The sequence below is a fragment of the Bidens hawaiensis genome, unplaced genomic scaffold (assembly GCF_021521415.1).
Source record: "Bidens hawaiensis isolate Kalapana, Puna unplaced genomic scaffold, B.hawaiensis_p1.1 tig00001179_1, whole genome shotgun sequence".
NCBI classification, from domain to species: Eukaryota; Viridiplantae; Streptophyta; class Magnoliopsida; order Asterales; family Asteraceae; genus Bidens; species Bidens hawaiensis.
In genome coordinates this window covers 3,186,595-3,244,188 of record NW_027491068.1, presented here as the reverse complement: position 1 = coordinate 3,244,188, position 57,594 = coordinate 3,186,595, and the positions used below count along the sequence as shown (strand labels likewise).

The 57,594-nt window shown below is 35.0% G+C and overlaps 2 protein-coding genes and 1 pseudogene across 3 annotated transcripts; 1 reads left to right on the top strand and 2 right to left on the bottom strand.

Annotated features, from left to right (window-relative positions):
• Window positions 1–11,857: 11,857 nt before the first annotated feature.
• LOC143562161 (putative F-box protein At3g16210) lies at window positions 11,858–12,493 on the bottom strand. Its single transcript, XM_077050052.1, has one exon. The coding sequence runs from the start codon at window positions 12,491–12,493 to the stop codon at window positions 11,858–11,860; it is 636 nt and encodes a 211-aa protein (XP_076906167.1).
• Window positions 12,494–25,512: 13,019 nt separating this feature from the next.
• LOC143562151 (uncharacterized) lies at window positions 25,513–27,325 on the top strand. Its single transcript, XM_077050046.1, has one exon. It carries the CDS (start codon window positions 25,682–25,684, stop codon window positions 27,323–27,325), a length of 1,644 nt encoding a protein of 547 aa, XP_076906161.1. The 5' UTR covers window positions 25,513–25,681.
• A 5,589-nt stretch (window positions 27,326–32,914) lies between these two features.
• LOC143562141 (uncharacterized) lies at window positions 32,915–35,144 on the bottom strand (annotated as a pseudogene). The gene is made up of 4 exons (XR_013140434.1): window positions 33,701–35,144; window positions 33,415–33,599; window positions 33,160–33,330; window positions 32,915–33,064 (listed from the first exon to the last, which is right to left on the bottom strand). The product of XR_013140434.1 is annotated as an uncharacterized LOC143562141 (transcript).
• Window positions 35,145–57,594: the final 22,450 nt, after the last annotated feature.

Here is a 57,594-nt window from a genome sequence, read left to right as displayed (position 1 = left end):
AACGAAAGAAACCGGATCTTAAATTTCTTAGAGTTTTTGGATGTGTTGCGCATTCAAAAATAGTTGCGGGAAAATTTAAGAAGTTAGACGATCTTTCGACTCGTTTAGTTTATCTCGGAAGCGAGAAAGGTTCGGCGGCGTATCGTTTATACAATCCATCGACTAAGAAAATTATTGTGAGTCGAGCGGGTGACAAAATGTTTGATGAAAAGCAAATTTGGAATTGGGGTAAAAGTACTGAAACAATCGACGAGCAAGATCGAGCACCTGGCATGTTTTATGTTAACTTTGGTGATGAAATTGACACCGGAGAAGGAACCGTTAATACCGAAAACATCAGGTCGAGCCCTGAGTCAAACTCTACGAGTTCAAGTGGTGACGGGGGTGAAGAAGATGACGAAGAACAGATAGTCAGAAATGCTCCAACAAGCCCGGCTAGTACAAGCAACACGGTTACACCTGAGCCGGCTGTTCGGAGATCTTCTCGAGCCACGGTTACCCCGGTACATTTTAATGATTATGTCTTGAATTCAAGTATGATTAATGAAGATATTTTATTGCTTGCTGATGATGAACCGGATTGTTTTGATGATGCAAAATCAAAACCAGAGTGGGTGAAAGCAATGGGCGCCGAAATTGAGTCGATTAATAAAAAAAATACGTGGACGTTGACCGAGTTACCACGTGGTGCAAAGGCGATTGGTTTAAAGTGGGTTTTCAAGGTTAAAAGAAACGCGGTTGGCTCGCTTAATAAACACAAGGCGAGACTCGTGGCAAAGGGTTATGTTCAGCAACCTGGAGTCGATTTTGACGAGGTTTTCGCACCAGTGGCCAGACTCGAAACGGTTCATTTATTATTATCTCTCGCAGGGAATGGAGGTTGGGAATTTCATCACCTTGATGTCAAATCCGTGTTCCTACATGGCGAGTTAAAAGAACAAGTTTTTGTTTCTCAACCGCTTGGTTTTGTTAAAAAGGGTGGAGAACACAAAGTATACAAATTATCCAAAGCATTGTACGGCTTAAGGCAAGCTCCGAGGGCATGGAATACAAAGTTGAACGGTATTTTGTTAAATTTGAAGTTTCACCGGTGCATAGAAAAACAAGCGATATACCGAAAGAAAATTGGAACTGATCTTTTAATAGTCGGTGTGTACGTTGACGACTTAATCGTGACAGGCTCCAGTTTAAACTTAATAATGGAGTTTAAGCGCGAGATGGCTTTAAACTTTGAGATGTCGGATTTGGGAAAGCTAACTTATTATCTCGGAATTGAAGTTTCACAAAGAAATGATGGGATAAAAATTAAGCAAGAAGCGTATGCGAAGAAAATTCTAGCTGAAGCGGGAATGGAGGTTTGCAATCCTGCTCAAATTCCATTGCATCCGAGTATAAAAGTTTCTAAATTTGAAGACGAAGAAGATTTTGATGCTACGAGATATCGAAAGATTGTCGGGTGTCTCCGGTACCTTTTACAAACTCGTCCCGACTTGGCGTATTCGGTCGGAGTTGTAAGCCGGTACATGCAAAGCCCGAAGCAATCTCATGCAACTCTTATAAAGCAAATTCTTCGTTATTTCAAGGTACTCTCAGTTTTGGTAATTCTTACACTCGTGGGAAAAACGTGTTAGTTGGTTATAGTGATAGTAGCCATAACATTGACCAAGACGAGGACAGAAGCACTACGGGGCACGTATTTTTCTTGGGTCTTCACCAATTACTTGGTGTTCTCAGAAACAATGTGCAGTTGCACTCTCATTGTGTGAAGCAGAGTACATGGCGGCAAGCGCAGCCGCGTGTCAGGCGGTTTGGCTAAGAGACTTGATAAATGAGTTATTCGGCAAGGAAATTCAGGCAGTGGTGTTACGTATCGATAATACATCAGCGATAGCTCTCGTGAAGAATCCGGTTTTCCATGGAATGACCAAACACATTAAATCTCGGTTTCACTACATTCGAGAATGTGTTGATCGTGAAGAAGTAAACGTCGAGCATGTTAGTGGTGTTATGCAATGTGCCGATATCTTGACGAAGGCTCTTGGGAGAATCAAATTCAAGGAGATGCGAGAATTACTTGGAGTTGAAGACTTGTCGGTTTCGAGTTCGAAATTCCGGGGGTGATTGTTGGGAATTTCGTTAAGGGCGTTACTTGGCGTGCAAGGTTAAAGTAACGAAATTTAAGGAGTGGATAATTATAAATAATTAAATGTGCTTAGATTTAATTGTTAGTATGATTATTATGTCCTATTATTTAGCAATCCTAATTGTAGTCTAAACGTGATAGGTTAGATGATAAATACCCGTGCTTTGGGGTTTAGAGATTGTAATTGGGTAATTGAGTTTTGTGAAGTTTCTCAATAATAATATTCGTGTTTGGGTGTTAGCCAAATTAACGAGTTCGTGTTCAATGTCTGGTATCAATTCCATTAAAACATTGTTTTCATGACCCTTCCATACATTGACTTTGACCCGAATAAAGTCAAAATCCTATGTAAATTTACTTTCAAAAAAATTCCCATAATACCCTTATAGACAGGTGAATAAGTTTGTTGCTTTCCATTATTTTGATTTCGAATATCTTGCTTGATGATCAATTTCCTTAAAACAAATTTTGAAAAAAATCCCCAAAATACCCATGGATGCAAAATTGTTAAATGCTGCTGCTTGACCAACTTTTGATGAAAAAAAATAAATTATCTTTGATGTATTGAATTCATTTTATATCCCTATTTACACAATTACACATTACCTTTAAGAAATCTGAGAATATGTTTAAACAGTCCTTGATACTTTTATCATGTTTGACTATCAAAAGTCAAACTTGATGCTTTTACTTTATAACTAGTCAAAACTGAGCTATCTGCCGATATGACTTTCAAAACAAAGAAAAAAAAAACTTTTGTGATGAAAACTTGCATTGAGAACACTAATGTTTAGAATTCCATGTCATTAAACATATAACTGACTAAACTAGAGAATGATAACAGATCAAAGAATGAACTTTTATTATTTGGACCTAAAAGTGAGTTAATGGACATGAGTGTATACAAGTGATACCACTAAACTTGATTGTAGTAACAACTAATCAGCTGAAAACTACATGGACAAAACATTGACCAAAAACATTCATAAATAATGTTAACTGCAGGTTGGTTAAAGCCGGTACTACCGCTCTAGATGTCGTCGTTGACCAAAAGAAGGTCAAAAAGTCAGCACTGACCAGAACGGTTGAAGTTACCCAATTTTCATTATTTTCTCTTAGTAACACATAGGAAAAATTCATAATTTTCTCTTAGTAAAATTATAAGTGATGAATAACACCCCAAAACCGGAAATGACTTTTGCATTTAAGAATCAACACGAATTTTTTACCATCACTAACTCCTGGTGAATACGATAAAATTATATTTTCTCTCTATTCATTTTATTATTGGGACTTCGACACTGATCAACCATCTCTACAAAATGAGTATTGCTAAGCTCATGACCACTTACTTTTTTAAAACCTCTGACTTTATTATTATTTGAAAGTGATATTACGACATAATAATAAGTTCTCATGCAAGTGATATGTTGACATAGTTTCGATGTAATTATTGTAAAAACCCGACTAAAATGTTGATAAATCGCCTTATAGCAAAACTGGAATCGTGGATGTTACCATTCACGTTGAAGTCCGTTTGCAAACAAGTGAAATCAAATTATCAGAACTTATGCGGTGGGTTTGATTTTGACCTTTAAGGCATGTATCATTTTAATAAAATAATAAATATATAAATAAATCTCAATGGTTTTTGACCACATTAACTTGAGATGTAATACTGGGGAGGGGGGGGGGGGGTCGATTAGGAGTAATCGGGTAAATTACCGGTAGCAAGTGCACAAGCACCGGTTTTTCGGGTATCAAAGTTTAGGTTATACCATCCGCTTGATTTAGGCGTTGGTTTTAGTCAACAACACCGTGGGGGTGAGGCCAATGGTTTATATGATGAAGAAGGCTTGTAAATTATTAACACACTCACACCAACAAATAGCATGTGGATTTAAGAGCTCGGGTGAAGACGAAAAAGAAAGTGAACAAACAGTATTATAGTTAAATCAAAAGACCTCAATGTATACTTTATTGGATTGACTCTTTTTAATATAAGCTCATGTAACTTTCGACATAAGACCAAATTCCTTGTATTAATTCATAGTTTTCTTTAGCCCGATAAAATAAATTTTGTGTTTATTATTTATTTTTGGTTTTTATTGTTTATTTTTGTATATCTAAAAACAACATAAAAAATGATTTAGGGTAAAAATGTTTCATGTTAATAAAGGGTTTGCTAGTTAAGAATGTAAATGACATGACAATATCTATCTATTATTACTTCATAATAAAATACTACTTATTTTTTCCATTTGCCAATCTCCTAGTACTCCTCACTTTTTGTTTACTTATTTTATTATATTGTTCTTATTTTTAAGTCATTTTAATATATGAATTTAAATTTGTTTTTATTATATGTAAATCATAATTAATTCATTCATTAACATTAATGGTGAAATAAGAAAATAAAGAAATATTAAAATTGACGTTGCAGGTTTGTTAGAATAAAATATTAAAGTCACATGTAATTGCAAATTAAAGCAAATAAAATGTGCATCATTGTCGATGAATTTGGATTTGTATGGCAAACTATAAATTGTTTTTTAAACTGACATCGAGCAACATTGCCTAATTATTTTTTTATATAACATTGGACTCAAACTTGGATTTAAAAATTTTCTCGCATGCATTTGAACTCAAGAAAATGTGTATTTTCTTAATTTTCTCCAAACGTTTTGTATAAAATATTGGAAACATGAAGAATACATAGTATAGATATCTTGGTGTCATGTACATATACATAGAAGTATCCCAAATTGCTCCAAAACAAAATCAACTTCACTATACCACTTCACCAACCGTAACGGTCTCTTATTGACTTTATGGGAGTCATATGATAGTGGTTTTTAATGCTCATAACTTTCACCCGTTGGATGATAACACTCCCAACTTTCGATTTTCTACCCACCACTCCCAACTTTCACCATATTTTCTTGTACCACTCCCCGTCTAACGAAACACTAACCTCGTTAGTGTTTTGGACGAAAAATGTCATTAAAACTAGTTGAAGGGGTGAAATGAAATATATTTTGTTTAACATCAAAATTTGCCTCCACTCCACACTAATCAAATCAAGCACCACCACTCCGCCACCGGCTTCAAGTATACTAGCTCAGCCGCTCCTCCAGCAACTCCGACACTGTCTTCCTCATCAGAATCAATGTCTCATTCATCACCCTCCAACTACTGAACACGAAACCAAAGAGTCACCACTAGAAGAAACCAAACCAGATCTGGGAACAGAAAAAACTCACCGGCGACGTGGCCGGATCCGGCAACGGAATCCCTATAGGATCTGAATCAAAACCCGAAAACCCATATGTAGAATTTGAGCCTCCGACCGACGGCGTAAAAGCTCTTGTTCTGCCTTTTATCATTTTTGTTACTGATAATCGAAGTGTCTTTTAAACCCTTGTCTTGATTTCGGTGGTGATCTTTGTTGTTGGTCGATGAGTTCTTTCCCCACCAAACAACCATGTTTAACAACAGTTGAAAAATAATGAAAATTGGGATTATCATGACCTGAATTAAAAGAGTAACGGAGGATGAGGAGGAAGCTGTCGATTCTGGTGTGGGAGACATCGGAGGAGGAGCAGCTGTTATAGACGTATTTGAAGCAGGTGGTGGAGTGTCGGTGCTGGATCTAGTGTGTGGTGGAGGCAAACTTGGTTATATGTTAAAAAAAGTAAATTTTTTTTACCCCCTAAACTAATTTGAATGACATTTGTTGTCCAAAACACTAACGAGGTTAGTGTTTCATTAGACGGGGAGTGGTACAAGAAAATATGATGAAAGTTGTGAGTGGTGGGTAACAAATCGAAAGTTGAGAGTGTTATCATCCAACAGGTGAAAGTTGGGAGTATTAAAATCCAATATCCCTAATTTTAATTACCTATGTCTCCTTTTTTTATGGACAAATTTATCATGAATCATATTTTTTTTTCTTTATGAGAATAAGCAACTACTTCCTTGAAGTCCTTTTGACAGGCGATTTTTGTAACATCCCGAATTTCCTATGAACAATATATAAATATTAATTGCCCCGAAATAATTAATTTGAGTCAGTATAATAATAATAATAATAATAATAATAATAATAATAATAATAATAATAATAATAATAATAATAATAGAGATAAAAGGATGGTGGGCTAAAATAGATGGAATCAATTATGGACTAAAGATAAAGATGAGACTAAGGTCCAAGGGCTTAAGGAGTATAAATACCCATTAAACCCTAAATCCTTTACATCTCCATCATTCTACACCTTAGCCTACACCATCAAAAATACACACTTAAGCCAAACACTCTCTACATTATTTCATTCAACGATCCAAGACCAACCAAAGGTAAGAAATCATTTATCTCAGCTGACCTAACAATTTAGAACCCGACATCGCGGCCTCAGGATGCCGAATGAGCCGTTTGAATATAGATCTAGCTTATTTCGGGTGTTTAATCAACCAAAAATGAGCTTAAGGGATACCTTAGCTCAGATCTGGGCACCCCGAAGCTACCTGAGTGATTAGTTAATACACTTACTTAAGTGGTAAGTGTATGCTATGTGAATGTTTTATGAATAATGTTTGAATTCTTATAGACTAATTTAAAAGAACGCATGTAATTATATAAAAGACAACATGAAGAAAGGTATGTACGAATGTATGGTTGTATGGTAGTATGTAATGAATGGACCATACCCTCATAATATATGTGATGTTAGGGACCAGACCCTTACAATATCTATGAGATTATATGGCGGAATGCTCTTTAAAACGTAACGATAGTTTCGCATGTATCATGTAAGTTAAAGGAAGTATGAAAGAATGAATGTATGAATGTATGCATGAAAGTAAGATGAACATGTTAAATATGCAAGATATACATATCTTCGGGTATGTATATAAGTATGTTAGGACGCCTTGTATGTTGCCTAATTAACTAGAACTCGCTCAGCGTAGCTGACTTTTAGTATGTATATAAGGCAATGAGATGAGATGATTTGAAGGAGCTGGTTATGAAGCGGTTTTGTGCTAATGTTGAGGTTGAGAGGGCTGAGATAAAGTAACTGAATCTAAGGTCAGGTAAAATGACACACCGCGAGTACACTACTGAATTAAACCGTATGTTTAGCGACTTCACTATGCATTCTAACAAACACCTAGTTCGCATCAATCTTTAGCCATAGTCAATCTACCATATATGCTCATGAAGCGTGATCCGAGTGCCTCACAATCACGAGAGACAAATGAAGAACATCATTAATTTCTATAGATTTTGACCTAATTAATTATAAAACTAAGTCAACTTACATCTAGAGAGACAAATGAAGAACATCATTAATTTCATCTGATTTTGACCTAATTGCACTACTTACGCATAAAAAAATCACAACAAAATCAATACAAATACTAACACAATCAAGAGAGAGAGAGAGTAAATAATAAGTGCGTAATAATATTCAGTTGATTTTGACCTAATTACTCAACTGGATTGATTTAACGGTGGTTCGGTGAGGTGAAGATCCAACAGAAGGATGTGGTGGCCGAGTGCTTCTTGGCTCTGAAGAAGAATGAACAACGATTGAGATGATGAAAGAAGCGCCAAGATATATTATTAATTTGCTCTTTTTTTAAGAATTACATGTTGGCCCTCTGACTTTTGGAAATTACATGCTGGTCCTCTGACCTTTTAACTTTTCACAATTGAATCAATTTAAAAAGACCTAAAGTTAGGGATTTATCAATCGGTAATGTTGCACCAATACCCAACCAAAGGGCTTTCTCTCTTAAATCATTTATGTGTTTATCGCCGTTGCAATGTGACAAGAAGAGAAAAGACGGTCTACCTTCTCCTCTGCTTCACCACATAAGACACATAAATGATAATTAACCTGAATAGACCGCTTAGCCAAAAGCCATTAAAGTTGGCAAACAATCCATCTCTCCGCCCCCATCCGTTGCAATGTTACGAGGGTCTATTTAAGTTTTTGTTTCAATCGTTTTACTATTTTATAATGATTTATTTTATTTATTAACGTAGTTTAGTTTTAATTTAATACATATATATTAGTTTGTTATTATATTTTTTAGTGTTTGAGTTTTTTCAATTGAGATGTGTATGTTTTTTAGATTTTTAACGAACAAACATAAACGCACACGAACATGTTGATTTTTTTAAATTAACAAACATGAACACAAATATTTGTCTAATGAAAAATGGGATGTTAATGTAGTTGACAATGGTGATTAGTATCGGAAGTTAGCCGACGATGAAGATGATAGACCAGCAACAGAGAACATGCAAAGGAGATAAATTAAATTAGAGTTTAATGATAGTGTTTACCAATAAATGAGATCTATAACCCATTTGAGAGCTATTAAGAACCATAACCCGTGTAAATTATTCTTTAATGATTAATGAGTTATATCACAAATAAATGAGATGTTATAACCCGTTTAGAAGTTATCCGGGTTTGGTGAGACCCATGACCCACAAAAATTATTGTTTGATTATGAAATAATTTCATAAATATATGAGATGTTATAACCCATTTAAAGACTATCCGGGTTTGGTAAGACCCATCGGGTCAAATGCATGAGAAGCCTCCATTTAGAAATCAAGTAATCTGGAGGCTCTAGAGAATGGGGGAAACAACCTGAGAGCGACACATAGGATTTTATGGTAGACAATTATATAGATAGTTATATATATATATATATATATATATATATATATATATATATACTAGCAAAAGTGCCAGCGCGTTGCTGCGGGTTCGCGCAAATTATCCCCTCGTACTGGTTTGCAGTGTCTGGTATATTGCGTAAAAGGTTATCAATAAGAACGTGCTGCCGCATGTGCATATGGTTTGTTGGATTTTTTTCATGTGGGGGTGCGCACTAAAATAGTGGCCTATGCATATATATTGGATGTATCGTGTTTTGTGAAATATTTGTTAAGGAAGTAGGTTTATGGGTTTAGTGATTGTTAAGCAACATACAGGATTGAATGCGTCCTAACGGGTTGGTGATGGCCGCAATCTCATATAGTGTTGGTGTGCCATTAATCAAATCATGTTTAACAATGTTAGAACTAATATGAGGTTAAAAAGCCGTCCAAAGCAATATACATGATGTGAGAAGTCCAATGATAGAAAAATAATATATAACGTGCAAATAATGCAACATAACTAACCTCACAATTCATGCATGTTTTATTTTCAATCTTAACATAAACCACACGGCGTACATTAAAAATGGGAAGAAAGTGACATCATATAAACGGTGCAACAACACTTTCCAAGTACATGGCACCTACACCACCATCAAGTGAGCTGACGATGTGGAAATAACGAAGAGGTCTCATATCAGTATCGATTTCATAAAGTGTCCGTGAGTTACTCATGACAAACCACTTCCCATTTGTCATGTTGTGTGTGATTGAGCACCATAAACGCTCTGAAATAGGAGGGATGAGAGGAGGGGTGAAGAGATTGATCCAATGGTCTTGTCTTAGGATCCATAGCTGGAGCGTCCGATTCCGTAGGCCATTTGTAACAATCATGTAAAGATCATCTTAAATAGTAAGCATGTTAGTTTTGTAACAATGTGAAAATTTCGAGTTCAAAATATCAACTTTCCAAAGTCTAGGGACTAAAATTGCCAAATTCCAAAGTTGAGGGTCTAAAACAAAAATTCTGATTTTCCTGACCCATCGCGCTACGCGATGAGTCAGAAGAGACTCCCATCGCGTATCGCAATGGGGAGTCTGACACAATGTGACACGTGTGCCACGTGGCACACGGTGGCACCATGTACTGCCACGTGTCATCACATGGCAACACTGCTGCCACGTGTAGCGGTGCCTGCCACATGTCGACACGTGGCAGGCATATACCTCTGCGTCATCAGGTCTATATCGCGGTACGCGATAAGCCTGTCCAAGGACCTATCGCGTAGCGCGAAGGGGTTCCAAAAATCGCCTATAAATATCAGCCATGGGGTGTTCATATTTCATCATCCAAACTCAGCTCTCACCTCTCTCTACTCTCTCTCTAGCTTTACCTCGATAAGCGTGCCATAATATCTCATAAAGCGTGTCCCGAACCTTCATTTGTGTACCGGCGTTTCCTCGAAGTACGTGCCGATCTCCACCCACATACCAAGAAGGTGTTTGTCGTTATGGCGATGAGTTTCGATAAGCGTGCCATCGTGTGTTGAAGATTTGACGTTCCTCGATTTGCGTGTCGAGAAGATTAAAGTGGCGTTGGAGAGCTGCTCGAGTCCCTAGAGTTTCTATACGCCACTAAGGTTAGGCGTAATGATGAATTCAATATAATTCAATATTATATTAAAGTCTTAAGCCTTAAGTCGAGGATATACTCGATACCTGGATAAAAGAAAAGAAAAGAAAACATAACAAAGAAATGAATAAAAGATTATTGAATATTGAGATAACATATATATGTGTGTAAGTATATATGTATATATTCTTTGTTATGAAATTATTATTTAATGAATAAGAGTATTCTTAAATAATAAAAGAAAAAGAATACGTTTCTTGGAGAAGAAGAAACGTCGGGTTTTCAATATAAACTAAAGGTTTATAATTTACTTTTAAACTAAAGGTTTTCAAGTAAATAAGAATTGAACTAAAGGTTCAATCGAGGATTGAGATATAAGACTAAAGGTCTTAAGCCGGATCGTGTATCCGACTAACAAATATTTATACTCGTACTATAGGTGCGAGATAAAGAAAGGGAAAGACCCTTGGACGGTGAGTGAAGCCGATCCTAAAGAGACAAGGTGAATACGTCCCCAAACTTTTACTTATTTTAAAATGAGTCAAACATGTTATTTGAAATTGTTTACAAGGAACTATGTGTTCCTAAAACCGTTATAAATAAAGGGTATAAACCTAGCCCTCAGGCTGTGGTATACGTATGTCTGGATCCTTACATAGGTGGTACTATGTGATGTATGGGCATGATCGCACCACCCTTGGTCGTAGGATGCTCTCCTGCAGGGAGTACGACCTTATGTGTATATTTACGGGTACTTAACTAAGTCGAACGCTGCGGTGTTTGCTGAGGTGACCTAGCATAGAGGCTCATATTTATAATGTGTTATCTGACTTTGTTATTCCTAAGCCATGTTGGGCCGAGGCAGGCGTAGTCTCGAGGGGTAATAAAGTAAAAGAAATATTTTTGCGTCAGCGTGTTCATCAGCATTCGTTGCTGACGTATTTTATTACATTTTGCAGGTGAACAAAGCTAGAGCTTGGAAATGGCGAAGTACTAATATCCGATGGCTCGGATTCTTTTTGTATAAATTAAATATGGTGGTTTTGTAAAATATAAAACAAGTAATCTTTTAATAGCAACTTAAACGGATGTCTTATGATTCCGTCTTTTGAATATATATATATATATATAAATGTTACACTTTTGATCCTTAAAGTTTTATAAGTCTTCCGCAAATTAACGCAACTCTGATTTATTTACAAATACGATACCAACATATGGGTCGCACTCCTAGGCCCTAGAAGGGGGTGTGACAGGTTTCGAGAACACCAGATGTTTGGACTGGTGGAAACAGTAGCTCTGTCACATGCCCAGAGAAGACAAAGACATCAAATGCAATGACGACATTTTTACCTTGTATCATGGGTTGGGTAATTATGTAGTACATGGTCGTACCACACTAAGTCCCGATGGACCAACAGAATTTGCGGTCTAGGTACTCTACTTTTGCTGGGAATGGTATTTCCGTCCAAGATGCTAGTAAATGGGAGTATACATGGGCTTCGAAGGCATTTGATTTTCGGATCACGTGCATGACTTTGTAGTCGTTCAAATGGTCCTTGAACAAAGCAACTGTATCTATGGAGTCTACAAATATGCCTTGGCCAGTAGAATTTGATAATGTCTTGTAAGCAGTAGTGGTTGGATTCCACAAGAACAATTCATGTGTATCATGTACCCAAGCACATAAGAGGCCATCCATGTGTGAGAGGATGGAGATGCATGTAATATCCGAGTAGAATGGGCATGTAATGGGTTTACCTGGGCCGTATTCACCGGTTGTGAAGTCAATTGGATGAACAGTTCCAATGAGGCGATGGACCACAAGTGTTTTTTGGTTACTCGGAAGAAGTGATCGATACGAATGGAGCTTTTCAAAATTTCGGGTTGATAGTAGGTCGTGCCATTCCTTGCATGCAACCTTAAACCAGCCAACAGCTTTTGCCGGTAGTCTTGTGAGTATCTCAAGAACAACTGTGTCTAGAGACATCGTAAACACGAGGTGGGAGGCTTTCATGGAGCCTTGAACCAGCATATCTAAGTAGGATAAGAAACCAATTTATCATTTTTGGAGTGGTCTGCTACAAGTTATATGAATGAAATTAGGTAAAGAAAGGTCATACAATAAAGAAATACTAAATAAAAAGAGGTTGGATGATCAAACGTGCAGTATTCACACCAAAAAATTAATATCGATAAAACCAAATAAATTGCAAACAAGAAATGAATCTTGACTTTCGCTTCGATGTCTAAAAAGGATTTCAACAAACTAAATTTAGCTATGTTATAAAATGAAGCTTAGTCGGGCATCTTTTTCTCGGCAATTTCATGTTGGATTGCCCATGTGGATTTCATAACAAAGTACATAACTCCGTTATTGAAAATTTCACTTTTACATTGATGGTCCTTTGTTCCCGGTTAATATTCGTTTCCGGTTCCAACTATTTTCCAGACCCATGGTTTTGATAAGTACTTGTATAATTTTATTTTCTCATGGTCGCGCTTCACATGTAAAGGGTATATTCATTTAAATATTGTAAGTACAATCAAATAGCGTTAGATCGTGTTCATCATGGCAATTAATAAGTTTTAATGGGTTTTTAATAACATTCGATTAATAGTAGGCTTTTATGATAATAAATGGATAGTGGAGTATGATATCCAATAATAAACTTATAAACATACATATTTTTAATATTATAATAAATTTGTCAGGTTGGTTTTTTGTTGATTACCTTCCAACTAAGGCACATGCATATTTATAATTATCTAAAGTAGTTTTAGTTTTTAAATCGAAGAGTCAACGAATATTTTGTACCCCTATGAGGTAGTTATTGCGGGTTCATGCAAATTCTTTAAAGTTAACTCCTTTATCATTCATATGTTGCTCAACATATTTTCCATCAAAATCATAATAATCAGTGACTTTAACGCCATCTTTAACATACCCAACAAAAGCCAAAGTCAACGACCATGGGTTATCCAAATACTTAGTTTGATCAAAAGGGTCAACAATAGGATCAAGAAATGTCAATCCAATTGCATGCTTCATTAAACCAAGTAAAACATATAAAACCAAAAAGAACTAAAAACAAATAAGGAGAATTATGGAGTTATTAGAGTCTCTCGTCGTCGTTTTGAATAGTGTATAGAGAGCATAATAAGTAGAGAAAAGGGAGGTTGTTATTCATTGTATGTATGCATGTATATCTAATACAAGCACAAGAAGCCACTATATATAGGCTAACAAATTTAATAGAAAATTAATGACACATGAGAGTTAAGAATGTTGATAGTCACCATAATAATAATAACATATTTAAGCCATAGCCTTTTGTTTTCTAAAGGTTTCAAGAGTAATCTCACAAAAAGTGAAGCTTCATGATGTTGTACCAAAAGCTTTAAGAATTGATGGATACTTTTCACGTAGCTTCATTCTAAACTCACATCTAAATGTTGTCCTAGTTATTTACACTTTTGTCACAGGTCATGCGTGGATATCTGACTATGGCTGTTCAAATATAGAAGAAGAGTTTCAGTGGTTAATAAAGTGAGCAATATAAACCATTAATCCTCATGCAACTTATGATTAATATATATTTAATACAACTTAAAATTTTGGAACTTTTTAATTGTTATTGTGTAATCAGGTACTCACCACCGCATAATGTTTGGAGACAATGGGAGCAATCTAATGATCGCTCTCGTCAATATCCTCCCACCTTATTGTTGACAGCCAATCACGATGACAGGGTTGTGCCCTTGCACACCTTGGGATTATTGGCGGTACGCATTTCATTTTCGTGTATATATGGTTGTTGGGATAATATATAGGTAAACCAACTTTGGTAAAAAAAATATATATATAAGAACAAGAAGCCACTATAAATAGGCTCACAAAGTTAATAGAAACATAACGAAACATGAGAGTTAAGAATGTGGATAGTCACTATAATAATAATAATAATAATAATAACAACAACAACAACATATTTAAACAATATCCTTTTGTTCCCCAAGATAATAACAAGCTCGGGAATTAATTCGTGAAAGGTCTTTTCATTTTCAAAATAGGTACGAATTTCGTCACTGTTTTTATTTTCTTAAATTCAACTTACACTATTCACCTTATGAACCAATACCTTACTCTCAATGTTGCTTTCATTTAACCTCATTCTTAAAGTTGATTAAAATATACCATGTGTAAATGATAAATTTAATAACCTTACAGTAAAAACCTTTTTTTCCTTCTCTTTCTAACTACCAAATTATTAGCTTATAATAATGTACTAATTTATACCCTTTAATCTTAATCATCTAACCTTAATGTTCTTCACAGGTTTTTACGGTGCAAATCGTATACACCACATTGTAAACCGTAGGAGAACCAACCAAAAATTTATTGATTATATTTTTTATTTTATTTTTTAGTTGTTGACGCCCAATATCAATATGCTTTTCACAAACACACCTTTTTAAATTTAACAACATAAACAAAAACATTATTTTTTCGTACAAAAACATCAAAACATTCTAATTTCTACACAACTTTTGCTCCCCCAAATGAGAACCAACAATAACCAGTCCACCCTTCTGAATCCAAAGTCGAACCTTGCTTTACGTTAGTTGTCGTTGTCGTTGTCGTTTTGAATAGTGTGTAGAGAGCATAATAAGTAGAGAAAAGGGAGTTTGTTATTCATTGGTATGTATTCATGTATACACAAGAAGCCACAATATATAGGCTAACAAAGTTAATAGAAACATAATGACATATGAGAGTTAAGAATGTGAATAATAATAATAATAATAATAATAATAATAACATATTTAAACCATAGTCTTTTTGTTTTCTAAAGGATTGAAGAGTAATCTCATAAAAAGTGAAGATTTATGATGTTGTACCAAAAGCTTTAAGAATTGACGGATACATTGACAAATTACTTTTCTTGCCCTATTATGAAATGCCGGTTTTACCCTTGCCATGCAATTATGAAATTACTTTTGTGCTCATCACTCCTCCTATATAAAATATTTATATATATATAGTACATGAATCTGCGTCTTTACCAAATCACATCTTTACCGACTTCACTATGAATATATTTGTACTGTCACGTAGCCATACCCAACTGTCATTAGCATATGAAATTAATGCTTGTTCAAGGAGGCTAGAGCATCAACTCCACTTAGAAAGCAAAAAACCTGAATGTTAAAAACAATCTTCCGATTTCAACTAATAAACATGCTAACACACCTAATAATAACAACCTAGAAAATCTAAAGCATGCCACTAAAAATTGGCAAATGTACTGTTGATTGTAGGAAGTCCGGGATATCGAACCCAAGAGACACGATTGAATGATGTAACTAGACCTAAAAGCTTATTAATTAATAGCTGCAAAGATTTGTATTTGAAATTCTTTTTATTTTAAAAACTAAAATTAATTAAACTAAGATACTTTAAATAGAAAATTGGACTATGGAAAACAACTAACTCAAGACCTTACAAACCACAATTCGGTTACCCTGTCGTTGATTGTGAGCCATGCTTCCATCTCCAATTACAAACAGTCATGCGATTTTGCTAAGTATAAGAATCACTTATTTTACATCTAGACATTAGCTTTCCAGGCGGGTTAATGATTCTTTTAGTGGGTCGTTTGTTAGCCAAGGGTCAAACCAAAATTAAATTTTGGACTTTGGAAATGGAAGAGGGTTTATTTTAGGGGTAGCACGTGGGTTTCGGGTCAGAACGGGTTAGGACCGGAATTGGTCAATTAAAAAAAGGATTGTTTTGATTCGGGTTAGAATGGGCCAGGGTTGATTTTTTTTAAACGAGGACAACGTAGAAAACATTATATATATATATCACATTTTTGTTATTTTTAATATATCTTAATATATGATTTATGTAATATTTTTTTGAGGGGTTTCCCATTCCCATTGTTCTCTAACCCATTTGAACCCGTTCCAACTTTTTCTTTCTTCTAGTGTGACCTATTATAACATATTAGGCATTTTCTTAAACTCAAATCAATCCAAAAAGGTTATTTTTATGACCCATTACGACCCAAAATAAGTTGTACGGGTCACAGTTGTGAGGCCTAGTTTATTTAACTAGCTAGTCCTTTTAATTTTATAAAAAATTGTATTTAAATCCACCGTAACGGGGCGGGTGGGTGTAACGCTCTGTTTTAATAGGTAATGCTAAAGAAAGATATCATCTTTGATTAACCTATAAAAGTGAAATAGATGGTACATGCTTTAAAGTTAAAAGATCCAACTTCAACAAACTGTGAGTATATTAGCATATTTAACATGCTTAAAAGTTAAAAAATGCAATTGTTAAGACAACAATTGAAGTCAATTGCAAAGAGTACCCATACAATAGGACTATTCTTGCCTTCATCATATGCATATGCATATGCTGATCAGGTGTTTGGTCCACACATGATCTCATTAAAGTTTTGATCCCTGTTAATTCTTTGTTACCAGAAGCCGCAATAACAAATACCACAACATTAATAAAGCATAAGGTCTCATGTTAGGTTCTAGACAAATCAAGTAAATGTATCAACATTAATAAAGCAAAAAATCTTATGATAGGTAGTAAAACAACGCTGATTTAGTAACATACAACGTAAACTGAAAGAAAAAAACCCAGTCTAAATTGCCTAAAAACCACAAACACAAAGACCTGGAATGCAAAATCTTTTCGATTGTCTATGTTGTTCTTAGAGGTACAGTTAACTTTTCAACTACACGCTTTCTGATATATGTCAAATGACTCAAATTGGCTGCTGCTATTCGATACAACAAAGCCAAGCACCAAATAAAAGGAGTTGTACATATGTGAGTCAAACAGGGCTGCAACAAAAGTTGGCACGCCAATAACCGAATCATCACTACAGCGTATCTGTGCAAGAAATAGGTAGCTCAGAAAGTATCATCATAGCCATAAAAAATGTCAAAAGGTGTAATCAAAGTAGGCTCAGAATCGTATCATGTTGGCAACATATGACAACGGACTAATGGAAGCCATATAGATGAAGTCTGAGCTTTCGCCACCGAGGCTGGAGATCTCTCAAACAACAAAAAGAGAATTGAAAAGGATAAAGTGAAGAGGTGTGAAAGTGAAGACTGACACAATAGAGAGAGAATCAAAATAGATAACATAATGTGAAACAAGAGTATAACATGTGTGGTGTTAGCATATGCATAGAATGAAAAGGAACCACAAATGATGAAGAAGGCGTAAAATTAAATGAATAGTGATCTTGGGCTCAGCTCGGTTTTTAAAAGGATATAAACAGTTTTGAAGTTTAATAATTTAAGTTACCGTTCAATAGTTCAAACAACATATGCAAAATAAGTTCAATGTAATGCATAAACAAGTCCAAGGTAAGTTCAACCGAGCCAGCTAACGAGCTCGCCACCCTTGGCTGAGACTCGGCTTGGTTTCAATTCAAACCGAGCCATTTCAAGTGAGCTTTTTCCGAGCAAGAAAAAGTTAAAAACTAATATACTTAAATGTGTACGTTTGATTGGAGAACACGTATGAATTCTTTATTGTTGTAGCTTATTAGTTTAATCAGCTTATGATGTCAGGTAAACATGGGAACAAAGACACGAAGGTTTTCTTTTATCAGCTGGTTGGTACCTGGGGTCAGCTTCTGTTCCCAAAACCGTGGAAGGAGTTTCGTTTATGGTACGACACACATAAAACAAAGGGCATGAAACCGATGTAGGAAAAGTGGTTCACTTTTAGTTAAAATAATAATAAAAATATAATAGCGATACTCTCGTTAATCCTGAAAAATTCACTTAGTACAATACCATTTACAAAAGTACATAAAAAGAATATAAAATGCAATTTTATATACCGAAATGATTCAATCATAAGAGAGCTTACATAAGCTTTCTTCTAGCATCCATGTCACAAGTCTTCATCACTTGAGTCTCTAACAAATGTTTCTTCAAAACAACAATTCGTTTATTGAAATTGGGTAACGGTTTTGGTTGAGGATCGTGTTAGACACGGGGCCCTTAAAACAGATTTCGTGCCTACTCTCAAGCGCGTCTGTTTCCCAGGGTACAACAACCGGAACAATATGTGTACTGCCGGAGATGGCCACGAACCCGATGAAGTCACCGGCTATATTAGTGTTTATCAAGATGTAGGAAAATTTGTTGAAGTTGTTTGACATAATATAGAGAGTGCTCCTCTCTAAATTTTGTCATTAGTGTGTGTAAGTGACTCCAAAACTTTTTTAAGTCTCTCTACAACATGAACCAACAAGTTCATTATATACTTACACAAAATGAGAAGTACTTTAACCAAATTAATATGTCATAAACAATAAAATTAATTTAGTCATAAACAAGATAATTAATCTTGTAATACACTTGAAATTAATTATTGTAATTAACATGGTTAAATACTTTTAATTAGATTTAAGTGGTGAATCAAAACCATCATATTTATTCATGACATGAGTTGAAGCAAATTATTTGACCAGGTCCAAACAACTGTTCGCAACAGTCCGTTATGCAGGCGCGACACTCATGCGCTCCTACGTGAGACACGATGTCAAAGATAAATCCAATTTTCTCTTCTTTGGTTATTCCAACCATACAACTTCGAGCATTAATATTCATTCATCTAAGCTCCGTTTTGGACACTCAAATCAATATTTATACAACACATATATAAATATATTATTTATGTCCAAAGTTATTGAAAAACCCATTTTCACTAATAAATTTTCCAACAATCCCCCACATGAATGGAGATAAATCAAAACACATAAAATTTCCAATGAAAACCTCGACAGTTGAGTATTGCAAGATAGGTAGGTGTTACCCTTTGAACCTTCCTTTGTGAAGCATACTTAGCCTCCTAGCGGTTTGTAGACGCGATGTCTTTGAACAAACCCCCATTTGTGGAAACGACAATACGCCTTCACACAATACTCTCCTTAGCTGGGCACATCCCCTCACTGTCGTGTCCGTTATGGTCATAGAACACTAGCCTGGTTAACGTGAAAGCTCTAGGAACTGCTCACCCCACAGTTTCATTCGAAGCGACCCCACTTCTCTTTCACATAGGTGATTTTATCTCAAATCATTAAAAACATTAAGGTTAACACGATTTACACAAAATCGTCAACCATACATTATGCTTTACCTAACAACATGTCACCGTTGTTAATAGGAATGGACTAGGAAGTAATTAAACTCCCTTTATTATTTTTTAGAGGATATTTATATATATATATAAAAACATATATATTAGCTTGTATGTAAACATATACATTAGCGATGCCCCCACAGTGACTACCCTTCGGTTATGTTAAAGTTGTCCTATTGAACTTAGCTCTTGGGATCTCCAGTCTGCTAAGTTAGGTTTCCCTCATACTTCCTTTTCCAACGGGCTTTAGTCCCATTCCACAACTTCATCTCTCGTCAACACTCGGGTTGTTGGATCCAAAATATTATCTATGACTTTGTCAAGCCATTTGTAGATAATTTCAGTTTGAGATGAGTTGTTATGATGTGTTCTTAACTTGTAAGTTAATTTGCCTATATTCAAGCTTCTATGACTATAACAACAGGTATCACCTTGAACCTTGTTATAATAAATGTCTTAGAAGAACATAAATATTATGTTTTAGGCGAACACGTGTTTGCAATATCTATTTGGATCACCAAATTCTTATTGCCAAACATTAGCAACCAAATATATGCTCAATATTCAAATGCAAGTTACTCCCACATTTAAGTGTTATTGGATAGCATCCAAATGGGGTAATGAAAGGTTCTCCCTTTCTACGTGTTTGAGAATCTTCTCATACAACCAATTTTACATACCCAAAGGGTCGGTTCTTAAATGTCTCATCCCCACACATTTCTTGCCATTAGAACTACTATTTGTAACCTTACTTATGACAGCATATGTTTATAACGACATTTAGATACCCGTGACTTGAACAAGAGTTGCCTCATTGTATCAGTGAGTTCATCAATGTTTATTTTGGTACTCAATAGCTTTTGAGTTGACCAACCAACATATGTCATTGTCATAAGTTTGTCATCAAACCAATAAGTTTAATGCCCTTCCTTATAATGAATGAAAGTATCTTTCAACTTTCTCTACACGCTATCTCGTTGTGTGTCCATATATACATTTTGAATATATAAAGTTAATTAGTCTCCGGGGAGTACCATAATTAACTAAGTACTAGTCTAGCATGCTTTAGACTACAATACTTTAGCATGTGAACAGAAGATGCATCATTCTGATCCTTCACAGCCTCAAGGTATAACACCATATACCTTGTTCACATTCACTTAGACACACCACAAACGTCAATGTTTAGAAAAAATATCTAGATTATTTCATGTTACAAAACATGACTTTATCATTCAGTTCAAGAACACAACTCTTTTCCCTTGATCTTCAAGGCTTCAACATTTGACTTATGTGGACTTACACATAAGTCTTAATCCAAGTCAATTTTGGTGAAGACCTTGTTTTCTTGAAACCATGTATTAGGATACTCTCCTAAAATGAAGGACACGTCCTCCACATAGTTCAAACAAAATTGATGGTGGTAGAAGCATCTACGAGTCCATCATTAGTAAAACTCTTATAACAAATCTCGAACGATTTATTATAAATGTTAATAATAATAACAACATATATTTCTTTCATATGTTGTAATCAAATTAGAATTCACACTTTGTGAAATTCTCATGTTGATACTCTCAACATTTAATGATATATTTCATTCTTGTGTATATCCTTTCAAGATACTCTCTCAATAAATTGTCAAGTATTCATAAAGACAAGTAGTTGTTTCATCTTGAAACTCCAAACTTGAATAATGACAAATCTAGTCCAAAACAATAAAGTTGTTTACATGACAAACTACTCACAAGTAGTTGAACAATTAATTATGTTCACAACAATAACAAATTGTTTTAACAAAATAATTTACTCGAGACTAGCTAATATATGGTTCAAGATGTGCTAATTATCTTTCTAGCAACGAACCAATATTAATTGCAAAAGACGAGTTTTATTCGTTCAAGTCATATCTTAAGTTTGCAATTGTTTTAATAATAAACTTTGTGTTTTATGTTTTGATAACCAATCAAGACCATAAACTCCAAAATATGTTTATTAAATAAAACGTTATCTAACCCGCTCGTTAGAAAATTAAAACGATTACAAATCGTTTGTTCACCAAAATATAGTTTTATCACACTAAACCGATTCTAACACGCTCGTTAGAAAATAAACGATTGCACATCGTTGAAGTAAATGGTTTATAAGATAAAACGATTCTAATACGCTCATTAGAAACAAATGTTTACTAAACGATAAAATGTTGGTTCTTATTAACATAAGCCATTCCTAACTTCTTGTTAGAAATAACCAATTTTACATCGTTTTTAATACTTGCGATTTAAATCGGTTCTAAGACGCTCCTTAGAAATAAACAATTATAAAAAACCGTTTTAGAGGTTATGGTTTTATAAATACAAAATCGGTTCTAAGACGCTCTTTAGAAATAAACGGTAAAAACCGTTATAAAGCTTAGTAGTTTATACGAATAACACCATTTTTAACACGCTCATTAGAAGGTATAAACCATCAATTCGCCAAATAATCTTTTTTTTTAACTTGTTCGCACACTGCGAAATACCTACTTCGCGAACAACAAAACCGCACCTTGCATCCCACCTTGTATGTTTATAAATACATATGGTTTTACTAAACCAATCTTTTCTAATACGCTCATTAGAAAATATAAAAATTTCAAACCCAATAAGACCAATATTATTACGCTAAATAATATATATTCTAACGCTCTCGTTAGATGAAGAATGATTATAAAAGTCATTTTAAATTAAAAACCCAACGGTTTTTCAAGTCGTTTCAATATATTGTGATTCTCTTCACACAAATATATATGCAACAAAATGAGCACTTTTGTTCATCTCATCTATCACCCACTTGAAACTTATTTTCCATATTAAATTTTGTACTAAACAAAATCAACATGGATTTTATGAGTCAAAATAAAACCGTCATTATATTAGTAACATGTTTAGTGTCAAGTTTAATAGCAAACTCCCATATTAATTCATGAGAAGAAATTGTCCAAAACTCTTATTTTATGACATATGTTTGTTAGCATATAATAAAAAAAATGCAACAAATTCATACTAGGTTCACTTGACTCATAAAACATTTTAAGTCAAACGGATTGCTAGAAGTCTTTTCTAACACAATTGTTAGATATAAAATGATAACAAATCATTTTAAGGACTCTAAAGGTTGAATCGAACCATACGATTTGTAACGGTATTCGGATTTAATATTGTACTCCAATATAAATAAATCCGATATCTTTTGTACTAATCACATTATTTTCCCAAATATTTATAAGATTTTATAGAAAAAATCCAATTAACAATTTAAACTTTTGTGAACCAAAAATCCTTATCAAAAGGTTTTAAGATTGAACCGTCAATCTTCACGAAAGTCTGTTTTAAGATTGTAGGAAAAGTGGTTCACTTTTAGTTAAAATAATAATAAAAATATAATAGCGATACTCTCGTTAATCCTGAAAAATTCACTTAGTACAATACCATTTAAAAAAGTACATAAAAAGAATATAAAATGCAATTTTATATACCGAAATGATTCAATCCATATCTTACTAAGAGAACTTCCATAAGCTTTCTTCTAGCATCCATGTCACAAGTCTTCATCACTTGAGTCTCTAACAAATGTTTCTTCAAAACAACAATTCGTTTATTGAAATTGGGTAACGGTTTTGGTTGAGGATCGTGTTAGAGACGGGGCCCTTAAAACAGATTTCGTACCTACTCTCAAGCGCGTCTGTTTCCCAGGGTACAACAACCGGAACAGTATGTGTACTGCCGGAGATGGCCACGAACCCGATGAAGTCACCGGCTATATTAGTGTTTATCAAGATGTAGGAAAATTTGTTGAAGTTGTATAATATAAAGAGTGTTCCTCTCTAAATTTTATCATTAGTGTGTGTAAGTGACTCCAAAATTTTTTTAAGTCTCTCTACAACATGAACCAACAAGTTCATTATATACTTACACAAAATGAGAAATACTTATTAACCAAATTAATATGTCATAAACAATAAAATTAATTTAGTCATAAACAAGATAATTAATCTTGTAATAAACTTGAAATTAATTATTGTAATTAACATGGTTAAATACTTTTAATTAGATTTAAGTGGTGAATCAAAACCTTCATATTTATTCATGACATGAGTTGAAACAAATTATTTGACCAGGTCCAAACAACTGTTCGCAACAGTCCGTTATGTAGGCGCGACACTCATGCGCTCCTACGTGGGACACGATGTCAAAGATAAATCCAATTTTCTCTTCTTTGGTTATTCCAACCATACAACTTCGAGCATTGATATTCATTCATCTAAGTTCCGTTTTGAACACTCAAATCAATATTTATACAAACATATATAAATATATTATTTATGTCCAAAGTTAGTGAAAACCCCATTTTCACTAATAAATTTTCCAACAACCGATTCTTGATGGCATGGTAATTTGTAACCTAGTTTGCATACACACTCGTTTATTTAAAGTTTGTCACTTTGTTTAAAATAAATTGATGCATAGGTGACAACAGGTTGGTATAAAAAGATGGGAGATAGGATATGGACGCCTTGGTTTATAAAGTTTATTCACGAGCGTGGCTATTTTAACATTTACACGAATTTCTTAAATGAGGCAGCACTCAGCGTGTCGCATAGAGACACGGGTGTAAACTATGAGAAAACTGCGGGGGCCGATTCAAATCTGATTCAGGAGAGTTCTTGTGAGAACGACCTTTTCAAATTAGAGCCGTTGACGAATCTTAAATGGTATGATTTCTGTTTTAGAGAAGTTGAACCTGATAGGATTGTGACAGGTATCGATGAATCGGGGCCGTTTTGAAATCGGTCCATAAAAGGAACGGGTTAGTGGGTGTGAGTGTAGATCAAAAGTCAAAGGTGTTGACCCGAAACTTATTGTGTCATTTTGAGAGGCTTGATGTTTGGAACTACATTTTTGTGGGTCCGGGTTCTGATTTCTTGCTTGATCTCGCGAGACGTGGGCATGCGGTAGTTAATGTGGATGCATTTTTTGACACGTTAAAGGAATACAAGTCAAGTAAGTTAAGGAAGGAGGTTATCGTGAAGGCGTTGGTGGTTAAAAAAGCTTTGGAAATGAATACATGGGTGTTGGATCACAACATGGTTCCGGTCAAAGCTTTGGAAATGAATACATGAGTTTTTTATGTCGGGAAGAGGCTTGGACTCTTGTCTGGAACGATCGATTTGTGAACGAGATTGCACAGAGTGCAGACGGGGGCGGTTTTGGGTTTATGGCGGGAAAGTTGTTGGAGAGGAAAGGTGTTAAGTTACAAAGATTTGACGAGAGTTTAGGGTTTAGTGTTAAAATTGATGCGGGTAATGATAATGGGGTCTTGTTAAAGAATGACACACAGGTTGTGTTTTGGTCTTCTGATACGTGTTCGGGTCTAGTACAAAATAAGCTTGAAAGTTTAGGCTTGTGGATCATTGATGGTGAATCCAACTGTAAGGCTGTTATTTGTCACACATCTTAGTATTTGGTCTCCAAAGATGTTCTTTTTTGAGTTGTCATTTGTAAAATGTGAAATTGATACTAATTTAAGTAATTTTGTTGGGATTTATTGGATACTGAATTAGCTACAAATATATCAGATTCCATACCCCTTCGAATACTAAACCCGTGAAGTTCGATTCCCCATCGAAACGTATTCAAGTTCAACCAAAACCAGAAGAATACTAGAAACCGCAACAGGGTTTGGTACAACACCTTCTTTAATCATCGATTTAAATACACAGTTGGTATTTGGTTGGTTGAAGCAGCATTCATTACACATACAACATTCATTAGCTCTGTTTCTCTTTCTCTTCTCTGCTGGATGATGATGAATCGTTCAAAATCTGCTGTTGTTGATGCTTTCAGAGGTACCCATTTCTCATCTTTCAAGTTAGGGTTTGAATTAGGGCCTCACATTATTAAAGCAGCTTCCTTTCACTCGGATATTGACCGACATCGGTCTGAGCTCGATAAAGTTAGGAACTTGAATGATGCCCTGAACCTGTTCGACGAAATGTCACACACACGCCCTCTGCCGTCTGTTATTATGTTTAATCAACTGTTAACTGCTCTTACTAAAATCAAACATTACACTTGTTCTCTTCATCTTTTCAACCAAATGTGTGCAATTGGTGTTCCTGTTAGTGAAGTTACCATTAGCATTGCAATCAAGTGTTGTTGTCAGTTGCATCGCACCAAAGACGGTTTTGCACTACTAGGGTGTTGCTTTAGGCGAGCTATTGCTCCGGATGTCTTCATGTTCAGTATACTCTTAGACGGACTCGTCATTGAAGACAAGATACTTGAAGCAGAAATGTTTTTCAAGAAGCTCATTAAACAAAAGCTTTGTGAACCTGACGCCGTTATGTTTAGTACAATGATTAAAGGCCTTTGCAAGTTCAGTAATAACGTTACAGCTGTTGCTTTGCTCAGGCTAATGGAACAGGAAAACTGCAAGCCTAGTATTGTTACGTATAGCACCATCATTGATAGTCTTTGCAAGGATCAAATAATAGATGATGCTTTCAACCTCTTTGAAGAAATGGTATTTGAAAAAAGAATTATGCCAAATGTCATCACCTACACCTCTTTAATATGTGGTCTTTGTAAGTTAGGTCGTTGGGATGAGGTCTTAAAGTTGCTAAAAGAAATGGAGGCTGAAAAGATTACTCCAGATGTGCAAACCTATACTGCATTAGTTGATGCGTTTTGCAAGGAAGGTAAAGTAGAGGAAGCTGAGGCTGTTGTCAACATCATAGTCGAGAAGGGTAAGCTACCAAACATAGTGACATACAGTTCACTTATTGATGGTTACTGTCTGCGAGGTGAAATGATCAAAGCAAGGCAAATATTTGATTCAATGGCACTTAAAGGTCTCTCCCCTGATGTTGTCACATACAGTAGCTTATTGAATGGGTATTGCAAGAATCTGAATATAGAAAAAGCCATGCAAATGTTTCGTGAGATGACTGGAGAAGGTTTAAAACCCGATGTGGTCACTTACAACACCATGTTACATGGGTTGTTTCAGGTTGGCCGTTGTGTAGCTGCACGCAAACTCTTTGATGAGATGTACGCACAAGGCCAAATTCCAAATGAGTGCACTTATGGAATAATTTTAGAGGGTCTTTGCAAAAACAATAAAGTAGAAGACGCTCTTTCGTTGTTTCATTTGATGGGTGATAGCAAGCTTAATTATGATATTGTTGCCTACAATATCCTCATTGATGGGGCGGGAAAAGGTGGGAAATTTCAAATTGCAAGGAATCTTTTTGGGGAACTAATTGATAAAGGTTTGCAACCTAATGTCCATACATATACTGTGATGATTAGTGGTTTTTGTCGGGAAGGTCTATTGCAGGATGCAAAAGACTTGTTTCATAGAATGGATGACGGTGGTTGCCCGCCAAATAATGTTACCCATTGTGTTCTTCTTCAAGGATATCTAAAGAAGCAACAATATGACGACGTGGAGATGCTTTTGCAAAAGATGGATGGAAAAGGTTACTCTCTTGATGCTACGACTGTATCGTTGTTAATAGATGGAATTGCAGCTGGTTCTTTAAGTAGAAGTATGCTTAAGTTGATAGATAAGCTTGTGCCAAAAGAGTTGTTGGACGACCCTAGCTTGTCCGTCGGAGAGAAACTAAAGTTGTAAGTGTTGCCTTTTGGGACGAGAAATGAAAGTTGTTACTTACAAATTGTAGAAAGTAGGATATCTCTACCCAATTTCATGATTGTATTTGCTGTAGTTTAATGATGCTAGTTTCATGAGTGTTAGCTGTAACAACTTTGTGTTTTACCTTTTGCTTCTTGAGAGTATGATGTTGCACATTTTTATATGGTAGTTCCAGTTTAATATCAACAATGTGGATTATGTGGATATCATAGCTTGATCATAGTTTATAAAATAAGCCTTATGTACTGGATCATTCTGCACACAGGATCACCAAATTTCTAGCGACCAAAATAGTCCATGGGGTCGGGGTAATATTAAAATTTTTGGTTGAGTTATCTTACATAGAAGAAAGGGTATAACCCCAACATGATGTATTAGTGGGGACACTTAATAGTTAATACATACTGTCTACCACTTGTATTGAAGTAATATGCTTTGCTGCATTTCTTGTTATTCATGTATGTTTGATGTAACTTTCGAGTTATAATTTTGACTGATATAAACTTCTGTTGTGAAGTAATATGCTCTGTTGCATTTGTAATTTTAGCTAAAATTTGAGCTCAAGCTAGCCAGCAAACTCATTTAAGTCAAAATTAATATTTAACATTTATTCAATAATGATCTCTAGTGGTTCAGTAATCAAAGACTTATTTAATTAAAATTTGAATTTCACTTAAGCGAATCAAATAAGCTAATTTGTTTTGCCTTCAACTTTGACTCGTTTACAGATCATGTTAGCTCGGCTCAATCTGTTTATAATCGAGCCGATTTCAAACAAGCCTGTAATAATAACTTAAAACATTGTAAACTTGTAGTATATGAAGTGAAATTGCTCATTATTACCTGGCAGATTTATGCCCAAATGAAAGTTGTATTGTTCGTATTCACAAGCACTGTCTAAAGACGGAATTCTCTAAAATAAGGGTATTTTTCATTTCTGTGTTTAATAATGTTAATAACTAATTATTGCTAATTACATTAGTAAGTGTAGAATAAAAATTCTGCCCTGGTTGTGGTACATACTGGCCATATGTAAGCCTGGCAAAATGTGTTCGAGTCAAACTGGGTTTGGGTCAAAACGGGTTATGAGCAGTCAACGTCATTACGGGAAACTAAAAAAATGGTGCTAGTTGGAATTCGATCATAAGTCAATATTACCAGCTGGGGTTCAGATCAATGCACCCTAGAATTGCAGATGCATACGTTGATTTGTCATTTGTTAAGTAAAAACTCATTTGTTATTTAGATCGGAATTCCGGAAACTATATTGCTGGTCAAAGTTAAAGTCAACATCGGGTTTGAACAGATACGTGTAGCTGATGTTGCTGGAATGTTAATGCTGGAATGTTAACAGGTAGTATTTAGGACAATAAATGTGGGAAAAAAAACTGCTAAATTTAAGAGGTAGTCAAACTGGTAAAGTTAATGTATGGTCAAATGCAGATCTTTCGTTGATTAATAAAGTCAAAGTTGCTAAATATCTTAAGTAATTTGGAATGCTAATGCGAATGATTTTAAAGATGAAAGTGAAGTGTATGGATGATGATTTTGATTTTGACTTTGACTAACAGGTTCAACCTAGCCATGTCAAAAGCTGATTTAAAGAAACAATTGATGAGGCATACGCGTACCATTTTATGGTTGCAGTTTATGTCTTCGTTAACCGATTATAACTGAAACTAAACTGAACTGAACCTTGTAGGATATGTTTTCCCAAAATTTTATACTCCTATGTCCATCTTTTATACGCTCAATTGCAACTTCGAATATTTAAATTTATGTTGCAGTTGTATATAGCATAGCTTGGAACACCATAATCATTAAGCTTCAAAACTTCATATCTGAGCTTGGAAAACCATACCTGAACAAAAAGAAAAAGAACATAAAAAATAAATTTCAAGTAAGGGGTGTAAACAATTCGATTCGAGCTAAGCCCAAGCTTGATTAGGCTCGACCTAGGCTTGTTTCGAATTATGAGAGCTAGAGCTCGGGCCGGTTATTATTACTAATATATATGTATTTTTACTAAATTATATATATATTGAGAAAAAACCTTAAACGAGTCTAAGCTCGGCTCAAGCTCGTGTGTAGTACCTTAAGCGAGCCAACGGCTCGTGCTCGGTTATGCAGTGTTAAATGAATACATAGAGGTCAACAATAGTTAAATTCAAATAATACACTACGCTCGAGCTCAAAATCGATAACTAACTAAATGAAATTTATTTGAGACCCCAACTCGAGTTTTATTATCAATCCGATCTCCAGTTGCTCGCAAACAACTCAGCCCGTTTCCATATATTAGGCCCGGTTCTCCGTTAGTTGGGGCTGTTTGGAGAGTCAGTCACTCAGTCAAGCCATCTTTGGCTTGGGCTTGAGCTTGAGGTTAAACAAGTCAACGCGGCTAAACTTGTATTATTAACAAGCTTAAATTTGAGCTTGGGCTCAGCTTGTAAAAGAACTTGAACTAACTCGTCTAATATTGTTTTTAATATTTAAGTAAAAAAGTTAAAATTCGAATGTTCTCTAGTTGGTTCATGTAGGGCTGTAAATGACCGAACATGACGAGACCTTGTTCGTGTTCGTCCGTTAAGGTTTTTTCGGACAACAGACGGTTCACGAACACTCTACTTAAGGAAAATTTGTGTGTGTACGTTCATTAAGGAATTGAGATTGTTCATATTAGTGCGTGTCCGTTCGTTAATATTGTAAACGAACGAAAACGGACACTAATGAACACTATCATACATAACCGGACGCTAACGAACACCAATGGACAGACAAACATAAACAACCCTAACGGACAAACAAACATAAACAACACTAACGTAAACAATTGCATACCAATTCGAGAATAATAATCATAAATCTACAGAAATTCTGCCACAAATCCAGAGTTACACCCAAAATATCCAACAAAACTTAATAGTTTACATAGTTATCAAAACATAACAGTTTACACAGTAAAAGTAAAAAAAATAGATCAAAATATTAATACATGAAACTAATAAATGAACACTATTGAACGAATGCGGCCTCTGTTAGTGTATGCTCATTAAGCTTACCTAACGATTTTTTCTGTCATGTTCGTTCATTTATTAAACGGACTAACATAAACGAACTTCCCGTCGAATGGTTCGTTTACAACCCTTGATTCATGAATAGTATTATACAGAAGTTTATAAACATTAAAATTTAGATGTAACTTTAACAAACTAAACGAGTAAACTTATTTTGTCTCGAGCCCGCACAACACAGTCTGATAACCAAACCGAACCGACTATGCACACCCCTACTTAAAAGTCGTGTAAACAATAAGAGCCGAGCCCAAGCTTGACTAGGCTCGAGCTTGGCTCGTTTCAATTCTTGACAACTTGAGCTCGGCTTGTTAATTATTTACTAATTTATATGTACTTATACTAAATTTTAAAATTCACATGGGTCGGCCGACCTCTGCACCATTATAGTAGATCTGCCTCTGTATATACTTTTCTTGCACTCCAAAACTTTGATTCATTTTATGATCGCATTGCGCTCACTTCCACACACGAGCTTTCGTCTCTAACAGCATTGCATCTTGATCATATCACGTTATCTGATGCTTTTTTCTCCAAGTGCTGCCCCAATTTGGTGACTATAAGATTTCCAACAATATTGATTATTGAGTGTAATTGTATGGCTATATAAACAGGACCAAGAGGAAGTGTGTTGGTGCTCTCTACAGTTTTAACTCATTTCATCATCTACAATATTCCACGTCATCAATTTGGATGAAAATTAATAGATGGTAGCATCATCAATTGCACTTGAACAAGTGAATGATTTCCCTTTCATTAATATATTCAAATTGATTTTTGATCAAAACCGTGTTGTCTTGATACTTGATATTGTTATCATGTTTGACTATCAAAAGTCATACTTTTACTTTATAGCTAGTCAAAACTGAACTATCTGCAGATATGGCTTCAAACAAAGGAAAAAAAGCTTTTGTGATGAAAACTTGCATTTAGAACACTAATGTTTAGAACTCCATGTCATTAAACATATTTAACAGTGAATTTTTATAACAGTTTTTAGTATCGTCCAAAATATTTTATTTGTTTATATGTTAATTTGGCGACTTTATTTTATTGAGTTTTAAACTTTTAACGCTCATTTTAACTAACTTTTCTGTTAAGCTTTTTATATGTTGATTTCTAATATCTTCCTTGATGATCAATTTGCTCGTAACAAAATTTAAAAGTTCCCGAAAATACCCTTGGATGCAAAACGGTTAATTAATAGTAGATAGTTAACAAGCCGAACTAGATCTTCTAAGCTACTCACGATCCGTGCTCAAGCTTTAAAAGTATAACTCGAAAAGAGCCGGGCTCGGCTCGACAACCCTATTATTACCACCTTTTGGACGTCTAGTTTTACCTGCTTTTGGACTTCCGTGTATTATTTTTAAAATGCATCACCGAGCTCGAGCCGAGCATTAGCTCGTTTAAGGCACTACACGAGCTTAAGCCTAGCTTAGGCTTGTTTAAGGTTTTCCTTCAAATATTTAAAAATACTTAAAAACGTATGTCAGTTGACTGGTAAATAATAAGCGAGCTGATCTGAGCTTGTAAAAACAACCCATGAGCCGAGCTCGAGCTTTAGAAAAAGTGCTTGATACGAGCCGAGCTAGAGCTCTGGTAAGTCAAAAAGAACCAAGTTTGAGCTTAGTCGGGCTGGGCTCGTTTGTACTACCCCTAAGCAACAGTAAACATTGTCTCCATGACCATTCCATATGTTGACTTTGACCCGAATAAAGTCAAAATCCTATGTAAACTTACTTTCAAGAGAATTCCCATAATACCCTTATCGACAGGTGAACAATTTTGTTGCTGTCCATCATTTTGATTTCGAGTATCTTGCTTGATGATCAATTTGCTAATAACAAATTTTGAAAAAATCCTCAAAAACCCATGGATGCAAAACTGTTAAATACTGCTGTTTGACTAACTTTTGATGCATTAATTTGTTTTATATCCCTATTTACACAATTACACATTACCTTTAAGAAATCTGAGAATATGTTTAATCAGTCATTATTTAAATGCAGGTAACTGGAACGCAACATGATATAATGCATGTCCACGAATGGCAGACAGGTGCACTAGGACATGTACTGTTATATCATAGATTGACCAACATTTCCCTTTTTAACTACACGCCCCTTTCAATTGGTGTTGTCTTGATACTTGATATCGTTATCATGTTTGACTATCAAAAGCCAACCTTGATACTTTTACTTTATAATCAGTCAAAATTGAACTATCTGCAGATATGACTTCCAAAACAAAGAAAAAAAAACTTTTGTGATGAAAACTTGCATTGAGAACACTAATGTTTAGAATTCCATGTCATTAAACATATTTGATAGTGAAATTTTATAACATGCAATAGGCCTATAACAAAACATCGACCAAAAACATTCATAATGTTAACTGCAGGCAGGTTAAAGCCGGTACTACCACTCTAGATGTCGTCGTTGACCAACAGAGGGTAAAAAAGTCAACACTGACCAGAACAGTCAAAGTTACCTCATGTAAACTTGGTCTTCTTTTTGCAACGTTCGTCTCCAGCAAGGTCAGTCAACACTAAGCCAACACGCATGGCCCGCTTAGCTAAACCATAATCTTCTTCCAATTTTGCGTATTGCTGATATAGAGGCTTTAAAACATCAGCAGGTGCCTGCAAATGAACCAAAAGCTCATTTAATATTCGTGTTCGTTCATTAGAAGCCTAATTGTAATTTGTAAATAACTAATTAATATAGTAAATCATACCATTTCAACAGCACGCTCGAATAGCTCCCGGCATCTTTCGAGTTTGGATTTGCCATATCGCTTGACGAATTTAGAAAGATATGTGACCCAGATGTCTTTCACGTGGGGGTATTTGAATATTTTCACGCCTCGTTCATAGACCTTAAAAGTATCCTCAAAGTAGTTATTATCCTGAAAAAACAACATTCAAGTATTATTTAGCAAAGAGTAAGTAATAACATTGCAGATTATAAAGAAAATAAAACTATTGCATACCTCTAGCAGCATTGCATAGTTTATAATAATCTGTGGCGTGGCAATACGAAGATCCAAGATTCTCTCGTATACCGCACGCGTGGATTCCAAAGTGCCTAAACTTTCCTCCAAATCGACATAAAACGTCCAAAGCCTTAGAGATTTGTGTAACTTTATTTGAACCGGTTCATTGCCATCAGCAGCCACTGAAACACACAAAGTTTTAACAGATCAGATGAATAAGTTTTAACAGATAAATAAGTGTAAGTAATTTATTCTAGAATAATAAGCTATAGCATTCGCTTACCTCTGCGTTTAACCTCAGCAGACGGTTCAGCAGTAGCTCGTCTTATTAACTCCAACGCACCCTTAAAGTTTTTACGCCTAAGTTCCATTTCAGTCCCACTCACACCATACACTCGCAAGATTATCAACCGCTTTATAGTCAACTTGCACAGCTTTATCGAAAATCACTCGTGCGTTAGCAATATCATTATGAGCTTCATACAGTCTTGCAAACGCAACCCATAAAGTGTGAGGCTTCCCAACCGCTTTCATGGGATCAACTGTTCTCACCGCCTCGGTGTAGGTTAATATCTGCTTGGTGGGACTGCCTTCAAAGATGTTCACTCGCCTATGCCATTGTTCAACATTATGAGTATTTTGGCGAAGAAGAACAGTGTTAGCAAGCTCGGGTCTTCTATCCATAAGATGCTCTAGTCTTGCTATCCTTAGATCAACATCCTTTTCATGATCACATAGCCAAAATCGTTTAAGTTTGCGTTCTAGTATTGTCACATTAAGCCGATCATCCTCTTCTTCTTCATCTTCGTCTTGACTGATCTCATCCGTACTTTGTTCCATCTTCAAAGCAATAACACTTTGTTCAAACTGCGAATACACATCAAAAATCACACTAAAATCCCTAACCGTGACAACAGTCGTCATCCCTTCTTCAAACACGTCTCTCGCTTTCTCCAACAACCTTCTCCTAACATAATAACCGGCCAGCGAAGTCCATAACAGACCAACCTCATCCGTAAACTTGCTAATCCCACCTCTAATAATCGCATCAACATTCATCCCACCCGTAGCATCATCATCATGCTGCGTAAGCAAATCACAAAGCTCGAGCCACAACCTATGTTTCGTCTTCCCTCTAACCGAGTAAAACCTATCATCATTCAAGACACCAGCCAACCGCTCGGCAGCCTCCTGCCGCAGCCCTGAACTCAACAAAAACTCAATATAATCCTCTATACGACTAGGATCATACTTGCGTAAACGTACGTGACGTCTGGACCGGAACACCAGTACCACTCTTGAAAAACAAGACCAAACAAGGATTACAAGGGTCCCAAATCCTATGATGTTGAGTGACAGGCAATGCGCGTAACGCCCTATCGAACGTCCTACGTGTTTTAGTAACCAGCTTCTGCTCGGTTTAGCTAGTTAAATACATGATCCAGATACGAGGCATCTTGTGCATGGTAAGTAATGCACGTTCAAAGGTGTTGTTTAGGGTTTGGTAATGCGGGTGAGAGATAGGCAAGTCACGGACACGTTGGAGGTGTTCGCGGAGAGGCGAGCCATAATTTGTAGCTTCCGGGGAGGGATTTTAATGGAGATTGAGTACGGGCGAGTAAGTAACTCCACCACACCTTTAGATTCAACGGCTGTCGGAGGACTTCTTGTTCGTAGACAAGGTCAAGGTCAAGGTCGTCGTCGTCATACAGTCGATCAATCGACATAATAATAATAATAATAAGATGGATGGAAGAATTTCAAAACAATAACTAGAAACTAACAAAGAAATATATTTTATCTTAATTGATTAACGAAAGAAACAAAATATTATGAGATAAAGAGTGAGATTTCATACTTATATAGAGAGGAGAAAACTTGGTGTACAAGTAAGTGGAAAACTTTGTTTTAATGTTAATTTATGGGTTTTTTTTGTCCTTTTATTTTGTTTCTTATTTTACTTACATTTTCATTCCCCCACCCCCAACTGGAAAACAAAATTTAAAAAACTAACCGGTTGATTCAAAAAAAAAAAAAAAAAAAAAAAAAATCTTTCATGAACTCACTGGAGGTATGGGCGACGACCCGAGGCGGATGAGGGAGTGGACGAGGTGATCGATAATTTGGAATGTGTACAAACCCTGGGTTCCAATACGATGTTTTGTTGATAATGTTACCGATGGTGGTGTTCTGTTGAGGAAGTTGGCCGAAGAAGGAGAAGGACGGTGTGTGGTAGAGAAGAAAAGGCATAGGGTTGAGTTAAAATCAGTTATTTCCTATATATCATTTTCTTAAAAAAAACGTATATATAATAAGCAAGGGTCAAGTTATTATAAAAAGTGAAAAAAAAAGAGAGATTTGTAGCTTAAAAAACAATAAAAGAAATCATAACTATTTCCTACATGTCATACGATGGAAACACAAGGTAAAAAACCGCCTCATCTCTCTCAATATGCTGGATGCACAACCATTACCCCACATGTTAATGCATCAGTCATACGATATATATAGACGTGCATCATGATTAATCAGTATACATTTACACGGACATATACCATACCATACCATACCACACAAGGCCGTATACTTGTAACATAGTTGTCTTATTCAGACGAATATAAACAAAAAACACGAGGTCGGTGGTACGCTTTTGAGGATCCAAATCGAACTAAAAAACAAGGGCCCGGGCCCTAATCCCTTTATATCATATTAATTTTCAAAGCCAAAAATCCAAAATAACCATATGTAAATTCTTTTTTTAAATGGTGGCTCTTCAAATGAGGGCCCAAAGCCCAAAATTCATTATAGTGGCTCTTGGGCCCCCTGATTCATTAATGGTTTTTAACATGGCAAGTAAAACGAACCATATTATAAGACTATATTTATCATCTTTGGTGGTGGTTTTACTCTTCTGTTACATAATTTAGCTCAAAGCAAAAACATGTTTTTTTTTGTATTTGATCCATCCATTTGAAGATACTCAACCGACTAATTAAGAAACTTCAGCGGGTCTTATCGCTTTCTTGTCTATTTAATAGCATAAAATTGAAATAATAAGCAATGTTAACCATGTCTGCTTTCCTTACATGCGTAAACTAGCTTGTAACAATTAAATTTGTTGAAGAAACAACTTATTAGCAGAGTTTAATTTCTACTAATCGGGTCATACATGAGGCAAAGAGACGACTAGGATAAGCAATTCTAAAGTCCAGACACTCTCGAAACAGCTTATTGATGTATCAAAAAGCAACAAGCAGATAAGCAGTTTTAATAAGCAATCTGTGTCACCTTATATGATGTCGATATGATGTCGGACCCTATGTATCAAAAAGCAACAAGCAGATAACTTTTATTATAGTATGTAATTTATTGTTTTGTAAATTTATGTATTGTAATATTATATTTTAATTGCTCATTTTAACATCTTTTTACGTCTAATGAATACGTGATTCTAATCTTTATACACATAATAATCAACACAATACGTTGTTGTTTAATCGTAAACATATAACTCTTACAACTTTCTGTTCATCAAATTTTCTCTAATTGCAAAAAACATAATATTACGTAAAATCATTTGTTCACGTAAATACATACTTTTCAGGGGCGAAGCTTCTTTAGGGCCGGGGGTCCCCCCCCCCCCCCCCCCCGTTTTTTTGCGCGGTAGTGTAAATCGACCATTTTTTCGTCCGAAAATTTGTATACGTAGTGTAAATTTACCCCTTTATACCGAAAATTTGAGGCCGCCCACCCTAGTTTATGAATTTTATAATACATTTTGAGTCCCCCCCTCCCGACGAACTCGCCCAAGCTTCGCCACTGATACTTTTATATTTATTCAAATATATAATCATATATGTTTACCTGACGAATTTACTAATTCACGCTCGTGTGGTACACGGGTCACTAATCTAGTATATAATATTAAAGAAACTTAATTATGTTGAGTTCAAAATAATGAAGAAACTTGTTTCTATTTGATCATACGTTTTTATAATAAAACATCTTTTCTTTTCATAAATTAAAGACAAGATTTTATGAAACAAAAGCCTGCCCAAGCCCAAGCTCAAAATAGGGGCCGGCCAGACCAACAGAACAACAAAAAGAATCGAGATAAATTCTACACTGAATAAGGATTATTAGTAGATTAATATTATGTCACTAAAATAATTATACACTGAACAAGGATGACTAGATGCATGTTAGGGAACAACCCCAACTGGCATTTTAACTATTTGCCTTTTGACTTTTATTTTTAGTATTAAAACTTAGTATTGACAAAGACAGGTGTCCATAAAACTGCCTCAAGGGTTATTTTAAAGAAAACTAAAATGAGAGCCCACGCGTTGCGGCGGAAACCTAGTTAATAAACTTATAATCTTACTTTTAGAAAGATGATATGCATGCTTCCTTAGACATGTACTGAATCACCAAAACCATTGAGCAGTTAGTACTCAGTTTCATCAAATTAGAATGTCATGACTGGCCAAGGTACGCCATTTCAGTCTGTCTCTAAAACAATTATATCAAACAATTAACAAAGTTTTGAGAATGTGAACACGTATGGGAAATAACGGGAACAAAAAACTCATACCAGCCCTTCCATGTGAAGCCAAATGAGTGGACTTGTCAATCCGGCCTTCGAAAACGTATCAAAACCCACCCTCACCCAGAAGATTAGATTGTCGAGTCGGAAGTTTCGGATAACATTTTTGTAACTCCATGATAGATAATGTTTTACATTTGGGGATGATAATATTTCTCCTTTGGATCTCCGTATACAAGTAGCATGATTACTGTGGCTTCCCCACTGTATGTTGAAATCATAATGCTGGAAGGACCAGAAGACGAACTGGTTTTACTTTCGCCTTCTAAGATCCCTATTAAATTAGATATAACCAGTTAGAAATGATAATTACTGATTCGTTTTCTTCAAATATACATTGTGATATTTGGTGCATATCTGCCATTAAATGAGTGACAATAAAATATAACTTTTACTAACGCGTCGGACCAGGTTGACATGTATCCCTTTTTTCCCATCTTTTAAATACAAAAAAATTACACAGCCAACATGATTAGTATGTTGTTAACTTACATATTCATAGATCATAGAAACTAAGATGTATCATAAGTATCAATTTTTTAGTTATGTATTAATGCTCGAGTTGGTAACGGGTCAAACTGTTCGAGTCAAAAAAGGCGAATACAAACAAATCAAAATCTGATCACAAAATTCTCATATTTCAATGAATATTGAGATTTATCACAGTAAACATAATCTAAAGTCAATCCTGGGAAGAAGGAAACCACAGTAAACAACATTGATTTGATCTTATAGCTAATTCCATTAGCCTGCAACATATCCTGCTTCTTGTATGTCATGAATTGTTGACAATAAAAGTTACTACTAATTACCCCTAACTATGACTAATTACCAGAATTTCTGAATTGAATCACGTAGTTAGTTGAGTTGAAGAACAAAGCCAGGAAGAGAATCTTGAAGGCTGAGGAATGAGGATAAATTGCAGATGAGGACAATTTTGAATCAGTTATCGGAGTACACTACGTGGGCACGTGGCAACACCCGCACGCATTAATCACTTGTAAGAGACGCTTCAAAAGTAATAGCTCTAAAATAGTAACCAAATGTGAGATACCAGAAACCTCTCAATTAATATATATATATATATATATATATATAATATAGCACATATTTAAGCCTTACATACATACACACATAGGTACGTATACACACATACGTTAGTACATCAAACTTGTTATATTTGTTTGTTACAACAGGGAAAATAAAAATAAAAGTCAAAGAGTATATATATTTGTTAAGTTAACTTCATCAACAATTGAATCCATTTACGTGTCACAAAAATATATATAGTTTGTTTATACTTAATCTAATAAAAAATAGTATTGATGATATGGTGAAACTCGGGTCCAAAAGGCTGAAGATCCCGTCACATAAATTTGTCGAATTTCTTTTTGATAAATTTTAAGTTTTTTTTTAAGAAAAAAATTAGTTCTACATTTTACTTTAACAATATAAAAAGAAAATTTTGATGATAATCCGAACCTATAACTCATGGTTTCGTCACCGAATATAGTAGTGAAAAACAAAATTGTTTCATACATAGATCTAAATGATTAATATGACAATAAAAGTATAAAGTAATAAAACTAATAAACTCATTATTTATATATAATTTAGACATTTCATTTTTTATCTCTCTTTTATTGGATTCGTTAATTATTTTAATCTAATTATAAAGTCTGTTTATAAATTGATATTAGGCTGGTAGTATCAGAATTCTAATTTTAACAAGAGTGCATCCGTTTTTGACTTTTTTATTTTCTTTTGCATGTACAAAGTACGTATATTATCCGTACGCTTTAGAAAGACCAGTCATCCTGGACCCTTTGATCTTCCAAAAGTCAAAACTGTTTATTATGAAACACTTTTCCCTTTATTATATTATATGTATATATACATACACATATATGCATATATCACATGTGCCAATATTCTTTCGCCTAATATAAGTAACTTGATAGTAGAAGTGTTCAAAAGTATGTTATTATTATTTATAAAGTCGACAAATATGGATCATCATTAAAATTCCCATAGCAGTCCCTTTTAGGAGAGAAAAAAAAGATAAAATAGCCTTAAATCATCAAATATTTCTAAAATAGTCCATAAAATTTAAGCTGAGGCGACGCATAGGGAAAAGATCCTTCGAGATTTTTAAGCCAATATATTTTTGACACGTGTAAAGATTTCTAAAAATCCGACCATATTTTAAAAATATTGAGGGACCCGTCCATATTTCTCACTAAATCTTCTTCTAAAAGAAGTTTTGCCCAACGATATAATAATGTTTCCTACCAGATCCCTTTAAATTCTAAAAACATGGAAAATTGTGCCTTTATAGTAAATTTTTCAAAACGCATTTGTGGTGAATTTGTACCAAGGAAACTATAATTTTGAAAATATTGAGTGACTCGTCTATATTTCTCACTAAATCTTATTCTCAAAAGTTGTCTTGGCAGACAGTTTTTTAAGGTTTCATACCTGATCACTACAAATTCTAAAAACATGAAAAAAAATGTGTCTTTCAACTCAGTCTTCCAAGACACATTTTGCGGTGAATTTGTACCAATGAGACGAGGTTTTTGTTTATATCTTCCAGGTCCGTCCATAACTTATCATATATGTAGAATCTCATCTTCCTCAATCATCCATCTTCTCTTCCACAATCATCTCATGAAATGTATGTTACCTTAAACCGAGCTTCAAGTAAATCAATTAGCTTGTAATGGTTGATGTTTGAAGCAAGACTAACACCTCCCCATTTACAGTTTATTGGAACATAATCACAACTTCCATTACTGGTTTACCATTTACCATCATAACAAACAACAACATTATCAAAATTCATGAAAATTGAAGGAGGAAGAAGAAGATGAAACATATATACAAAGATGAAAATAATGAAAGTTATATTCATTGGACGATCATGTCGGAGTAGATGTGGACGGAATAAAAGTTAATCTTGTCGGTGTGGACTAAATTTCAACTAATGAGAAATAAACCAATAGTTCGTCTCCTTGGTACAAATTCACTACAAATGCGTCTTGAAAGACTGAGTTTAAAGCCACAATTTTCCATGTTTTTAGAATTTGAAGAGATCCGGTAGGAAACATCATTAAACCATTGGGCAAGACCATTTTTTAGAAGAAGATTTTTTGATAATTAAATATGGACGTGTCCTTCATATTTTCAATAATATGGTCGAATTTTCGATCTTTACACGTGTCAAAAAATTATTGGCTTAAAAATCTCGTCGGGTCTTTTCCCTATGCGCCGCCTCAGTCCAAATTTTATGGGCTATTTTAAAAATATTTAAGGATTTAGGGCTATTTTATCTTTTCACTCTCCTAAAAGGGTTATTATGGGAATTTTTCCTTATTTTTGGGTTGGTTATGAAGATTTTCCTTAAGGTTTTTTCTATAGTGAGCTTTGAGTCATAAAAGAGAGAATTTTACTAGTACCGCTGATAGGATTAAAAAATGTTAGTTGATAGGTTGTCTAAAAATAAAAAACAAATACGGCATGAAAATAAAATAATAGTCACCCTGTGGTGAAAATATGATAATGTAAAATGTTTGAAGAGGGGATTTTTTTTCCAAAGAGTGTAGTTAGAAATTTTATTTATTAAAATGATGTACTAAAAAATATTTTTTAAAATGATGTATTTGTTGCAAAATCCAAAAAAAGTCTTATTTATTATTAGTTTATCACTTATAATTCTATTGTATAAGTTATAATCATCAAATAATTATTTGATTTAATTAACTTTTTAGTATTTACATTGGGTCAATTTATATTTGTTTAATCAAAGAAGAAAATTATACATAACAAATCGTATATAACTTTAGCAGAAAAAAAATTTAGAGGCTGACTTTATGTATCTTTTGTTCTTGGATTCTATCATGAGTAACCGTAATTGTATGGACATAACCCAAAGGAAAAAATTAACATACAAATGAAATTAACGTTTTAATTGTGATAATCAAATAAAGTAATTATATATACAAGTAGAATTATTATGTAATTACATCATAGAGTAACCCTATGATGTAATTACATAATAATTCTACTTATATATATAATTACTCTACTTGATTCTCACAATCAGCCAAGGTTGCAAAAGTCGCTAGGCGGACCCTAGGCGGCCGACTGGGGAGTTGGGAGTACTCGGCCTTAGTCGGAGAGTACTCGAGGATGGGTCACCGAGAACTCGGCCTAGGCGGGGATTACTCGTTGAGTACTCAACGCCTAGGCGCGATTTTTACAACCATGCAATCAACACGTTAATTTCATTTGTATTTGATCCAAACCCTAACCCAAAACTCTGGGATCGCACACAAAATCGAAAACATGATATATTGAAATATGAAACCAACCAATAATATGAACTTCAGCTAGGTTTCGGTTTAGGTTGTCTGTATTTCTTGCAATTCCCCTCACTTCGATTACTTTGATTGCTATTTCTTAATGTTAATCATCGACTGATTTTGTGGTAACATTTGAACGTTGTTAGTTTCTTCACTTAAGGTTTCACTCCCCGTCGCGTTGCGACGGTCAAAATACTAGTTTAATTTTAAAACAACAATGGTCTTATAGTTTTGAGGAAAAGTTAAAATGAAAAGGGGGGACAGTACTAAGAAGCGTGTGAAAGATTTGGAAGATTTGTGACGCAAAAATAAATAAATAAAGAAAGAATCCCTCAAAAAGTAATTCGATAAAATAATAAAAAATTATAACTCAAAATATAAATAGATAACGGAAAAAATTTAAAACTAAAATGTCTCCCACAACATTCATGTTCCAAAAAAAACCCAACGAAAATACATAACGCCGAGAAAAAAAAACACAGTGACGAAAATAAACAAAAAACACAATGATATATATAAAAATAAAATAGATTGCAATACAATGCCAAACAAAATATAACTCAACGCTGAGTAACATAACACAATATCAAGAAAAAAAATACACAATGTTAAGGAAAACAAACACAATCAATAACGAAAATAAACAAAACAAAAAAACACAATAAAAAATAGTACAAATGAGACGAAGATGAATGGACGTGGGGTGGCAACAACTCTTTTTTTATTTTATTTTTTTCAGTTGCTTTGATGCAGGCCCGACTTCGAGAAGCCAAATATTTTTTGGGCCGAAGGCAAAAAAAATTTTTCGGGCCTCAAGTAAAATGAGTATTTTGTTAGTTTTGAATAATTAAATTTTTAAATGAACATACTTGGTTATGATTTGAGTTGTGTAAACCAGTTTTATATAAAAATAAGCTTAAACATGTTTCAAATGGGACTAGAACCCACAACCTTTTGGTTGAGCATAATACCTATTTGCCACTAAGCCAAATTAGTTATTATGTAATTGGGTTTAAACATTAGATATACATATAAATTTAAAAAAAAAAAAAAACGGGCCTGACGGGGTGTCGGGCTGGGGGCCGTCGACCACCCCGCCCTCCCTAAAGGTCGGCCCTGCTTTGATGAAAAAAACTTCTTTATCAAGCAAATCCCCCTCCATCTAAAAATATCGTCAATTTAAATTCTTGGGTCCCCTTAAAAGCAAACGCGCTCGCTTGGAGGGTCTTCAAGATCGTTTGCCTACAATCGATAATATAATAAAGAGGAAAATCATTTATTGGCTATATGCAATTGTTGTATGATGCGGTCGATTCCGTGGATAATGTATTCACTTCATGCTCGATATACACACTAGATGGGTGTCCACGCGATGTGACAGGTGTTTGAAAACAGACCCTGGTAATCACGTAACAATTATGAGTGTTCATGGTTCGATTTTAAACTTTACAATCGTTTGAATCGGTCACCGATTAGGTTTCAAAATTGGTTTTTCTTTAACTTTCAGTTTTAATTTTCAACGGTTTAGTTTCTATTTTGAACGACATATATATAATCGTTTCTAACAGGTTTGGCTCGCATGTTTAACTTAAAGACCATCAAAATCGGCCTTTAATACTCATATATAACATGTTATTTTTTTTAATTGAAAAAAATTCCAGTAATATCATACTAAAATTAAAGATAATGAAATGTTTGTTTTTATGGTGTAACATTTAAAAAAAAATAACGTATGAAAAAGTTATGTCGGTTTAATAATCATGGGAGGAAAGTTGGTTTAAAGTTAAAAATAATAATAATAAATGGTTAAAAATGAGATTTTATGATTAGAGTGAAAAGTTATAAATTTTTTAAATAAATTAAAAGCGTACATGAGATTTTATGCTATAAACAGTATATTGTTGCTATTTAAAATGTTATATAGGTTTATTTAATAGTTTGTAAATTATTTAGTCAAAAAGCGTCTTAATTTGCTTTCATCTTCTGTATTATATATAGTATATATATTGTGCTACTAATAAGTTTTCTTGAAACATAACCTGATAGAAAAAAAAAGGTTAGACACACTAATATATGAACATATTGTTTTGTCCAACAATGCATTACTGAAAAGAAAAAAAAAACTATAAATATATGAAGAAACTAAAATTTCTTTAATCATTTCTAAATGAGAAAATTATCTAAATAGCCATTTTGAAGAGAGAGAAAAGGAAAAGTAGTCCGTAAGATTTCATTTTTCAAAAATAGCCCACCAAATCCAACTTTCACATGACTTTTTGATATTCCCCGTGAGTTTTCGTGGACTAATCAAAATCTGCCATGTGTTTTCCATTCACACATACCACGCTAATATTCATCCCAAATCTGTCTGAAGCGTTACATTTGACATCAAATATAACATGAAAAAAACCAACTTTAACGTGATGTTTCAAGTTGTTTTCATCGGCAACGTTAGTTTTCAAATTTATGGTTTTTAAAGTTTTTTTGAAATTCATCTCCAAATATGAATTTCAACTGAATTTCAACTTCGGAGTTGACAACCACCCCTTCTTCCCCATCACCATTACCATCCCCACTTTTCCGCCAAACATCACCTCCATTACCCTTCCATCATCACCTTCTTCCAAATCACACACTTTCAAAAAAATACTATTCCTTTCACTCACACTCTCTCTTATTTCCATTCTTATTATTTTCACTATACTCATCACCCTCTTATACCGCCGCAACCACCACCACAAACCACCATCCTCCAACAGCCACCGCCTGTTTCCGGCCAACCACCCCACCTCCGACAAACCACCACCACTACCCACCACCGCCTCAACTCCAAGCACCGAGTTTCTTTACCTTGGTACACTCATCAACCCACGACGACCCTCCACCACCACCACCATGGGTTCACCGGAGCTCCACTCTTCATAGATAGTTTTCAAGACAAAGTAGTTTGGCGGACCCCATCTCTTTTCAGAATACGTTGAGATTTATGTTGAAAAACGTAGTCAAAGTTGGTATTGTAATAAAAATCCATCTTCAAAGTCATTTTTGATGAGAAAACTTCATGTGGACCCCATCCACCTAACCCTTTTCAAAACACGTTGGTTTTATGTTGAAAACCCAAGTCAAAGTTGGAATTCTTATTAATTCCATGTTCAAAGACATTTTTCTGGAGAAAAATCTCATGTGAACTCCATCCACCTAACCCTTTTTAAAACACATTGGTTTTATATTGAAAACCATAGTCAAAGTTTTAATTCTTATAAATTCAATGTTCAAATACATTTTTTGGGAGAAAATTTCATGTGGACTCCATCCACCAAAACATTTTCAAAACTTCACTTGCACAAACTTCAATTACTCCAAAAATCGTCTCCGAGGTTTACATTCATTTGAAATTCATCTTTGGAGATGAATTTCAGAATAACTCAAAAATCATCTTATTTGAAAACTCACGTTGCCGATGAAAACAACTTGAAACGTCACGTTAAAGTTGGTTTTCTTTAGGTTATCTTTGATGTCAAAACTAACGCTTCAGACATATTTAGGATGAATACTAGCGTGGTAGGTGAGAATGGAAAACATATGACAGATCTTGATTGGTCCACGAAAACTCACGGGGAATATCAAAAAGTCACGTAAAAGTTGAATTTAGTGGACTATTTTTGGAAAATGAAATCTCATGGGCTACTTTTCAATTTCTGTTATTCAAAAAAGTTATTTAGGTAATTTTCTCTTACTAAATATACATGTGTATGTATATGCAGATGAAACCGGCACTAGCAAACAATCAAGGTTAGAAGAAATGTCATTGTCCACGATCTCTACATATTTAAAGAAGAAAATATATTTTCATGTGTTGAATATAGTGGGTCCCAGCAGTCATGGCCTACAGAGTACTTTAATATTAACTCGACGTATATTCAATTATTATTTTTATAATATATTTAAATGATGTATAATTTTTAGACATCCATCTCGAAAGAAAATATTCACGCTTGTAACTGGAAACGTACACAATAAATTTATAATTTTGGATTGAGTTCAAATAAAAAACTTCTAAAATTAAGAAATCGTAAAAATTGTATAAACGGTATTCGACTGAACTCAAGTTAGCGGCATTAGAGCTATCTCGTCGAGCTTTATGATATGAGAATTTAGGTTTTTATTTGTTGATTTCAAGTTTGTGGATTAAGATTTTTTGTTTATATCATTGTGTCTTTATATTTATCACTATATTTTTTGTTTATTTACGTTATTGTGTATTTCTTTTCTTGACATAGAGTATTTTTTCTTCGACATTATGTTATATTACTCAAAGTGTGTAGCATAACCTAACCCACGGAATAGGAGCAGGGCCGGTTAGGGGTGGTGTTGGTCGGACCATCGGCCACGGCATTTAATTTTTGGCGGCCAAATTATATATATATATATATATATATATATATATATATATATATATATATACATTTAAAAATATAAAACATTTAAACTATAATCCTGAAATAGAAGCACAGCTGGGGGTGGTGCTGGTCGGACCGTCAGTCAAGACACGTAATTTTTGGCGGCCAAAATTTTTTTATATATAATTTTCAAAATATAAAACTTACAAAAATATGATTTGATCTTAAACATCTTATAATTAATGGGCCCAAAAGTTTTTTTTATCCGTAATCCATTTAATCACTGTAAATTATTTGACCCAAACTAAAAACTAAAAACACAAAATAAAATTCAAATGCAAAATAAAAGAAATAACGACGATTGATATTCTTCCTTGGCTTCTTCCTTCTTTGTAAATGCTAGACAAAACCTACAACGATCAACCCAACCGACCACCATTGCTAATTCGTCTTTGACCATCAGGCTCCTCCGTGGTTGACCAAGCTAGCCACCAAGGACCAATGTATTTTTTTTTGTCCAATGTAAGTACATATTCATGAATTATTGGTTAGTTGTTAGCTATTACGATGTTTGATCTTTAATAATATATTTTTATAATGTTTATTGTTATAAAATTAAGCGTTATTTAAAAAATTAGCTTATATATTTATTTATTTTTAAAATTATGAATTTTTTATTTTATTTCAGTTTGACCAAGACATTTAACTCCTTAAAGACGATAATAAAAAAAATAGAAGATGTATTTAGTAAACTTATTAAAATAGCATTGGTATGACTTGGTTTCAACAAACGGCAACAAGACCATGGGTTTGCATTCTCGCCCACTGGTTTCATTTGAATAGTTATACCATTTATTATATATAGAAAGTATATAAATTAATAGCAAGTTGACGGGCATAATTGTGAGATATTAATATTAATATTAATATAAATAATAAAGTATGAAAATGCACTTTAATGCTGAAACGGTACAAGTGTTTTTAATTTTAAAACCTTTTAGGATATGCTAAATTATTTTACCCTTTTGAATTCACATTTATATATTTTTATCATCATAATATTTGTTTTGTACGTTTAATGCTATAAACATTAATATTTATTTTCAACGGTTTACTATCACATGGGAATCGATTCAACAACCATAAAGACATTTGGGGCTCACGACCCCCCTCTCTTCCATTTGACTATATATCAACCAACAGTAAAAACCTTCACCGATCTCACCCATCCGCTCTCTCGTAGAAACCCATTGTCTCCTCCAAAGACCGTCTATCAGGATCAGTGTTGTAAGATTCGCTAGTCGCTAGTCGGGCGGTGAGGTGGTGACTAGCGATTAATCAGGATTAGTTAATATTAATCGGATCGGACTTTAATGTGTAATTTTTAGTTTTATATATACATGCACACATTTTTATATGTAGTTTTCAGTTTTATATATACACAAACATATTTTGGTTGAAATTTCACTTGAAATCAGGGGTTTTTGCTGAAATCTCCCGCGGAAAACAACCGATTTTGGTCGGAATCACACCGGAAACCGTTGTTTTTGGTCGGAATCTTCCAGAAGCCGCCAATTTGGCCTAATTTGACCGGAAACCGCCGGTTTTGGCCGGATTTTACCATTGACCGATTAATTGGCCGGCTAGCCCAAAATTAATTAGTGAAGTGGAGACTAGTGATTAATCGGGGATTAGTCGATGACTAGTCGGGATTTTTGCAACACTGATCGGGATAGATCTCCGTCTTGAAAGTTGACGAGGTCCATCGCCCCACTCCTCAAAACACAACGTTAGGTCACCTCTATGATGGTGAAAACCCCCCATTAAATATATGATCTAATACACAACCAAGATTGTTTTTGTTTTAGATTCGACAACCAATAAATCGATTCAAACACATTCATACCAGAATGTGTAGAAAGTTGATTTCAAATATCAAAACCGGAAGTGTTCTTCACTTGGTGTTTCTTCATGTAGAAAAAAAGAAGACGTGCCTAGATTAGATTCAACATAGCTATTAGATTTGGATGTCGATGTGAGGGTGATTGTTTGTCCTCTTACAACTGTTATTATCGATTTACAATGACTCCAAAACCTAAGTGCAATCTACATGGTTGTCTAAATTAAGAACAACGTTGTGATCCTTTTTCAATTATACCATTGTAATTAATTAAAACAAAATCAAAACAGAACTATCAACCGGTTAGAATGAGTTATTGCATTTCTTGCATTAAGTTCATTTTTCGCATTAATTTAATCCTATATATATATATATATACACATGTGTGTGTAGCATTACTTCTACAATTTTAATGATATAATAAGTAACTATGATGATTTACAAGTCTATCACCATCTTGCAACTCTTTAATCAAAAGATAAAATAAATGGAGAATCTTTCAACTCAGATGGTGGTGGCCACAAATAGGGGTTCATTAGATTTGTACTAGACACAAAGATGCATATGATCTTCCTTAAATATAGAAACAAAAATATCACCAATTCTTTTGAGTACTAACCAGAATAGTTATTTACTTATTTAACAAACGGCCCTTGTTTTAGCATTATCAAGATTTGTAAACTAGTGTATCTCCCCTATAAGGCTAAGAGTTAATGATCAATGGTGTAAATTTGGGATTACTAGAGGCTAAGTTGATCTTTAAGAAAAATACCAAAACTTGTTAATAAAATATCAAATGTTTATGTAGTAAATTTAATATTTTAAATAGTTCGAAACAGTAAACTAAAATATGAGAGGAATGGTCATCACCACTTTGGAGGCTTGTTATGGAAGTTTTTTTTATCATGAGAAGGTCCTGAGTTCGAAAACTAAAAACGAGAATTTTATCATCTTCCCTCACAAGATTAAAGATGTTGGTTGCTAAAAAAGAATATGATCGAGGAATGAACAAACAAACAAGCGTACCCACTTGAAAAGAACAGCACGCTATTTATTAATGTCTCAATAAGAATATACCGCTCAACCACTTGAAAATTCACTTTTACTACACACTCATATAGACTAGCTAGTTAAAAACATTGCTATCAAGTGTTATGATCACATAATAAATATATATGTATAATTCTAATTCTAATTATATATATAGGAATATTCAAACACAGAATTTATTTCGAGATTTTATCCACTTGATAACGGTCAAACTTGAGCCCCTCTTACAATCAATATATTAGATTTAGAATCAAATCACAAACCGCGTAACAAACAAGTCGATAGTTGTATCAGAAAAGAAGGGTTTCCTATTAAATGCCAAAATTACACGTGTTTATGTTTCAGCCATGCCACGTAATTTTTTAAAACGTCTTTTATTTATGCTATCACACTTTTCATAAAGAGCCCTGATACTCCACTATGGTCAGATTATTTTATCTTAACCGAGTTAACGCTGACTTCAGAGTTTGACTTGGTCGTTCCCCTAGAAAACTATACTGGCGACTGCCACTAGACAATCGTTGTGCCACCACAAGAGCAGATGTCTCTAGCGTAACACCTAAAAATGACACAGGTGGAATTCAAACTTAAGTATTCACTTAAGAACCCAAACTTCTTACTACTAGACCACAAATAAGACAAACTAATTTACTATTAAAAGTTTATTACAAGACTTGAATATTCGTCTTTTATGTAAAATGGCATCAAATAACATAACAAGATGCCCTTGCAGCAAATATCAGTTGGCTACAAAGAGAAAATTAATAAGGATAAGCTTAGATTATGCTAATACAATAATTATAGATATAAAAATTAGTAAGCAACGAGATGTGTAGTAAGCATAGTTGATGGATCCGGTCTTAGCCGTCAAGAAAGCCACACTATCTGGTTTTATCACTATCACTCTTGATTTTGGTACCTAGTTTTGAAGTGTAATTACGAAGAATTAGAAATACCGAATTTTGTGGGTGTTACAAGAATGTAACTACTAAAAAAACTTGTTATATCTCTTGGTAACTGTAATATATTTTAGTTATATGTTAAAATAAACATTTTATTGATGAAATTATATGTAAACTTTTTTTGAGCGATCAACAAAACTCTGATATATGTGTACACCCACTAGCAAAAGACCACATTTTCCCCTCGATCGCATACAGAGCTGGTAACCCGACCCACCATAAATTCATGGGGAAATGCATTAATCGAAAACCTTGGCTCGCACATAACATGATAACAAATTGTCACGAACGAGACACAAACACACGAACTTTTATAAAGAAAACCATAAGTCTACCATTGTATTGATCGACATTTGGTGATATGACATGTGAATAAAATTTGATATATGAGAGAGATTCGTGTACGACTTGATTTCCAGCTTGCATTGTTGGATTAAAGTGGCGAGTCAACGTGGATACTTAACCATTGTATTATGTAATGCATAGTTATAAGGACAGTTAACTTCTTAAATGATTTTAATTATAAAAAGATGTCACATATAATAACTATACTGGTGTCCTAATGTTATTTTTAATTGGAATTTGAACTAATTTTAGGTTTAGTTTTTGGCACCCCACGTGGAATAAATTGCTAGGCTACTTTTGTATGCCAAATATAATAATTATTCGTAACATATTTTTAAAAATTACCTGAAATTAGGTAAATATAAAATAAACAAGTTATTATACTTGCATACAAAGTTTTGTCTATTACTATATTGGTAAAATAACAAAAAATTAGAATAAAACTAAAACACACATCATCTTTGGTTTTCTTTTTTATAAGGCTAGTATGTTTTACTTCAATTAGAATATCATTTGCAAGAATTTGTTTGTGGTCAGTTCATATACACAATTTAATAACCATATATGTCTTACTATGAAGAAGTTTGAAAAGTTTTAAACCAAAACTCATACATTCTCTATTTTACTCATAAATTTGTTCTTTCCTTTTTCTTTTTATAACAAAGGGATTTGAACTCTTACATTTCAAAAAGACAAAATATCACCTAATCTTTGATACTACTAGACCAAAGATCCTTTGGTGAAGATTCAAATTCATAAAAGTGTTAATTAATATAAAACTAGGAATCTTCCACTGCACAATAAGACGCGAGATCTTATGTGTAAAGGCTTCATGGAAAGAGTAGTGGAAAGGAGAAGGTTGTGTATCGTATATCCATCATATATCATCAATTTGGTTTTTAACCTAAATAAAAAGGTATGTTTTATTTAATGGGATGGTTAGATGACATGAGAGTCGTTCCCAACGTGTTAATGATTTGCATGAAAGAGGGTTTTTTCTGATATTAAAATACGATATGTGGGGGAAGGGGGGGGGGGGAGCTAGGCTAAATTGTGGGTTTCATCTTGCAGTCGTCGTGTGAAGGTCCATGAATGTTTGCTGATTAAGTAAATTTTTATTAGGAGTACCGATAGGTACTGGATGGGATCAAGAGGTAGTTAAGAAAGTGGCAAGGGTGTGGGGTGAATGTATGTTTTTAGATGAGCAACGTGACGAACCAATGGCGGTTGGTAAAGTGTGTATATTAACGAGGGAATAGAAACCGATTATAGATGTTATCGACGTGGTAATTGATGGAAAAAAAATTGAGGTATGGGTTAGAAAATTTTTTATATGGGCACCATTTATAGACCATTAGAGAAAGATGCTGGCGAGTTTGTGTCTACTACAACTACAGGAAATGATTCTATTTATGGAAATGAAAGGGTGATTCATACACTTAAGTGGAAGAAAAAGAATATGGCAATGTTGCAAAGATAGATAACGAGCAGCCACATGGTAAAAAAGAACATGACAATGTCATGGAGGATAATGGGGAAGGGTTGAATGTTGGTATGTTGTGTTAGGGGTAATCAGAGAAGAACAAGAGAGATTTTGGGACAATTTTCTAATTTATATTGAACTTCAAAAACAACTAGTTAAAAAGAAGAAATGAAAGTACTGTGAATGAAAAGTAATTGATAAAAAACAAACTAGCCTATCACTTAAATAGATAAAAAAAACAAACTATAAATAACCCACGTAGCATAGCATGAACCCCATGTTCTCCATTTACTCTTTCAAGTAACTTCCAACTACTTCTCCCACTTTCTCGTACAACTTGTTTCCTAAGTCAACATTAATTTAACATCCCCCCCCCCCCCCTAATGTTGACCTGGATCTTCATCCTCATCCGTACCCAACAGAGCTCTCATTTCACAAAACTTGACCCGACCCAATGCTTTGGTCAGTATATCAGCCTTTTGCAAATTCCCGATCATATGTTCCACGTGTACCTGCCCTCGTTCTACACATTCACGTATGTAATGGTACTTTGTGTCAATATGTTTACTATGCCCGTGGAAAACAGGGTTTTTCATAAGAGCGATGGCCGACTCGTTATCAACTAACAGTTTGACCACTTCAGGTTGATTACCCTTTAAATCGTCGACCAAATTTCTTAACCAAATGGCTTGACACGCTGCAGAAGTGGCAGCCATAAATTCTGCCTCACAAGAAGATAAAGCTACGGTTCGCTGTTTTTGAGATGACTAAATTATTGGATTACCTGAGTAATAGAACACCATACCACTTGTGCTTCTTCGATCATCCAAATCGGTTCCATGGTTACTGTCACAATAGCCCACAAGTTTTCCATCTTCACCTCTTTTATACTTTAGCCCGTAATTAACAGTACCTTTCATGTACCTAAGAATCTGTTTGACAACTGCAAGATGGCTTTCCTTTGGCTTCTCCATGTACCTACTAACCGCTCCAACCGGGAACCCGAGATCCGGCCTGGTGTGGATCTAATAACGAAGACTACCAATGTGGCTCCTGTATTCAGTTGGGTTCACATCTTTCCCGTCTTCATCTTTCGCCAAACTTATCTTGTACTCCATTGGCATTTTTGCCGGATTACAACCCCACATACCAGCCATCTGTAGGATCCGTTTGGCATAACCCGACTGTTTTATCGAAATGCCATACTCTTTCTGATCTACTTCAATACCTAGGTAGTAAGACAATCTACCCAAGTCACTCATATCAAACACCGTTTTCATTTTCTTCTTGAAATCATTGATCTTCTTCTCATCTACTCTGGTCACAATTAGATCGTCGACGTAAAAACCTACAATGAGAGTAAATGAATTTTGCAATTTATAAACTGCTGGTTCTTGAGCACACCTGTCAAAACCCATTTCTTTCAATACTTCATCCAACTGAACGTTCCAAGCTCTCGGCGCTTGTCGAAGCCCATACAACGCCTTTATCAACTTATACACCACATTCTCCATATTCCGGATCACAAACCCATCCAGATGTCTCACATAAACTTCCTCATTTAGAACACCGTTTAGAAAAGTCGATTTGACATCTAGGTGATGAACAAACCAACCTTCCTTTGCTACCATAGCCAGGAGTAAACGAATTGTTTCCATTCGCGACACCTGTGCGTATACCTCATCAAAGTCGATTCCTTTCTTTTGAACGTACCCCCTTGCAACTAACCGAGCCTTGTGCTTGAGCACCTTACCCTCTGCATCCTTTTTCAGCTTGAATACCCATTTTAGCCCAATTGCCTTATGACCGATCGGCAATTCGACTAAGGACCAGGTCTCGTTTTTGTTGATTGAATTCTACTCAGTCTTCATGGCATCCAACCAATCTTGTTTTTCAGCGGATTCTTTAAATGTTGTTGGTTCATCATCAACCAACAACAGTTGAACAAGATTATCTTCAATGGGCTATGTTTCTTCATATAAATCGTTCAAATATTGAAACCCTTGAGGTGGTGTATGATCGCAGTCTGATCGATTCACCGAGATAGTGTTGTTAGGGTTTGATTTTGAACCAGACGAGCTTCCCTGTTCTGCAGATCTGATTGATGGTGAAGGTGTGAGAGTGTCAACAGGAGTAGACGTGTCACGGTCATTATTGTTGTTGGTTTGTTTAGTTTGACCTAGGTCAGCAGATGCTTCACGAAGTTGTATGTTGACCCAGTTTGAGTTTGGGCTGGGCCCACTCTGCTCGTTTTGGGCACCACTCCAGGCCCAAATCCTTTTCTCATTAAACTTAACATCATGAGAAATAACAATCTTTTGGTTTATAGGGTTAAATAATCGGTAAGCCTTACTTCTTTTTTCAACTCCCAAATATATCATTGCAATACTTCTGTCATCGAGCTTCGTGGTATGACCTGAGGGATTCTTCACATATGCAATACAACCAAACACTTTTAAGTGATGAAGTGTTGGTTTTCTACCTTTCCATCCTTCATATGGCGTCATGTTTTTCACCGATTTTGTAGACATTCGATTAAGGAGATAAACGGCAAGTCGTACCGCTTCCCCCCATAATACCTCCGGCACCTTCATCGTCTTCTACAGTGACCTGGTTGCCCCGAGTATAGTACGATTACGGCGCTCCACAACACCATTCTGTTGTGGGGTATACGGTGCCGTTAATTGCCTTCGAATACCCTCCTGTTGGCAAAATTGGTTAAACTGATGTGAGGTGAACTCACTTCCTCGATCAGTTCTGAGCATCTTTACTTTGTGTGTACTTTCGTTTTCGACCTCTACCTTGAATTGCTTGAACACCGACATAGCTTCATCCTTCGTTTTTATCATATAAACCCACATGTATCGACAATAATCATCAACAATTAGCATAAAGTATCGATACCTCCCAATGTTTGTGGTAATATTGACCCGCACAAATCAGCATGAACAAGTTCGAGTGGCTTATCGGCTCACCACTCAGCTTCATACAGGAATGGGTCCCGTGTCTGCTTTGCCACCAAACATCCCTCACAAACTTGAGCAGGGTGTGATACCTTCGGTACACCTTTTACCAAACCCCTTTTGACCATCATCTCCATATCACGAAAATTCACATTCCCCATTCGAGCATGCCAAAGCCAGGCTTCATCATCAATTTTAGCTTCTAGGAAAATCGGGCAAGTTGTCTTTAACCCGATCTTATACAACCTATTTTTCGAGCGCTCCACCTTCATTAACAGCTTCCCGGACTCATTGTAAACCCTTAGAAATTCGTTCTTCATTCCAACCCCATATCCCTCTTCGGTCAATTGTCCCATGCTCAAGATATTGCTTCTTAAAGACGGGATAAAATACACATCTGGAATCAAAAGTTGATCACCATTTTTGCATTCAAACAAAATCTTACCCTTGCCTTCAATATGAACCTTTGATCCGTCTCCAAAACTGACTTGCCCCGTTACTTTATCATCCAATTCCGAAAAAAAATCTTTGACCCCCGTCATATGATTACTGGCACCGTTGTCAAGGTACCATACCTCATAATTAACTTTAGTCTGGTCTTCATGTGTGCATGGAAACACCTTTTCTTCATTAAGTAACACCAATTTTGGTACTTTTTCACCACAAATGCTCAACATAAGGGATTTTTCATCTTCTTCTTCCTTAACCAAATTTGCCTCATTCTTCTTTTCATTCCCTCCTGGACACTCAGAAGCATAGTGTCCCAGTTGCTCACATTTGAAACACTTGACATATTTCTTATCTCGCCCCTTCCTATTTTCATTTTCATGGTGAGAACCGCCACCCCAGCGTCCTCCTCTACCACGACTTGAACCTCTGCCACGTGACCCGTTTCGACCACCTCGATCTTGATACGAACCTCGGCATCTTCCTCCATGCTGGAAACCTCTCCCGGTTCCCCAGTAACTTTGTTGTCAATCACTACGGGTGAATAACAAGGTGTTATCGCTGATTACGTTTCCTTTTCGTTGGTTCAAACGATCTTCATATGCCTTCAATCGCCCGATCGCTTCATCGAACAACATCGAACCTATATCCGAACACTGTTCTATGGATGCAACCAATTGAAAATACTTCTCCGGAACCGAATCAAACAACTTTCTAACCAACACGTCTTCTTCAAGAGTCTCCGCAAGGCTACTGTACCTTGAGATCATCCCACTCAACTTCCCGGGGAACGCATCGATACTCTCGTCGTCCTTCATCTTTAACGAATCAAACTCCCGCTTGAGAGTATGTAAACGTACTCTCTGCACTCTTTCGGCACCCAAGTACCGGGTTTTTAATGAGTCCCAGATTTCCTTTGCTGTCCTTTTCTTTTCCACCTGCAACAAGACATCCTCCGGGATCGCTTGAAAAATGAAGGCACAAGCGGTTTTATTCTTCTTTTCGTCATCTACTGTATCGACCGATGGCTCAATGGATTCCCACAGACCATGGGCATCCATCACAGCCTCCATCTTGATCGCCCACGTGGTGTAATTGCTCGCCGTTAACGTTGGGATTTGAAGGGATACGTAACTTGTTTCTTTCGGGGTGTTGAGGTTGTAGCGACGACAGGCATGTTGTTAAATCTAAGATATTTTGGCATACACAAACCTTGAACGCTCTGATACCAAATGTTTGGGGTAATCAGAGAAGAACAAGAGAGATTTTGGGACAATTTTCTGATTTATATTGAACTTCAAAAACAACTAGTTACAAAGAGGAAATGAAAGAACTGTGAATGAAAAGTAATTGATAAAAAACAAACTAGCCTATCACTTAAATAGATAAAAAAACAAATTGTAAATAACCCACGTAGCATAGCATGAACCCCATGTTCTCCATTTACTCTTTCAAGTAACTTCCAACTACTTCTCCCACTTTCTCGTACAACTTGTTTCCTAAGTCAACATTAATTTAACATGTTGAATACTGATGGTGTCTAGGGTAGTACTGCAAATGAAAAACCATCAGAAAATTTATGTTCATTCAGTGGTGTAGCCAGAAAGTTTTTCATATGGGTTCGGAAGAAAGGGGTGACCAATTGTCTATTACTTAA

Excerpts from the sequence above, each read along its gene's own strand:
- LOC143562161 (XM_077050052.1), bottom strand. The coding sequence starts at position 12,493 with ATGCTGGTTCAAGGCTCCATGAAAGCCTCCCACCTCGTGTTTACGATG.
- LOC143562151 (XM_077050046.1), top strand. The coding sequence starts at position 25,682 with ATGTCACACACACGCCCTCTGCCGTCTGTTATTATGTTTAATCAACTG.